Source organism: Mus pahari, chromosome 9 (genome assembly GCF_900095145.1).
Source record: "Mus pahari chromosome 9, PAHARI_EIJ_v1.1, whole genome shotgun sequence".
In the NCBI taxonomy this organism is placed as follows: domain Eukaryota; kingdom Metazoa; phylum Chordata; class Mammalia; order Rodentia; family Muridae; genus Mus; species Mus pahari.
The window spans coordinates 8,718,953-8,790,792 of record NC_034598.1 but is presented as its reverse complement, the minus strand read 5'-3'; the positions used below and the strand labels follow the sequence as shown (position 1 = coordinate 8,790,792).

The 71,840-nt window shown below is 45.1% G+C and overlaps 2 protein-coding genes across 2 annotated transcripts in view; one reads left to right on the top strand and one right to left on the bottom strand.

Annotated features, from left to right (window-relative positions):
* Nr2e1 (nuclear receptor subfamily 2 group E member 1) overlaps window positions 1-8,797 on the top strand; it is a 20,338-nt gene extending 11,541 nt beyond the window's left edge. The window contains exons 5-9 of the mRNA XM_021204906.2: window positions 50-196; window positions 3,046-3,142; window positions 3,530-3,679; window positions 3,916-4,021; window positions 8,043-8,797. Of these exons, the coding sequence (XP_021060565.1) occupies window positions 50-196; window positions 3,046-3,142; window positions 3,530-3,679; window positions 3,916-4,021; window positions 8,043-8,205 (663 nt within the window). The 3' untranslated portion in view covers window positions 8,206-8,797. The remainder of the gene's footprint in view (window positions 1-49; window positions 197-3,045; window positions 3,143-3,529; window positions 3,680-3,915; window positions 4,022-8,042) is intronic.
* Window positions 8,798-33,745: 24,948 nt separating this feature from the next.
* Window positions 33,746-68,729, bottom strand: Snx3 (sorting nexin 3). Its single transcript, XM_021204957.1, has 4 exons — window positions 68,252-68,729; window positions 43,725-43,820; window positions 35,791-35,915; window positions 33,746-34,458 (listed from the first exon to the last, which is right to left on the bottom strand). The coding sequence occupies exons 1-4, from the start codon at window positions 68,411-68,413 to the stop codon at window positions 34,353-34,355; spliced, it is 489 nt and encodes a 162-aa protein (XP_021060616.1). The 5' UTR covers window positions 68,414-68,729; the 3' UTR covers window positions 33,746-34,352.
* Between the last annotated feature and the right edge of the window lie 3,111 nt (window positions 68,730-71,840).

Genomic DNA, 71,840 nt, shown 5'->3' with positions numbered 1-71,840 from the left:
AAGCTGGGGTTCCCTCACTTGCAGTATTTGTCTTTCTTCCTCTTCTCAGTATCCCCATGAAGTGAATGGGACCCCAATGTATCTCTACGAAGTGGCCACGGAGTCCGTGTGCGAATCAGCTGCCAGGCTTCTCTTTATGAGCATCAAGTGGGCAAAGAGTGTGCCAGCCTTTTCCACTTTGTCTTTGCAAGATCAGGTACGACCAACAGGGTACTAAGGGATTCGAAAGGAAGCAATGGTGCTCAACCTTGTGAGCTGGGCAGTCACCTGAATGTACAAGCAAGGCAAGCATGCTTTCAGAACCAAAAGGAAGCCATTTATCTTTAACAGTATAAGTCTAGAGTTCCAAAATATCTATGGAATAATTAGTTAGAAATGTAACTATGCCCAGACAGTGGTGGCAGACACCTTCAACCCCAGCACTTGGGAAGCAGAGGCAGGTGGATCTCTGAGTTCAAGGCCAGCCTGGTCTACAGAGCAAGTTCCAGGACAGCCAGAGTTACACAGAGAAACTCTTGTCTTGAAAAAAGAAAGAAAATGTAACTATATTATTTCAGGGTAGCCAGATGTGCTCTAGGTAAAACACATACAGAAGTACATTATATCTTTTCACAGTTTGTTTGAGCCAGGCTCAGGAAGCACAAATGTAATCCCCACTCAGCCTCAATCAGGAGGCTGAGGCAAGAGAACCTTGAATTTGCAGCCAGCTTGAGCTACAAGGAAAACCATTGATACAATGACATTTTCTTACAAACTCTGGAGCTGAGAGGAGTAGAAGGTGGCAAGAGTATCTCCTCCCTGTGAGAGTTTGTATCTTTAACTGTGTATTCTTCACTGTGATATGCACAGCTTTGGCTGTGGATTTATCAAGGTGTAGAACCAGGAAGTGCTGTGCACATGCCTTGTTGACTAGTTTCTTGTTTGCTTTGTTCCTATTGGTCTGTTTGAAGGCCTTGCTGGAGATCAAATCCAGGGCCTCTTGCGTGCGTGAGAGAAACATGATGTAGCTGGATGACACTCCTGCTTTCTTTCTTGACTCTTTCACTCCTTTTAGAGCTTTCAGAAACAAAACAAAACAAAACAAAAAAAAGAAATTTTACGTAATTCTTTAGTTATAAACAATGTTCAAAAGTAAGAAAATTATATACAGGAAAACCTTGCATTTTAGCAAATCCCATACATTTTGTTATTGGGAATATAAAAAATATTACAAATGTCATTATGATATAGTTACATTTCTTTTTTCTTTTGTTGTTGTTGTCGTTGTCGTTGTTGTTGTTGTTGAGATAAGCTTTCTCTGTGTAACTCTGGCTGCTCTTGAACTCAAAGAGATTCACCTGCTTCTGCCTTCCAAGGGCTGGATTAAAGGTGTTTGCCACCACCAGCTGGCCATAATTATTTCTAACTAATGACTCCATAGGTAGAAACGTCTTTGTCATTGTGTTTTTTTAATCTTAAGAGAAAGAAAGAGGGGCTGGAGAGATGGTCTAGTGGTTAGGAGCACTGGATGTTCTCCCAGAGGGGAGATCTGGGGTCAATTCTCAGCACCTACACAGCAGCTCACAGTTATCTGTCCATAACTCCAGTCCCAGGGGATCTGATGCCCTCACACAGATGTGCATGTAGACAAAACACCAGTGCACATAAAATAGAAATAAATTATTTTTTTTTTAAAAAAGAGGAAGAAAGAATCAGGGCAACCACAACTGCAGGCTCTCGAGAGTGCTTACAGAAATTTACTGACAGTCCTTTCCCCAAAGGCTAATACGTTTTTTTTTTCTTTTTCTTTTTCTCCTTCTTTTCTTCTGGTCAAGCCTGGACTTTGCACATGCTCAGTGGGTGCTCAGCGAATGCTCTGCCGCTGTTACACATGGATCCCTAATACAGAGTTCTTAAAGCAGAGGGTTTAGCTCTTTTCATAGCTAGTTAATCCTAAGCGCATCCTTCCAGATGCTTCTTTGAGGAGGGCAGAGGATGTACCAAACACGTGTGCTCTCCTAGTGTGGGATATGACCACAATTACTGTTTACCTCTAATTTAAAAATATTTCCTGTATTTGATGCAGTAAAAAACTTAAAAAGCATTTGAAATTAAGCATTTTGGTCTAATTGTGAATTTAGTTACAAACTTCATGAGTCTTGGCTTTCAGAAGTAAATACATTATTTTATATACGTCATCCAGCGTTGGCTAGGGTTTTTGACAGATTTCAAAACGTGGAGAGTTGTTTTCAAGGCTGTAAGTTCTATCTTTGACCAGATTTACTGGTTACATTTATTCTTTTGCTTCCCTCAGAGTGTGTGTGTGCGCGCGCGCACACATGTATGCATAAATTGGCTACTTTTTCTGAAAACAAGAATTTGTAGACTCTAGTTCTAATAAAATTCACTTTTTGTCTGCCACTTAGCCTTTGGCTAGAAACCCTTCAATGATAAGCAAACTACAGTGAAGTGGAATTCAGTATATTAATTTGGAAAAGGAGCCAGATTTTCATTTTAAATATTCAGCAGCACATTTTATTAGAATGAAGATGGCGGGCACCTTGATGCTGTCCACTTACGAGTCTCAGAAAAATCAGGCAGGGAGAGGAGGTAAACTCAGCAAAACCTGATTAACATAATTACACCCTGATTTTCCCTTGCCTCCTGGGAATTAGTGAATTCTCCCTCTAGGCTCCCAGCCCCCTCACCTCTCCAGGAGGATGGGACCGATGACCTACGACCTCATTCAGACTTCAGTGTTTCACGCCAGAGCAGTCTACCTGCTCAGCTGTTGCTAGTTTCTAGGTGGCCAGCAGGTTGAAGTAAGGACATGAGGGGAATGAACTTGGATGAGCTGGAGAGGCCAACTCTGAAATGCCTGTGTGTGTCTATAAGCACCGCTTCAAAAAGCAAAATGTGGGAGATAAGGGGGAAGTAGATTATTTGGGGGAAAAAAATGTACCAAGACAGGCATTTAAAACACTTTAACGGAAATTTACATATGGAAATTGTTTATAAATTTATAAATTACACACTATATTATATTATACATCTATTGTATGACAGCTGATGCTTTTGGAAGACGCGTGGAGAGAGCTGTTTGTTCTAGGAATAGCACAATGGGCCATTCCGGTTGATGCTAACACTCTACTGGCTGTATCTGGTAAGAATTGCACAATTTAATGACTTTGTTGTAGAAATTACCATAAAAATACATTACTGAAAAAAGAACAACATGTAAAGAATAACAAATTCCCGCAGAACAATAGAGTCTACCTGTCATTTATAAATCTATATTTAAATGCAAATAATGTTGTTTCGTTGTATTCATGACTGCTTGCATTGTTATTTAAATGCAAATTACTGTGTTTGTTATCATCCAAGAGAAGATTTTATATTAACTTTCATACAATATAGCCAGTTTACATGGAACCAGATATCTCGGAGTGACAATTGGATAGATATTGATATGCAGGATTTTGTCAAAAATCAATATTAAAACATGAAAATGCCTTCATAGTAGAGGATTTATCCCAGATTTCAATTCTAGGCATGAATACTGACAACACAGACTCCCAGAAGCTGAACAAGATCATATCTGAAATACAGGCTTTGCAGGAGGTGGTGGCTCGGTTCAGACAGCTCCGATTGGACGCCACTGAATTCGCCTGTCTGAAATGTATTGTCACTTTCAAAGCTGGTAAGCAGGCACACACCCCTATCTCTTGCCACCCTATTAATGCAGCTACTTCAAAGCCTAGCCTAGACTGACCTATAGGGGGGAAAAAAAAAGAAGGAAAAACAAACATGGACGGAGGTGAGGTGGTGTTTTCACGGAAGTGACATCCTGAGGTTGTCGACTTGCTTGCTCGTTCATCAGTGTGCCCAAGGCACTCCCTGTGCAGTCTCTCACAGTTTCCTGGTCTCCATTTCTAGTTCCTACACACAGTGGTTCTGAACTGAGAAGTTTCCGGAATGCTGCCGCCATTGCAGCTCTCCAAGATGAGGCTCAGCTAACTCTCAACAGCTACATTCATACCAGGTGACCGCTATTTGCTGGGAACATGTACTTAAGAAAATTGCCTCCATTGTGAGTGCTCCAGCAGGCAGTAAGAAGCCAGTTCAAACGTCCTGGCTAATTATCCTGTTGCCAGCCAGTTAATTGAGTTAGAATCCATGTCCTCACCTGTCTCTAGAGGGGAGGGTGAGAAGGGCAAATTGAATTAGGTGATGTGTGTGTGTGTGTGTGTGTGTGTGTGTGTGTGTGTGTGTGTGCGCGCGCGCGCTGAACAAGCTGACCAACCAAGAAACCAAGAGGATGCGTGCATTCATGAGTCTGGGCATGGAGAAAGTCAAAAAACACTGCAGTCAGAAACACTGAGTTAGAAAAGGCTCCCTTAGACAGGAGCGCTCCTTCATAGGCCAACCCCAAGTTCAAGGAGCACAGAGCTTTTGGCCATCTTTGCTCAGGTAATGACTGTTGCTTCCTCTTAGTGGTTGGTATCTGCTGAGTGATCTAGGGGCCCAGCACCCACAACTTTACCTCCGTTTAAGCAGGGCCCTCTAACTGATGTAGGATATTGGTAGAAACTCTCCAACTCTGAAAATCAATAAAGTTCCCCCGGCCCACCACCAGTGTGGTCTTTATGAATCTATTTCGAGGCGCAAAAAGGCAGGCTTTAAAAAGAGTAGTGACACCTGTTTAGCTTCCCAAGTTGGGAGTGTGGTGGATCTGAGGATGGAGTAGAACCAAGACTAAGAGATAATGTTGATCATCTCAACAGTAGCTGCAGATACCGCGGCAGAGGTAAGCATATAGGCAAAGGCCATTAACGCCTCTCTCACGAAGGGGTGGGAGAAGTCCCAAGTCAGCAGTATCCATTTAGATGCTAGAATATCCCTATTCATGTCATATATCACCCCTTCAATGTTGAGGGAATAAAATTGACCTGCATTTTTTTTAAACAAACAAAAACCATTGAAATGACCTGGCTTGGTAGCTTATGTATGTACGCTTTTCCATGGTGCCACGGCTGGAGATATAAAATCCACTTTGAACTATAGAATATAAATCGGAAGCACTTAATTTTGTAATTCAGAATTACAAAATGGAACGGCACCCAATCTGAGCATGTTTCTCCCATTAAGCTCTGACTTGTATATCACAGCTAACCTCTGACTCTGTGAGCAGCTGGGAGTATATTCAGAACACTGAGCAGAGAAGGTGGAATTCAGTTACTGTTTCAGACTGGTCTTTGCTAGATAGTCACTGCACAAGTGGGGTGATGTCAGAAACACCACCTTCAGTTCATACAGGAGAGGGAAGAGAGGGAAGAATGGGAGAGAGAAATTCTAGTTGAGAGAGAATAAAACACCCCCCCCAAAGGTTGGCTAATGAAGAGGACACGTGAGAGGGTCTTCTCATGGTGGTGGGATTTCAGTAAGGGAGTGTGGGTGCAGCCCCGGGGGCGGGGTGCCACCAGAGGTGGTGTGTGAGGTGCTGAGGACCTCGAAGACAGCTCAGTATTCCAGGAGCTGCCCGTAGGGTGGCCTGGAGATTCCCACCCCAGCTTATCACTGTCTAACCCTAGAACTGGAGTTATAGATAGGTGTGAGCTGCCATGTGGGTGGTGGGGATTGAACCTGAGTCCTCTGGAAGAGCAGCCAGTGCTCTTAACCACTGAGCCATCATCTCTCCAGCCTCCCCCCACAGTCTCTTATTCTCTACAGTTTGACCAGTTGTGTGGGTCTCTGTGGTAAGTATCATCTACTGATCTACTGGAAAAGCAGCCCCCTGGTGACAGCTGGGAGCTACACTGACTATGGGTAAATGGATAAAAATTAGGAGAGCAGTTTGATAGTGTTCATTTATCAGCATAATACTAGGAGGCTCTTCTCTAAGGTGTAGGACCACCTCAGTCACAGGTTTTTAACCCAGTTAACACAGTACCAGGCATGAGTTCATCTTGGAGCGGCCCTTAAATCCTCTACAAAATAATCTTGAGCAAGCAGACAATGGGCACACACATTGTTTTGTTTCTAAGTACTCCACTGCATGTGTAATAAACTGTTCTTACTGACTGAATGGCCATCTCTTTCCTAGCTGGAGAGTAAGAGGAGTGGAAGGAATGAGCAGCTGATTCACTTGCCAGACAGGCAGGAGCTGACACTTGGCTTGGGTGTGGCTCTGTGACTGAGTACTTGATTGCTCTGCACACACAAGGCTCTGGGTTCATTCCAGCGCAAGCACATGGCAGTTGCTGTCTGTGGTTTCTGGATTCTCCCAGGTCCATCCTTTCCAGAACATGTTTTCTGCAGTAGCTTCTCACAGTAGGGAAGGTTTGGTGTATTTGGCAGATGCCACAGACATAGTAGACACTCTAGGCATCCCTGCTACCTCACCTGAGCCCAGTCCTGGAGAGAGAAACAGAACCTCAGAAGAGAGAGATGACCAAAACTAAAGGAAAGCCTAGCAGATTGTTCTGCCAACAGAGCAAATGGCGAAACTTAGCTGTTTTGCTTTTCCGTTTGTTAATGAGGTTGTTTGGCATTTTTGTTTAGTTGAGCATTTGGTTTGGTTTTTGTTGCTTTTTGGTTATTGCTGTCTGATTGAGGGTCTCATTCTATAAGCCAGACCTACCTTGATTCACTATCCCTGTATATAGTCCAGGCTAGTTTTAAACTCATGGCAACCGTTCTGTCTCAGCTTCCCAGGTCCTGGGGTAATAGGGATGAGCCACCATATCTAACTTTTTTTTTTTAACCCTAGATATGTGTTGTCATTTCTGTATCACCTTAGTGAGTATGCTCTGGTGCCTTGTCTGTGAGTTCCTATAAAACTTGATACAATGAGATCCAAACAGTCAGAGTGATTTATACACTTTGTGTCTGGCTGGACAGAGTCCTTCTTTGTCCAGAGCAATGAGGTGAGCATGGAAGTTGTTCTCCTAGACTCTCTGTAGAATGGGGCTATTGGGCAGTTAAGCACGGTTAGCAAGGGCCTGTGAAGGGATTTTAGTGACGGATCTCTCAGTCTCTGGCGCCTGTGGCAGAGGTGGAACACGGCTCAGTCACGCAAGTGTCCCGGAGCTCAGTTTTAAGTAGCTTTTTCTTAGTGAAGGGATGATTTTCTGCAGAGGGTGTTGATGCCCAACTCCAAACCATTGGCTGGAGTGGGATCAGGGTTTGAGAGGTGGGACACAGCATCTAAAGACAGTGGGGAAGTGAACGTGCACATCTGAGTGCAAATGTATGTTGAACATCAAGTAAGGACATTGTTAAGCAATTTTTCCCATCTTTAATTATATGCCAATTTCATTGACATGAAAGTTGGGTGGCACTGCCACCCAACAGAACTTAGTCTTTAATTTGCAGTGTAATAAGGGTGGAATTATTCCTGAGAGTGACAAAGTATAATGCCTGAATGATAATTTAGAGAATTGCTTAGAAAAAGAAGCCATTTTATTTGAGAGAAATCGTCTGCTCAAGAGTGTTGCGAATTTAAAAATATGAATTCCACTGCCAACTTCATAATCAACCCTATGGTCATTCCCTACGGTGATAGCATTGTGTTTATTATGTGGCTAAAATTAGCATCAGGTGTCTTAAGGCTGATTTTTCTAGAAATAAAAATGTACTCCCTTTGCTAACATTGAGATAGTTAGATAGATAGGTATTGATAGATAATGGATGGATGGATGATGGGTGGGTAGATGGATAGATGGGTAGATGGTGGGTGGATGGATGGATGATGGGTGGGTGGATGGATGGATGGATAGATGGGTGGGTGAGTGGGTAGATGGATGGATGGATGGATAGATGGAGTGAATGAGTGAGTGAGCGAGTGAGCGAGCATGTGATTTGGGCAGTGTTATTACTGTTTTTGGAGGATTCAGTGAAACAGGGACAGAGGAACCTGTCCTGAGGTCTGCTGTGGGGACAATATGTTTCTGAAGAGGCCCTGGTCAGGCAGTTCCCGGGAGATTATGTGTGTTCAAGTATAAGCTGTGAGTGGCTGCTTGTGTGGGGCTCTGACATCACTTTCCTGCGTTCTCCTATTGCAGATACCCCACCCAACCCTGCCGATTCGGGAAACTCCTGTTGCTTTTACCAGCTTTACGGTCAATTAGCCCATCCACCATAGAGGAAGTGTTTTTCAAAAAAACCATCGGCAATGTGCCGATTACGAGACTACTTTCAGATATGTACAAATCCAGTGACATCTAAGGGCTCCAGTACCCACTTTTCCAAGATGGGGCAGTATCAGATGGGCATCTACCATGAGGTCAAGCCTCAAATAACAAGGCTTTCTGGAAGGAAAAACTTGGGAGGGAGTGGCCTTCAGGAAAATAATGCCAAGGGACTCAGAACAACAGCTATGACCTGCTGTCCCCCTGAAACAGGACAGCTGGAAAGGCCAGGTGGTTACAACAGTTACTGTCACCATGCCCTGGGATGGGGTGAACTGGGCTCACCAGCACAGGCTAAGCCAGGCGTTCTGCCTCTGACCTGGAAGATCCCGCTGAATCATTCAAAGCTGAAAGACAAGCCATGCTTTCTTCTCCTTCATAGCACATAAAGTCGGTTGATCAACAGTAGCTTTTTGTGTGACACCATCATATACTGCAGCCTTCAGGACTCGGTTGAGTTGGAACATTTACTTAAAAAATAATGCTTAGGTTTTAAATCAAAAGTATTATCAAATGTTTTCCTTCTATCATAATACTTCATTAAGTGGCCTTCAGAACCAAGCGAGTAAGCAAAATGTAGCTTGTGCTGTGTGATTTCCTTTCCCTCTTCCTTCCCTTTCTGTTTTTTCCCTTTCTTTTTTCTTTTTACTCTTTTCTCTCTTCTCTTCTCTTCTCTTCTCTTCTCTTCTCTTCTCTTCTCTTCTCTTCTCTTCTCTTCTCTTCTCTTCTCTTCTCTTCTCTTCTCTTCTCTTNTCTCTTCTCTTCTCTTCTCTTCTCTTCTCTTCTCTTCTCTTCTCTTCTCTTCTCTTCTCTTCTCTTCTCTTCTCTTCTCTTCTCTTCTCCTCATACCGTAGGCCAGGCAACCTCCTTAAAGGAACTGATGACAATGGCACTTCTCAGCAAGACTTCAGGATGAGCAGCATGGAGAGACACAACAGCTCTACAGAAAGCACCTCCATTCCCCGGAGGAGGAGTCCAGACAGCAAAACCAAATGACGTGGAGCCAGGTGATTGGGTGAGATGGTCGCTGTCCCATCATCAAAGTGCTGAAGCCAAAGGCCATAGGGTCAGCGAGTCACACCAGATAGTGAACAGGGACACAAGCCAGAAAGAACTTCAAGGAGATGCGTGCTAAACAGATTCCTGAACATTCCATTGCTAACAGCCTGAGACTCTTGGATGCCTTCCAGAAAACTCTGGTTTCTAATAAAGCCTCAAATGCATACATACCCCCCCACACACACACACAACACCATCCTATACTCATAAGCTGCTCCTTGGGTATGAATCTATACTTATGGAAATATAGAAACAAACAGTTTTAAATAGCTGCTGTACTTTTCACGTTTTGATTTATTAGGTACTAGCCCGAGGGGGGAAATTCAGCACTGGCCTAGCATAGGATGAGTCAAACTTCTCTTGTACAAAGTGAATTAACTGATTTGTGAAGTTAAAAGGTTGTACTCATTGTATTTACAAAGAATAAAAATATATTGAATTTAAGTAAACGCTGCCTGATTCTTTCCCACCTCTCTGGCTTGTTAGTCCCCATCAGTTACAAGGCAGTAGCATCTCCAGCTGGTGTAAAATAAACAAAGCTCAGAGCCCTCCAGCACAGAGCAGAAAGAAACTGGGCAACAGAGGAAATGCCCTTTCTACAGTGAATCCCATTTGTAAAATGGCGAATAAAGAAATAAAATAGAAGATCCCATTCTCTATGGCTCTCAGATGTAATTGCATCTGTTAGGAAAATTGCTACGTGAGGAAGACCAAGGCTGGCAAACAGCTTGTCTTTCACTGGATTTCCAGACGCCAGTCCTGACCAGGAGTTTGCAATCACTGTACTGGTGAGTGGTGTGGGGAGGGGATCACAAGAGGCCATGCAGCCGTCCCCGTCCCCAGGTTCCCAGGAGCACTGAGGGAAGTCCTCCCTGCAGCACAGGGACTTGGAGCGTGGACTTGGAGGTGGCAGACCAAGCAAGAGCCAGTTTGCCTCTGTTCTAGTCTGAAATGGCCTTGCAGATAGGATACACAGAAGTTCAACCATCCACACTGCGTCGCTGACTCCAGAGAATGGGGAGTCCACCTTGCTCCGGTAGCACAGTGCTAGAAGAGTCATCTGTTGTGCACATGGCTCTGGGTTCTACACTCAGGACCATACATGGGAGAAAGGTACTCAGCTAAGTATGCAAGAACATCCCTTCAGCTCTGTGTTTCACAACTTAAATGCCTATCAACAGAGAATGGACATACTGTGGCAAATAGAGAGTGACTAGGTCCTTATGTTTCAGTGAGGGTAAATCAGACTTATAGAGGAGGGAAAATGAATTGCCTGGGATATATGTGACCTGGTGCCATTTCTATAGTTTTGCATCCTACAGACCAGATACTCTTTGCAAGCGTTTAAATGTTCCAGTGAACATTTAATGCAATCTTGAGTGATGTAAATGCTTATCCCCATTGTAGGCAGAGGTCAGATCTGGGAAACAGTAAGATTGGTAAGGGGTAACAAGACCTTGTGTGATGGTTTAGTTATTAATAAACAAAGATGAAAAGTACCCGCGAGATCAAAGGCTAGAACTGAGAATACTGGCTGGAGAGTCCAGGGCTGCTTATCCACATTTAGTCCAGTTTTGCTTCATTGCTGCAGGGTAGCAATTCCCAAAGCACAAATATCAAAGGCTCTATCTCTGTCGTTGGGTGTAAGTAATATATCTGGGGGAAAAAATGACTCCCCAAATTGAGAAAGCCCATCTGTCAAACGAGAGTGCTGCATTGATTTGATTGGGGTTGCTGTTCTTCTTATTGTTTGTTTATTTGTTTGTTTGTTCCAGACAAGGCCTTGCTGTGTAGCCCTGGCTAACCTCGAATGCCCAATCCTCCTGTTGCAGCATCCCCAGTACTGTGTTTGCAGGCATGTGCTACCATGCACCCAAAGCATGGAGAGGGTAGAGTCTGGGGCTGCGTTCATAGAGTGCCACCGTGTGTGTGAAGCCCTGGGTGTGGCCCCCAGCATTGCATAAGCCAGAAGCGGTACAGCGCATGGGTGACCCTGGCACTGGGGCGGTCATTCTTGACTCATAGCAGACTAGAGGCTTGCCTGGACTGTGTGAGAAAACTGTGTCAGAGGGGAAACAAGTATGTGTCTTAGTTAGGGTTTTATTGCTGTGTAGAGACACCATGACCAAGTCAACTCTTATACGTGACAACATTTAATTGGTCCTGGCTTGCAGTTTCAGAGGTTCAGTTCATTATCATCATGGCAGGAAGCATGGCAGCGTCCAGGCAGACATGGTGCTGGAGAAGGAGCTGAGAGTTCTGCATCTTAATCCCAAGGCAGCCAGGAAGAGACTGTCTCTTCCTGGGCTCTGGACGGAACATGAGCAGAGGACCTCAAAGCCCACCCCCACAACTCCTCCCACAAGGCCACACCTCCCAATAGTGTCACTCCCAGTGGGCCAAGCATTCCAACATATGAGTGGGTGGGAGCCAAACCTATTTAAACCACCACAGTATATAACGAAGCTCACTTTCCCATCTTGAGGCCGGGTCCTGCAGATACTCTTCTCAGCTAACTGATGTTTTGGTTTGTTTGCAAAAGTTTCGAGCCTGGTTTGGTCCTCGTTTTTAAGAGCAGAGATGACCAAGCAAAGACAATCAATCCAACGAGGGCCTGTGTTCTGTGGCTGGTCACACCAATGTCACTCCCCTTTAATGTTACTGAGGATACTTGGGCAGATTCCGAGAGATTACAGTCGTACTTGGTATTATGGTTAGTTAGTTACCCATCACCCCACCTGGAAGGGAACTCCTCCCCTGGGGTTAGAGTTGACCATGGGCCTAGCTCTGGCCAGTGGAAAGTAACCTGGATCAAGATTCTCAAATTATTTCATTGATAGCTCAAGGTTTTTAATCTAATTTAGGATTCCATGAATTGAACCCATTAGCCAGAGACATCCTCCGTGGTTGCCTTCCTGGATCTCCTTTTCTTTGTTTTCAAGAGGGGCTTCCTACGTAGCCTAGGCTAGCCCTAACTTCTAATCCTTTTTCACCTTCTTGAATGCTGGTATTCCAGGCTTGTCCTGCCATGCCTGATTCTTAATTACTTTTGTTCAAATGGAAACTCTTTACTTTCTCCATGTGCCTGGCTGTTCCCTGGCTGTTGGGGGATCAAACCCAGGGCTTTGCACACACTAGGCAATACCAGGTTGGATCTCATCCAGTGTAGCTACTTTGGTGCTGTCATAAAACACCATCACCAAAAGCAACGTGGGGGAAACAGGGCTTATTTCATCTTAGAGCTCTCAGGTTACAGTCCATCACCAAAGGAAGTCAGAGCAGGAACTCAAGGCAGGAGCTGAAGCAGAGGCCATGGAAGAACTATGCTTACTGGCAGCCATAATTACCTGCCCAGGGGAGGCACCACCCACAGTGAGCCGGGCCCTCCCACATCAATCACCAATCAAAAAAATGCCCCCCGTGCCATCTGGCAGGGGCATTTTCTCAACTGAGTTTCCCTCTTCCCACATGACGGCAGATGTGTCTAGTTGACATGAAGCAGCAAGCATACCAGGCATCTCACAGTAGGGATGGTCCTCTGACTACCTCTTGGTTGATTGACAGCTTCTCACAACAACAAACTCAACTGCAAAGAAACAAACTTCTAGGTATACTTTTTGTGGCCTTGTGGGGGTATTTCTGTAGGATAGTCTTCCAGTGGTGTTTCTGGGTCAAAGATTATATGCATTTTTAATTTTGATGGGTACAGCCAAACGGCTCTCCAAAAGGGTTGTATCAATTTGCACTCCTGCCAAGAGGGTCTGAGAGGGCCCATTTCACCGCTCAGAATTTAAAAGTGCTTAATCAGACAAAGGCTTGATGAACACTTCAGAGGCTGTTAGAAAAATACAGAGAATGCATATGTTCCCATCATTAATATGCCTCCCATATGATGCTCTGCCTCTGAGTGAGTAGGTCTTGCCCGGCCCCCATGGTCAGAGCTGCACTGCTAGGCCACTTCTGCGAACCTGACAGCTTTCCATGTCACAAGGAAGGTCAGGAGAAAGTGGGTGCGTGCAGATGAAGGAGCACTGTGGCTGATCTTCTCCACTGAGAAAGATCTTGCAACCTAAGCTGGAGTGTCACCTGGAGGTAAAATAAGTGCTTGCTGTGTGCAAGGCCCTGAGCTCAGGCCCCCAGCATTGCAGCAGAAACAACCAGCCCCCAAACATCAGAGAACAGACTCTCCTTTGAAAAGAACATTAACAAAAATAATCACTTCGGAAGTAACAATCTCCCTCTCCCTCCCCCCCCCTCTCCACCCAGGGCTGGGGAGGGAGAGGGAGAGAGAACAGAATTACTGAGTAGACTGCAGGACAGCAGGCTGGGCAGTAACTCTCCTTAAACTGAGTTAACTCCAGTACCCTTACCACAAATGACAAATGGCTTCTTTCCCATGTGGTTTGCATTTTGAGTAGTGCTTGAAGGGATTTGGAACGTGTGCTAGCTCTTTTTCTCCAATTGCTGCTAACCTCCATAGGCGAGCGTGGAGAAGGCCACTAGCTCAGCTGCACACAGCCAGCTGGCCCATCAGCAGCCGGGCACCAGACAGACTCAGAGAAGGAACCAGAGTGCCGCCACGTGTCCTGGCATCTTTGTGTCTCGGACGAAGTGATACAATGTTCTAATTGGAAACGGCCTGCGGAGTCAGTGTCATGAGGACACCAAGCTTTGCTCTTTAGACCAGCAGGGTGGCCTTCTTCTGTCCATGGTACCAGGGCCACAAACAGCATCTGGTTTCTGTGTCCCAGGAGAGAGCCAGATTCCTTCTTCATGGAGGCTGGAAGACAGACACAATTGCTGTCCATCCTGGCCAGCCTGGATGTTTCTTCAGCCATGATCCGGAGGGAAGGAGCACAGACCAAGGTCAAGCAAGCTCTGAGCTTGGAGTTCTGGCCATGAGACCCTCGAGCATCAGCTTCCCTCTCTGCTCTTCTGGATTTCATCTGTGAAACGGAGTATTCAGCTCAGCAAGGCCTAACTGCCCTCCTTCCAGTGTAATATCCCATCATCATTATCTTCAAGTGGGCCCCGGAGGCCACCGGAGAAGTTCTCCACGGTGGGAAGACTAATCAGACTAAGTCCATTTCCAAATGTGCTCCACCTTGGCTACTTAGCCCCCCAAATCCTTCCACTTAGACAAGTCCAGCACCATCTTAGCTGCTCATAAAACCACCTGGGGTTGTGTGTGGGTGGGCTGGAGAGATGGCTCAGCGGTTAAGAGCACTGACTAATCTTCCAAAGGTCCTGAGGTCAATTTGCAGCAACCACATGGAGGCTCACAACCATCTGTAATGGGATCAATGCCCTCTTCTGGTGTGTCTGAATACAACTACAGTGTACTTAGATATTATCATCATCATCATCATCGTCATCACCTGGGGAGCTTTGAAAAGCTTAATACCCAGGCTGTAGTTCAGGCCAATTATATTCAGCCCCTCTGAAGGTAGGGTCCAGGAATCAGATATGTGTGTGTGTGGTGGGGGTTGTGTGTATATATGTTGTGTGTATTGTATATTATTATGTGTGTTGTATGTATGCTATGTGTATGTATTTTTTGTTTGTATGTGTGTGGTGTGTGTGTGTTGCTGTGTATGTTATTTGTGATGTGTGTATGGTGTGTGTATATTTCATGTATATTTGTGTGGGGTGTGTGTATGTATGTGTTGTGAGTGTTATATGTGTTGTGTATGTATTATGCATGTTGTGTGTGTGGTGTATATATGTATGTTTTGCTTGTATGTGTGGTATGTGTGTATTGTGTGGTATGTGTGTGTGTGTTGTATGTGTGTGGTGTGTGTATGGGCTATGTATGTTATGTGTTATGTGTGGTGTGTGTTTATGTGCTATGTGTGTTATGTGTTATATGTGATGTGTGTGTGTGTGGTGTGCATGAGTGTTTTGTTTGTATGTGTGTATGTGTGACGTGGGTGGGACCCAGGGCTTTGTGTCAGGTGCCCAATCATTGAGCAAGACGCCAGTCTGGTACAACTGTCAGACTATCAAGTGACTCCTGCTGTAGCTAAGGCTGGATGCCCCAGCTCAGGAGGTGCATCTTCAGGCTCCAGAACTGTTGGTGAGCCTTGCCCCTTGTGTCTGGTCGCTCTCCCTCTGCTCCCTGGTGACCTTTTAAGAAGTTAATTCTTCCCCCTCTTCTCCTGCTCTGGCCTGTCATTGAGCTCGCCCAGCTGATTGCAGAGCCTGTGATTGAGGGCCTCTTCTGACCGATTCCCTTTCCCCCAAAATTAACGTGATCATTAAGGCTTATAATTTCACTCACCAGTGCTATCAATCAAGGGTCTGTGAAAACGGAGTTAAGAGTCCTTTTGTAATTGGCAGCAGCCTGGGATACTGAGCAGAGCATTCATGGTCCGTAGGGAGGCTGGAGGGAAGTGGGGGCTGGTATGCAGAATAGAGCTGCACCCCTGAACTGACTCCCAAAGCTTGCCTCCCCCCCGGAGCTAGGAAGCTTCAGTTTCTGTCTTCTGTGGATGTCAAAAGGAGGGAAGCAGGCCTTCCCACCCCCAGTGACCCTCCGTAGCATAGCAGTCTCCCCGAAACCCCTGGAAGAAGAGAAATGAGTGGACTCTTTATACAAAATGGAGAGCTCAAGTCTGGCTGGGGAGGACCAGTTAGTCTGGGTTATCCACAGTTCAAAGTGGAGCCGAGGCTGTCAAGTCGAAAAGGCTTTTGCACATTCTTGCCTGCTTTTGTCGGGTGGGGATACCTCAGGACCACGTGCTACAGCTGAGCCCAAAGCAATGCACACTGCGGCACCTCCCACCTCCCCACGACCCAGGCCACTCTGTGATGCTTCTGAGCATAGGGAACAGTGGGTCAGACCAGCCGTGGGAGAAGAGCTTAGCTCTTCGTGGGAGGGCTTGGGTGCCTGATTCCAAGTCTAGCCTACGCAGGGCCTCATGGAACACTTGACACATACATGGTAGGTGGCACATGGGCCAGAGGTGAGGGCATAGCTCTTTCAAATACGGCATTGTGCTGTAACAAGGAAAGAGAGAACAAGAAGATCAGGAGTTCAAGACCATCCTCAGCCACACAGCAACATCCAGGTCAGTCCGGGCTACAGAGGACCTTGTCTCCTGAAAGCAAACCAAGAATAACAGCAGTAAGAAATTAAATACAGTGTTAGAACAGCATGCAGTATCTTTTTTCTTCTTTCTCCTTTAAAGACAACAGCAGGAGAATCTGAAGGCAGAGAAGGCTGCTTCTAATTGCAGCTCCTCAAGATAGACATTTCAGCTTTTATTTTTTTCTAGTTACTGCACACACACCTATGTATTTACCATAGCTGTAATCAGTGAACACACTTTGCATGCTGGTGCCGGGACTGTCCGAGAACTAACCTTTCCATTTGTAGCTATGGATTTACAGAAGTCCTTCCACTGTTTGCATGATAATTCTGCTACTCGGCTTGTGCGAGGATGTACTTGCCATTCATTGTTTGGATAATTAGGCTTAATGAAAATGCTTAATAAAATAAATGCAGAACATGGGAAGTACCATGAACGAATCCTAGCCTGAACCGGGTTTAAACTGTGGACTTGGGATAGAGAGATAGCTCAGAAGCAAAGAACACTGGCTGCTCCTCCCAAGGACTTGGGTCAGGTTTCCAGTACCTCATCAATCAATCAATCAAGTTCACAATCAATTGCAGCTCCAGTTCCAAGGGGAGGTAACTTTCTTCTGTCCTCCATGGGCACTAGGTATGTGTGTGTACATAGACACACATCTAGCCTGTGAAGAGCTTTTGGGACTGCCTCTAGAAACTTGGCAAGCATTTGACATTGGGCCATGACACTGAAGTAAGCTCAGGCTCAGGCAGGAATTTGACTTTGGACTAGGACAAGAATGTAGGCTCAGATGAGAATATTTACGTTAGGGCTAATTCAAAACTCAAGGTAAACTCAGGCTGTGTGACATTCCTTTTATCTTGGCCATCCTAGTAAGCCCCTAGAAACAGTGATCACAGGACTTGTTTACTGCCTTGTCTGTTCCTTCACCGAGAACTTAAACCTCGTATTTAAAATGGTACAAAAGCAGACTGGAAAAATTAAACCCGCTCCAACCTTGAAACAGGCTGGGGTCATGCTACAGTGTTGTCTAATTGTCTTTTTCTTTGTTCTTTCTTTCTTTCTTTTTAAAGATTTATTTATTTATTTATTTATTTATTTAATATGAGTACACTGTAGCTGTACAGATGGTTGTGANCCTTCATGTGGTTGTTGGGAATTGAATTTTAGCACCTCTGCTCTTTTAGTCAACCCCACTTGCTCAGTCTCTGCTTGCACTGGCTCAAAGATTTATTTATTATTATACATAAGTACACTGTAGCTGTCTTCAGACACACCAGAAAAGGGCATCAGATCCCATCACAGATGGTTGTGAGCCACCATGTGGTTTCTGGGATTTGAACTCAGGACCTTCAGAAGAGCTGTCAGTGCTCCTACCCACTGAGCCATCTCGCCAGCCCTTCTTTTTCATTTTAATCCTTGATCCCTCCCCTGCATAACCTGTTGACTGATTGAGCTGGCTTGGTCACCAGGCAAAATACCCATACTCATAAAATAAAAATTAAAAAAACAATCTTTAAAACAAAACCTGTGAACTCCTGGTTCCCGGTCCCTACTTCCTGAGACAAGGACTTGAGCAGAAGGTGGGCTGGGGATCTGCATTTAGCAACCCTCCAACATCTGGCTCCAGTTCCATGCTCACCTAAAACACTGCTTGACACTTGGGGTGACTTTCTCCTGGGGCCATAAGTGATATCAAAGTTAGCTTTTTCATTTAGAGCTCTTCCAATCAGTACTAAGACTGGGCACAAGAGTATTCTCTTCAAAAAAGCTGTCAAGACCACACCCCACGGCTGGGAATAGCTCGGAGGGTAAAGGTGTTTGCCGTGAAGCCTGGCCACCAGGGTGTGAGTCTCAGGATCCACATGGTAGATGGTAAGAACCAACTCTCAAAGTTGTCTGCACACCCACACACACCCACACATCCATACCTCCATGAAGACAGTATGGCTGTGTAAACCTGTAACCCCACCACTTGTGGAAGTGAGACGATCAGGTGTTCAAGGCCAACCTTGCTTATATATCTGGGTGGAGGCTAGGCAGGGCTACAGGAGACTCTGCCTCAAAAGAACAAGAACGAAAACAACCAGGCAGTGCGGGCCATGTTGGAACCTCTTCACCACACCCGGCTGTTTGTAGGGATCTGCTGTCCGTTCGTTGTCCTGGAAGGTAGTGTCATCTGAGATCGTGCCGCCATTGTGAAAGTCCTGTCCTACTCCTCGGGAACCAAGAACATTGCTCCTGTCTCCTGGATGCAGGAACTCAACACTCCTGTGACAGGCTAGAGGGTGAGGTGAGTTTCCTTCCATCTGCCTGGGGAAAGGGGTCTGAACAGGCAGTCTGGGGAGGGTGTCCATGCAGCACAGTTTGGCTCAATGTGGGGTTCATGCACGATGAGAATGTACTCCCCCTCAAGCTCATATGTTTGAATATTTGTTCCTCAGTTGGTGGAATGGTGTGGGAAGAAACAGGAAGGGCATTTTTGTGAGACGTGTGTTATTGGGGATGGGCTTTGGAGTTTCAAAAGACTGCTACATTCCCTATGCTGTTTCCTGCTTGCTTGAGATGTGAGCCCTCAGCTGCTGTTAGAACAGCCTGCCACCTCCATTCCACCATTGTGGACTCTAAACCCCTGAAACCACAAGCCCCTTCAAAACTAATCTTCTTCCTCCCTGCTTGTGGACGTTGTACATCGTGGTGCGGAGCCTAGTGCGCACCACGATGTACAACGTCCACAAGCAGTTAACTCCTCCTCTTCCTCCCCCTCCTCCCCCTCCTCCTCCTCCTCCCCCTCCTCCTCCCCCTCCTCCCTCTCCTCCCCCCCCCCCCCCCCCCCCCCCCCCCCCCCCCCCCCCCCCCCCCCCCCCCCCCCCCCCCCCCCCCCCCCCCCCCCCCCCTCTTCCTCCCTCTCCTCCTCTTCCTCCCTCTCCTCCCCCTCCTCCTCCTCCTCCCCTCCTCCTCCTCTACCTCTTCTTCCTCCTCCTCCTTGTTTGCCTGCATGTATATGTCTGTGTGAGGGTATTGGATCCCTTAGAACTGGAGTGACAGATAGTTGTACACTGCTATGCAGGGGCTGGGAATTAAACCTGGGTCCTCTGGGAGAACAGCCAGTGCTCTTAACCTCTGAACCCAGTGCCCAGCCCCCAGATGCTTTCTTCTACAAGTTGCCTTGATCATGATGTCTTGCCACAGCAGTAGAGAAGTACCTTAAGACACTGGCTCCTGGGAGCGTATTCTCTTCCCCGTGTCCATCAAGTCCTTTATCCCAGCCTCCTTTCTCTCTCAGGTCTCGCTGTGATGGCCTCCTATGCTGGCTAGTTTTAGGTCAACTAGATACGGGCTAGAGTTATCTGAGAGAAAGGAGCCCCAGTTGAGAAAATGCCTCCATAAGGTCAGGCTATAGAGAAGCCTACAGAGCATTTTCCTAACTAGTGATGGATGAGAAAGGGTCCAGCCCACTGTGGGTGATGCTGTCCCTGGGCAGGTGGTCTTGGGTGCTATAAGAAAGCAGGCTGAGCCAGCCATGAGGAGCAAGCCAGAAGGCAGTGTGCCTTCACAGCCTCTGCATCAGCTCCTGCCTCCAGGTTCCTGCCCTGCTTGAGTTTCTGCCTTGGCTTCCCTTACTAGACCGTGATTTAGGATATGTAAGTCAAATAAACCCTTTCCTCCCCAAGTTGCTTTAGTCATGATGTTTTCTCACAGCAGTAGAAACCATAACTAAGGCATCTCCTCACAGAGAGCGACTTTGCTTAGTTAGTAATGGGGCTTAAGGGTCTAGAAGCAATGTTTGCCTCCTTTCCCATTGTTTGCGTGAAACCCTGCGTGAAAGCTTTTCGCTGCTGTTTCAGAATGCTGGAAATAAATAACTCGAGAGAGAAAGGGTTTATTTGGGGCTCATCACTCATAGTCCTTGGTCAGTGGGGTCGTGGTGAGGCAGAACAACATGGTAATGAGAGTGTATGACAAACAGGAAGTAAAGACAGGGGGCAGGACTAGGGATCTGATATAATTGTCAAGAAGATGCTCCCCCGAATGGATTGTCACCACCTCTCAAACTAGTGCCATGATCTGGAGGGCCAAGCTTGCACTCCACAAGGCTGTGGGGACACATCAAAGTCACTCCTTGACACCCCCAAGCATCTGTAAATCAAAAACAAACAAACAAACAAACAAAAAACAACAAAAACCAGTAATGAGTCTGGGTTCCAGAGCTTTGGTAAATGCAGACACAGAGTAATCAGATAATGTGGCACACGGAGGATTGCTCTATTCCTGCCCTGCCTGGCCAGCAGCTTTCAGAAGAGGGGAGGGAGTCTCCACCTCACACAGATCCTCTGAACAAGTAAGGCAGTAACCAGGCCAGCTATCCAAACCGTCTGTAGTGGTCTGAGTATGCTCTGCCCCGGGAGTGGCACTACTAGGAGGTGTGGCCTTCTTGGAGTGTGTGTCACTGTGGGAGTGGGCTTTGAGGTTCTATCCTTAAGCTCTGCCCAGGGTGGAAGAGACACTCTTCCTGGCTGTCCTCGGATCAAGATGTAGAACTCTCAGCTCCTTCTCCAGTGTCATGCCTGCCTGGATGCTTCCCGCCATGAGGATAATGGACTGAACCTCTGAACCTGTAAGCCAGTCCCAACTGAGTGTTGTTCCTTATAGGAGTTGCCTTGGTCATGGTGTCTCTTCACCAATAGAACCCTAACTAAGACAATGGCCTGCCCAAATTTCCTTGGTCTTTCAAGCCATAGGAAAATTTATAGATGGCAAATGAACACTATCTCCAGGCTTTACACATGTACGTCAGTCGGTTTCCAAAGACAGGAAAGGAACCACTTCCCAACCAGCGCCTCGTCCCTCATATTCTTTCACCTCCCTTCAGTCCTCACTCTCTCCTAACTGCTCATTACTGCAACTTGAAGGCGCAGGAGAGTTCAATGACAAACTGTCACCTCTGAAAGCCTGCAACTAAACACACCTGATAAATAATTCCTCCGCAAGGGAAATGACCCATTCGAGCCAAATTAAATTATATTAAAAGCAGGTTTATTAGGAAGCTGCACTCAGATGAGTTCACTGGCCCCAAGAGCAGAAACCAGGGGAGTCATCATGGGGAGAGGGGAGGGGAAGGGGAAGAGAAAGAGAGAGAGAGTGCACATGTGCATGTGGGGAGAGAGAGAGAGAGAGAGAGAGAGAGAGAGAGAGAGAGAGAGAGAAGAGAGAGAGAGATTCTTGGTTTATGTAGGGCAGAGCTTCTGTGGGAAGGGCAGCCCAGCCCCTGGCTTGAAAGTTCAGGGCTGGGGGCAGGGTACGCCAGGTAGGGACTGAGGGATGCTGGGAGATCCTGGAGGCCAGGTCTGCTTTAGTATGTAAGATATGCATCTCAATTCTCTGTCCCAAGGTCTGAAACCAAACACCGCCTTCTCTGAGAAGTCACAAAATTTCTCTCTAGGACGTTGGGTCTTTATCTTGGGTAGGGTTTTCAAATGCATATTTTAACAGAAACATTAACTTGCCTAAAACCTACACTCGCTTTGAATAAAGTACAACACCATGGGCCAGGAAGATACCCAGTGGGAAAGGCACCCGCTGCCAGAACGTTCCATTCCTGGGACTCACACGGTAGAAGGAGGGAGCCCTTCTCTGACCCCTGCAAGCGCATCATGGCATGTGCACCCCTGCCAATAAATCAGAATAATAGATGTAATAATGATGTATAATAAAAATACCATTATCACATCCATGCTCACCTTTCTGAGATGTTTTGCTAGTCTCTGAGTACTGGGCGTGTCTATGAGAACACAGGGATTCATTATGAGAGAGTCAGAGGTTCTGAGGAAACAGAGCTGGCCTTTTCTTAGTACTTCTTCCTCAGAAGAAGGCAAGGTCAACGAGGCCTACAGACAAGGTTTAGCCAGTCTGAAGTTTGAGGAAAATCACCCTAACTACTTCCCTTATGAACTACGTAGGAGGAAATCTACATAGCTGCTCTGCCAGCATGGTGTCACCGAGCCCTTCCATGGTGTCGCCGAGACCTTCCATGGTATCACCGAGACCTTCATATTCCGGTGCTGGGCAAGTCAGCCGAGTCCCCCAAACCCTTGCCAGCCCATACTGTCTCCAAACTCCTGTCACACCCAGCTCTGACTCAGTCTCAGAAGGGTAGCTCTCATGCTCATCAGTGATGCTTCTGGCAGAAGATGGAGACCATGACAGAAGTCCACAGTGGACTGTGGAGTGTCCAGCCCCAGCGGATCCATCCACAATACAATCTACACCTTAGGCCCAGGGAACATCCTGGAAGAGGAGGCTGTGGGCATGACTGTGAGAGCCGCAGGACCAGGAGGCCTGCTGTGACATAACATCTTCTCTGATAGGGAAGCTACTCCTAGGACACCTGCCACCTAGACGTGACCTGTACATGGCACGCCCAGCTGGTGTGCTAGTGTCGATGGTGCATGTGCATGTATGTGTGTATGCATGCACGTGCATGTGTGTGCGTGTGTCTGTGTGTGAATACCAGTAACAATTAAAAGAGAGATCATGCATTTGGGAGGGAGGAGGATGGACAAGGGAGAAGTTAGAAATGATATAAGTAGAGTACTCATGTATAAATTTATTTTTAAAGATTTATTTATTATTATAGCTAAGTACACTGTAGCTGTCTTCAGACACTCCAGAAGAGGGTGTCAGATCCCATTACAGATGGTTGTGAGCCAACATGTGGTTGCTGGGAATTGAACTCAGGACCTCTGGAAGAACAGTCAGTGCTCTTAACCGCTGAGCCATCTCGCCAGCCCATAAAATTGTTTTTAAGTAGTGAATATTTCTACTGGTTGGATTAGACCACTTAGCTTTTGTCATGTGGAAGCCATTCTTAGTCATGCTCTGTCTACTAGACACCGGCCTTCTTGGCTTCAAAGGTATGTCTATTTGGGTTGCATTCCTGTGGAAACCAAGAAGGGCCAGTCCACAGGAGAATACAGGGTTGGCTCTCCTATGAGTCATTTCTTTCTCTCTCTCTCTCTCTCTCTCTCTCTCTCTCTCTCTCTCTCTCTCTCTTTCTTTTTCTTTTTCTTTCTTTTTTCTTTTTCGTGGCAGGGTTTCTCTGTGTAGCCCTGTCTATCTTTGAGCTCACTCTGTAGGCCAGGCTGGCCTCAAACTCAGAAATTTGCCTGCCTCTGCCTCCCAAGTGCTGGGATTAAAGCCATGAACTACCACTGCCCAACTAGGTCATTTCTTTCTTTTTAAAATCATTTTATTTTTTGTGTATGAAAGTTTTGCCTGCGTATATGTCAGATACTTGCATGCTTGGTACCTATGAAGGCCAGAAGAGGGTGATGGAAATTGAACCCTGGTCCTCTGGCAGAGCAGCCAGTGCTCTTAACCTCTGAGCCATCTCTCCAGCCCCAACCTATGGGTTATTTCTTGACGGCAGGCCACAGCTCTCATTCAGAATCCCCTTGTCCCTCCTTGGTGGCAATTGTCCCCACAGGTCCAGCTTCAGCATCCTATGCCTTCATCTTTTTTACATCTTGCCTTTGTTTTGGTAGTTGGTCCTTTTCCTAAAACTCTCCTGAGATTCTACAGTTTGATTCTGAGTGGCCAGCTGTTTGCTGTTTTGAAAAAGATTCAGCATACTTTAGTGTTTCCGTGCCTTTCTGCACATTGTATTGCTGTCATTGTCTGGCCTGTGCATCTATCTACCCCCACATAAAATAGGGTTTATTACAAAGGAAGGAAGGGGGAGGGGCTGGAGAGATGGCTCAGTGGTTAAGAGCACTGACTGCTCTTCCAAAGGTCCTGAGTTCAAATCCTAGCAACCACATGGTGGCTCACAACCATCCTAAATGAGATCTGACACTCTCTTCTGGTGTGCCTGAAGACAGCTATAATATATTTAGATATAATAATAAATAAATCTGACATTGAAAATTGGTTAGGGATGAGGAGACCAACTCAGTGGCCCAGGGAGTGCTTAGCATGCACTCCTGGGTTGGATCCTGGATCCTGTCTTAGTTACTTTTCTATTGTTGTGACAAGCCACCATGGCCAAGGCAGCTTATAAGAGAACGACTTTCCTTGGGCTGTGGTTTCAGAGGGTCAGAGTCCTTGATGGTATCGGGAATAGCTAAGACCTCACATCTTGATCTGAACGTAGGACACAGAGCACTGAGAATTGCCAGCGCCTCTTAAAACCTCAAAGTCCACATCAAGTGACACACCTTCAACAAGTCTCCGCCTTCTAATCCTTCCCAAGCAGCTCCCCTAGCTGGAGACTCTCTTAGTTAGGGCTACTGTTCTTGTGATGAGACACCACGACCAAGTTAACTTGGAGTTTAATTGGCTTTCCCGTTAGGGAACTCTGATGTTATAGTCACAATCCACCGTGTCTGGATAGCTCTCCAAGCTTGGTGCAGACGGAGGACTCTGTTTCTCAGCGGGGCTCCCTCTTCTCACCTGACCTTGTGCAGAGCTCTCTGAAAATGACACAATGCATGACTCAGCACACAAGGCCCGCTCTAGCTCCACCCCCCCCCCAATGTGATAATCAGGTGCTGTGTTAGGACCAATCTGCTCTCTCCACCATACCCCTAAGAGCCCTTACATACCCTATCCCTGGAACAACAGAGTAGCGCTGTCCCACTGCAGCTGACTTGGGAAGTTCTTACATCATATGGCCTTCCGAACCCTGCTTGCCGCTTCTGCTTTCTCCATCCTCAAGGGCCAGTGGCCATGACCCCCTGACCCCTGAGAAGGGAGACCCACAATACCCTTAATCATAGTTCATTGAGAGAAGCCAAGGCAAGAACTCAAACTGGAGGATTGCTGCTTAGTGGCTTACTCCCTATCTCTTGCTTAGCCTGAACCACTAACCAAGGGCTGGCCCCACCCACAGTGGGCTGTGCCCTCCCCATCAATCACTAATTTAAAAAATGTCCCACGGGCTTTTCTACAGCCCAATCTTACAGATGCATTTGTTTTTTAAATGGAGATTCCCTCCTCTCAATGACGCTAGCCTGTGCCAAGTTGATATTATATGAGCCAGCAGAGCAACCAAGTGTTATAGGAGCCAATGGGAGTGTCCCCAGCATCCCCACATACAGAGAGGGAGGGAGAGAGAGAGACTTGAGAATCGTGACAGCACATACCTGGAATTCCAGCACTCAACTGCAGCAGGAAGATAACAAGTTCAAAGCTAGCCTGGGCTACTTAATGAGAGGCCTCGTCACAGACGCACAAAGGTTTAAACCACCTGTGGTGGTTTGAATAGGGATGGCCCCCATAGATTCATGTGTTTGAATGATTGGCCATAGGGACTGGCACTATTAGAGGCTGTGACCTTATTTGAGAAGGTGTGGCTTTATTAGAGGAAGTGTGTCACTGTGGAGGTGGGCCTTTGGGGTCTTAAAGGCCCAAGCTGCACACAGTGTGAAACACATCCAGTTTCCTCCTAGCTGCCTGCCCATCAAGCCTACAGAACTCTCAGCTCCTCCTCCTGCACCATGTCTGCCTGCACGCTGCCATGCTTCCCTCCGTGATGATAATGGACTGAACCTCTGAAACTACAAGCCAGCCCCAATTAAATGTTTTTTTTTTTTTTAAGAGTTGCCTTGGTCACGGCGTCTCTTTACAGCAATGGGAAACCCTAACTAAGACAAAGTCTTCAAAGCCTCAGACCCACACGACATTTGCCAAGCTGCTACCCATGCAGGCTGGAATAGCAGAGCTTGTTCGTGAGTCTGAGTGTTTGTGGATGATTGATGCATGTGTGCAAAGACTATCAAATGGCTTCTTACTCTCTTACCGTAGAGGCTTTTTAAAAATTTTTACTTGTTTTTGAATAGTTAATATTCACAGTACGAAGCTTCCTGTCACCGATTACAGGAGGCTAGAGAGACACCATACTAACATAATGCGGGACCTGCAATGGAATCTGGAACAAGGAAAGAGCGTCAGAAAAACTAGTGAGGCTTGGAAACGATACCAGTACCAGTGCCCTACTTCTAACAACTGTGCTACACTCACACTGTGGCACGATGGGAAATTTGGTGAGGAGGCCTTTGGGAATTCTCTGTTGCAGCATCTTTATAATGTTTCTGTAAGTCAAAAATCATCCAGTGTAAAAAGTGTCCTGCAGCTTTCTTTTCTTTTCTTTTCTTTTCTTTTCTTTTCTTTTCTTTTCTTTTCTTTTCTTTTCTTTTCTCTTCTCTTCTCTTCTCTTCTCTTCTCTTTTCCTCTCTTCTCTTCTCTTCTTTTCTTTTTCCTTTCCTTTCCTTTTCTGTCCTTCTCTTCTCTTTTCTTTTCTTCCCCCCTCTCCTCCTCCTCTTCCTTGTCTTACTAGCCCTCCTCCTCCTCCTCCTCTTCCCCTTCCTTCTTTTTCAAGATAGGTTTCTTTGTGTAACCGTGGCTGTCCTAGAACCAGTTCTGTAGACCAGTAGCCTCAAACTCACAAACACAGAGGTCCTAGTGCCTCTTTCTCCTAAACTGGGATCAAAGACATGTGCCGCCACCCGCTGCTTTCTTAAAGGTGAACTTTGATGGGGGCACACACATCTTTAGTCTCAGCACTCGGGAGGTAGAGCCAATCGGGCCACTGTGAGTTTGAGGCCAGCCTGGTCAACAGAGCTAGTTCTAGGACAGCCAGAGCTACAGTGAGACCCTATCGACAAAATTTTAAAAAAAGGTGAACTAGTCTCCCCTCACTTCAGTTTCGGGGCAACCAGAAGCCAGCGTGCCAGTTTCTGACTTAGCACAGGGATATTCAGTTAACACTCAAGAAACTATGTGTACCCTATAAATGTCACTTTCAGAAAGCAGAGGCTGGCTTCAGTGGCAAAGAGCAACGAGATCCTGAAGAAGCGGCAGCTACACGATTAACATTCCTAACATCAATGACCACTGTCCCTCAGAGAGGCAGAAGGCTATTGTCTAGGATCCACAGCACACAAAGGGTCAAAGCCTCCCAGATCTATGCCTGCTGGGGGGGTGGGGTGGGGAGACACTCCACAGGTCAAAGTGTTCAGATTACGCCCAAGAAAATCCCTTTGCAGAGAGCCAACAAATCCCCAGCCCAGTTGAAAGGACAAAACTTTCTTCACCTTAGAGACACTGCAATGAATAAACCGGTTAAACATGGTTTGGATTTACTGAACACGAAAACAACTGGATTAAAGTATATAATCTGGCTCGAAAGGAAAGGAAATGTACCAAGCCAGCTGAGTAACGGGGAGGCCAGAGCTTCCCTCCGCCAAGCGGGAATGGCCATTCCAGCTTTAACAACTCGGATCAATCTGGAGAGCACTTCCCTCGTTTCAGACTGTTGTGCACAACGCTCTCTAGAAAACTGTCACCAAATGGCTGGTCTGTCCTCGAGGCGCACTTACAGAGGAGAGCAGCGTGGATATGCACCTGGGCGAACTGCGCACTGCGCCTGCGCAGGGGCAGGCTTGCAGGCCACAGAGACCGGGGTTTCAGTTTTTACTGGCCATGTGACCTTGGGCAAAGTAAAGCCTGTCCCAGCTCTTTTCTTGATTAGATGACGATTCTAAGCTTTGTTCTCTGCGGTACCCACACGCCTGTGTGTTGTCAACCTTTTCCGTGAGATCATTTAACTGACCAATTACTCTAACTTGTACTTCTACAACCTGCGACGTGCCTCTCTGGCTTTGCTTTCTCTCTTCAGACTTTTTCTTCTGCTCGGCCATGACTTGTTAGACACGCTGCACTGGGTAATACTTAAAACTTAGAACAGGCCTTCAGACGGGCAATGCTTGGCAGATCTGGCGGGGGTTGGACTGTTTATGGTTTCTGGTAGTTTTCGTTTTGTTTGTTTGTGTTTGTTTGTTTTTTAACCTGCTGGAGGCTTCGCCTTCCTCTGGTGTCTTTGTTTCTACCCCTCTGTTTTGGGTTTCCCTAATCACTCCTCAGAGAAGGGCTGGCTGTCAGCGATAGCCACTGTGATGTCCATGCACCACTGGTGTAGTAGAAGGTGCAGAAGGAGACACAATGTCCAGGTCAAATCTCAATACTCCCTGGGCTTCTGGCATCACAAATGTACCCAGGTTGTGTTTGTTTAGCTTTGTGTCCTTGCTCCCTCTGGGCAGTGGCGTTTCCTATTTAATTTGAACTCCCTGTAGACAGGAATGAGGCTGATGCAGGGGCGAGATGAGAGAGAACGTGAGTTTTGGCTTGGTATAAGGCTCTGGAAGTTTCACTCTGAGGATCAGGGCAGGACAGGGGGTTCTGGCTGTTACTGAATGATGAGTATTCACTGTTTATTCTGTCGCGCATCTTCACTGTTATCTGCTGGGTGCCTGTGTTTCTGTAGAAGAGACTTCCAGGGATTTCTTAGTCTCATGGCAACCGTGTGCAGCCTCCAGCAAGCCATGCACACACACACGCACATGCACTCACATGCACACAGGCACGCACACGTATGCATGCACACACATGCACACATGCTGTGGCACCTATGAGTGGGGATCTGAAAACAACTTTGGGGAAGTCAGTTCTCCCCTACACCATGTGAGTCTTAGGGATTGAACTCCTGTATCCAGGCTTGTCAGCAAGCTCCTCTATCATGTGGGGCCATCTTGCCAGCCCCAAGTCACCTGCATTCTGTTCTTAACTAGGTTATAGCTCTAGTGACTTTTCCCAGAAATCTGACAGTAGTTGATTCTCTTAGATGAACTACCCTGTGAGGTCTTGGGGAGATAGTCTGCTCTGTAACCAGAATTCTGAGGGGTCTAAGAAAGGACTCATTTGGGTTTTGTTTGTTTTTTGGTCCCCCCCCCCCGTCTCTCTCTCTCTCTCTGTGTGAAACCCAGGGTCTTATACCTTAGGTAAGTGTCCTATCACAGGACTACCACCTCTTCCCACCCGACCTCCAGGTTTCTGTTTGGAAGAATGTGGACTCCAAGTTCCTTACAAGCTTGATTCTACTGCTGCCCTGTCCCTCCACCTGAACCCCATGTCCCTTTGTCCTCACATTCACTGTGTTTACTCTCTGGCCATGGTGAGTTTTGACCCAAGACTGGTCTTGGGGAAAGGGCTGGCGTTTGACCTCTCCTGCCCACACATCTGCAGCACCCAGTATCACTGGCTGAGTTTCCATCACAGCTCAGTCTCTGATGGTGACAGGCAGCTCTAAGTGCCCTTTGGGGCTGTAGAATGGCTTCCTAGCTTACAGTTCAAAGGGCATAATTTCTCTGAGTTCAGAATAGGTAAAGCCTCGCTCACTATACATGGAGATTAATAAAAATAACTTTTTTCAAGATCTGATAAGTACCCTTTTCTTAATTTCCTGTTTTCAAAGATGAAGATGAGCCAGGCAGGATAGTGTACAGCTTTGGTCCCAGTGCTCAGGAGGCAGAGGGCGGTGGGTCTTTGCGTGGTGGATGTTAGCATGGTCTACAAAGTTGAGTTCCAGGACAGTGAAGACTGCTACACAGAGAAACTCTCTCAAAAGACCAAAAGCTGATGTTGGTCTGTGAGGTTCAAATGTGACCAAATTCATCACAGGGTCTCCCCTTGGTGTGCATCCATGTCAGGACTTCCTGGGAAGTTAAAAAGGACCCGGACTCAGTCTTAGTGAGCAGCTGTGGCGTTTACTTACTTGAAGCCAAACTTAAATGCACTGTCCTCATGTCTGGCTACCCAACCTCAGCAGACTGAGGGCCAGGAGTCATAACAGGAGACCATCCTGGAAACACAGCCTTTCAGTCTACTGAGAGCTGCAAGGAGAGCCACTGTCTCTCCCTGTCTGCAGGACAGGTTGTGTGTATGTATGTTGGGGGGACTTCTGATCCAGCCATCTTCAGTCATCCATCCTGAGTAACCCCAAGCCCAGCTTATGAAATTTGGGAGCCTGTTTCTTCATCTGTCAAGGGGATTGCTACCTGCATAAGGGTCAGCACACTCAGAACACTCAAAACCCTGGAGGCTGACACTACTCTACAATAGTTTCAAACTCAGCTCCCATTCTGAACCGGTATTGTAGTCAACATTAGCAAGCTCTGGCTATGTAATCTTCAGGCCACAGCACGCCCAACTATCTCTCCTTCCAAAACACCAATGTATGTTATCTGTCCTAGCTCAGGGGCCTTGGGCCTCCTCACAGGCTTAGCTTCTGCTCCTGCAGAGGGAGGAGATTCCTTCAGTGACCCACAAAACAGAAAAAACCCATGAAGGTGGCAAAACACCCAAGCAAGAAAGCAAATGGCAACTACCCACAGCAAATGGCTGAGGCCAGTTACTAGCAGGACCCAGGGCTTCCCAATGCTAGGACAGCACTCTTGCCAACTGAGCAGCATCTCCAAGGCTAGAATTAGGAGACTGCATGGAAGCTTCTCCACAGCCGCAAGCTTCGGCTCCAGACTTTCACAGTTAATCCTGCTATTAACTTTTGTGTCTCCAGGACCAAAGTACTTCAGAAGGATCATTAGTAGCTAGAAGGGTTAGTTTCAACTTGTGATTTAAAGGGCTGTCGGTCCAAAGTCTTGAGGAGGGCACAGTGGTGTTAAGGGTCGCAGAGATGGCACAGTGCCAGTGACCACTCACATGGCAGTATCCTAGGAAGCAGAGGCCCCCTGACATTAGGGGCTGGCCCGATAACCTTCAAGAGCAAGCCTCTACTGACTTTCTTTCACCAGCTGGGGATCCACTTCTCCATGTCTCCACTGGACCAAAACGAACCAACCCCCAACTGAGGAACAAGTACTCAAAACATAAGCCTGTCAAGGACATTTGAAACAACAGTCCCCAGAAGGCCTGGGTTATTAATGGCCCTGCTGATACTGACCGAAGCAAGCAGAAGTGGACACAGGATAGGCAAGGCCTGAAACTCCCTCACCCAGCCAAGGCTTTGAAACCCAAATACAGAGTAAGTTCGGTTAGGGAGTCTTGGGCCTGGAAGAGACAAGTCAGCACCCAATTTAAAACCTCTAATTTGAGCAGGGTGATGTTGTACGCTTTTAATCCCAGAACTTGGGAGGCAGAGGCAGGCAGATTTCTGAGTTTGAGGTCAGCCTGGTCTACAAAGTGTGTATATCCCAGGACAGCCAGGGCTATACAGAGAAACCCTGTCTTGAAACAAACAAACAAAAACCTCTAATTTTTCTGGGAGCTGGAGAGATGGCTTAGCAGTTAAGAGCATGCACTATTCTCCTAAAGGGACAGAGCTTGGTCATTCCAGGAACACGCCTACCGTGAGGAAATCCGGAGACTCACCCTAAAACTCAAGACCACAACCAACAGAATCCCACCGAGTGGGAACATCCTGCTTTCTTCCTGTGGGGAAGGCTGTCCCATGCACTGCGTGTTTTGCGGAGTCTGATGACCTGGCAAGACCCCACTTCTCAGCTGTGACAACCAAAAACTCCATCCAGACAGCACCCAATGTCTCCATTGAGGGAGAAGAGGTTTAAAAAGTCATCTGTACTGCTTTGCAAGAACTCCTTAGCCATCACCACTGTTTCCTCTAGACAGGGTCCTGCTATGCTGTCCTGGCTGGGCTAGCAACTGCTATGTAGCCCAGGCTAGCCTCTGCCTGTATTAAACCTGTATGCTACTATGCCCAGCACCATTTTCATTTTTGAACACCTACTTTGGTCTGTGTGTTTAGGTCTGAACATGCTACTGTGAACACGTGGTCAGAGGACAACAGGAGGTCACAGGCTCTCTCCTACCATGCAGGTCTCAAGGATCACACTTAGAATCTCAGGCCTGGCAGTGAGCATCTTTCCACGATGAACCATTATGTCGGCTCCATCGATTTTGAGTATCAGAACCGGGCAGCCTTGATGTTCTCTCTGTGGCTCACTGTAGTCAAATCTGTGTTATCATTTTTGGTTTGAGTATATGTGTGTGGGTGCATTGAGCATGTGTCTATAAATGTGGAGTGGAGACCTGAAGTCATAGGTGGGTGTCTCCTTTGATGACTCTACAACATGCACACCCTCAGAGGATTTCAGTGAAACCCTAACCTTACTTCCTATCTGCTGGGATTATAGGGCTTTACACGGGTTCTTGGGATTTGAACTGTGTTTCTTAAGCTTAGGTAACAAGCCACTTTCCCCACTGAGCCATTGCCTCAGTCTCCCTGTTTATATCTTTGTATCTTTATAAAAGATACTTTTTTTTTTTAAATTTTTTTAAATTTTAAATCAAGTGTCTATGAGTGCAGCTGTCCTTGGAGGCCAGCAGAGGATGTTGGACAGCCTGGAACTGGAGTTACAGGCAGTTGTGAACTGCCAGATTACGTGCGTGCAAATGTGGAGATCCAAAGTCAAAGCCAGGCGTCTCTGATTTTCACTTTCTAACACACACAAATGCACTGGGAGGATTTCACCCGGAACCCGAAGCTTCCAATGTGCTGAGATTATAGGGAGTGACGTACCTGTCTGGGCTTCACACGGGTTCTCAGGATCTCAACTCTGCTTTTCGTCAGCTGAGCCCTATCTTCAGCCTTGTTTATATACACCTCCCTTTCTTTCCATTTTTCAAACAGTTGTGCTATGCATCCCAGATTACCTCTGGAACTCACTATAACCCTCTCACCTTTGCTTCCTGAAGGCAGGGATTACAGGTGTTCACCACGTCTGACTGCTTTATAACATCTTGTAGTGGTTCAAGTAACTAGTTTCACAGAATTCTGAACTACGGAGCAACAAGAGGTCCTTTTCTGCAGCTGTGACCTCACTGCTTGTGGCTCTCCCAAGCTTGTGGCTTGTTTCCTCTCAAGCTTGTGTGGTGGCCCACGCCTGGGATTCAGCATTTGGGGGGCTGAGGCAGTAGGAGCCTGACTTTGAGGTCAGCCTGTGTTACTCCCATGTTTCCAGAGAAGATGCTCTGGGGTTGCTCTTTCTGGAATCTAATACCCAATCACAGCAGAATCCCAAACCGTTTCAAACTACGAACCTCATTCCAGTTGCGTTAAGTCTGGTCCAAACACATCATGAAGCAAGAAGTTGTGTATTTTCTGGTCTTGTGATTTATGTACATCAGGCTGTAAGGCTGCGCTATTCTCTCCTCAAAGGACAGAGCATACCAACAGTACAAGCCAAATGACAGAGCTGGCACCTGCCACTCACTACACCATCGCTAAGTTCCAGCAAGTCACTCCTCTGCCTGGGGAAGAGCTGCTAACAGGACATGTGCTACTGGCTAACTAAAGGCCTTTGACAGTGACTTGAGACTACACAGCATTTGTCAGCACGCAGTCCTCCCCAACAAGGCAGGATGCCAAGGAAGCCCTTCCAGTGTTTAAGGCCCCATTCAAAGGGTGGCGGTGTATTTGATCCCACTGCCTTTAAAGAGGATGGTGTTCTGGGAACGAAGTGCTGCGTGAGTACACAACCCTCTTGGGAAGGGAGGTTTTCAGGACAGAGCACGGGCGCCAGGCTCTGGAGGCCGTGCAACCAGAGCACACAGGAATGCATTTCAACTTTTATTTGAAAACAACTTAAATTTTAGACAAATGATTTTAGTATATAAATTTGATTTTGTTTTTATACAGAATATAAAGATTTCCCTCATTAATCTTTCACGTGAAGGGGATTACAGGCCAGAAGGAAGACACATTCTGCACACAAAGTACACCTCGTATGTGTGGCACTGGAGACAAATGGTGCCATGTTCCTGCACATAAATTAGGACCAGGTGGTGACATCACACATCAAGGGGCAGGGGGAAGAAATATTCTAGTCAATCAGATTTAAGAAGCAAACATGACACAGAAACTGCAAATGAGAGCAAGTCGGCAGCTTTAGTCAGGACACTGCAGGTTCTATGGGGCTGTGGGGCTACAGTGTGCACAAGGACACAGCGGGAAGAGCTACTTAGGCTGGAGCGAGGGAGTTTCACTAAAGCAAATGAATGTCTTGTCAACTGCCAAGACAAACAAACGAAAGGGAGCAGGTGAGTGTTAGTATACCCAGTGCATGCTATGCCAGTGTCTGTGCAGCATGCTAGTTAGTTACAACTTCTTCATTGGTGCGGATGAATCAGTAATGGTCTTGGGTTTTGCTTCTTCTTGCCAAACTCAGGCATGTCTTATTTTAGATGGGGTATAACTTTTATCTATAATTTCATCCTGTAAAAACATGTGAAGACAACGTTCATTCTGAGCCAGAGGATGACCAGCGACCCTGGAAATAAAAAAACCACAAAATTTTAGTCCATTGTTTATTAAAGATGGTGGTGGGAGGGGTGAAAACAAACACACTTTGAGGCCATGAAATGTGCACTATTTATTAAATGCAAGCATTACTCTGGACAACCCATAAGCTATGCTATTAAATAATGGTCTTTCCCTCTGGTTCATGATGGCTCAGCAGGTAAGGGCGCTTTCGGCCAAGTCTGGTGACCTGAGAGTATGGTCCTTAGGACCTCACAAGATAGAAGGAATGAAAGGACTCTGAATTATCTCCTATCCTTCACGTAAGCACCGAGGTGGGCGCATGCACACGCACACACAGAGGCTGTGTGCTGAGTAGATAACAAAATTACAGGCTTTTGTTCACCTCTCACAGAAACCAAATTATAGATAGATAGATAAAAAATGTCTAGCTCACACAGCCGTCCCCTCTAAGACCTGGCTGACCGGGTGGACTTCAAGGCTGGCACATAATTACACTGGGTCCTGTGTCAGGCTGCGGTCTCAGAGGACTGCTACAGCCCAGCTCAGGGACAACAGTCTGTCTGTCTGTTTCTCTCTCTCCCCACCCCCCAGCCCCTTCCTCCTCCCTGCACCCCCAGCTAGGTGTGACCTTGTAACACTTCTGCTTAGTTTCCTCAATGCTGGGCTACATCTCTTATAGGAGGAAAGAGAGAAAGAGAGAGAAGGGAGGTGGGAATAATACTGGTTTGAGTTTATCAATCAACAGCTACTAAATGACAATCATACATAAACTTTCTTATGTTTTTTCAAAAAACATTTTGCCATGAAAAAAATTTTAACCTACTTTTACATAAAACACGTTGATAATACTGCTACCTGCAATCAAACAAAATGATTGCAAATATAATGTACATTTTATTACTCACATGAGAATATACATTAAATCTGAATCACAAGTAAAACTACTTTCTGAATGATGCAATTTTAAATGTAATTTGCATAAATTATCCAAGAACAACAAAGATAAAACTTAAGTCAACACACAATCCTCACTTCAACCACTCACATGGCATTCAATATGGGATACTTTCAGTTCATTTAAACAGTACAGAAAGTCTGGAAATGGCTAAAAGGAAGGACGGCATGGATTTAGTTCAACTTTAAATTAGGTAGTTAGGGCTGAAGATGGTACAGCAGTTAAGAGCACTGGCTGCTTTTGTAGAGGACCTGGGTTTGATTCCCAGCATGCACGGGACACATACAGGCAAAACATCCAAACACACAAAATAAAATACTGAATAAATAAAAGCTGACCAGCAGGGCTTCATGGCATTGCCCCAACAGGGGCGGAGGTACTTACTTGTTTATGAACTGTTCCAGCCCTTGCTTCCTTTCCTCAATGAAATTGTCATCAAATATTCCATCGTCTCCTCTAAAAGGAAGCTGCCGCAAAAATGCTTTCCCAGGGAGTGGGGGAACTACAACCTAAAACAACAGGAACAAAGTGAGTCCTGGTGATGCCAGTCCAGGAGCCACGCCCATGCACCGGAGCACAGCTGACCACATGGTGGGACAAGAGACCAAGTCTCACAAGCTGCCTTTGACCTCCAAATATACGGTGTGCCACTCATGTGGCCACACACATGTGCGTGCACGCACACGCATGTGCGCGCGCACACACACTCTAAAATGTAGTAAGAACATGTATATGTCAAGCGTCAAGTGTGGTATATGCTTTTAATCCCAGCACTTAGAAGCAAAGGCAGGCAGATCTCAGTGAGTTCTGGGCCAGCCAGGACTACATAATGAGATCTTTGCTCAGAAAAAAAAAAAAAAAATGTATAAGGCATAACACAAGGACTGCCATCTTACCAGCAAACTTGTTTAAAGACACAATTGAAAAGAAAAACAGAAGGCAGAGAGTGTAGTTCAGTGTTAGAGTTCTTGCCTAGCAAGAATGAGTGAGGCCCAGGTTCAATTCTCAGCACTGTAAAAACCAAATCAAAGGAACAAACAAAAAAAGGCATGGCTCTGGAGCCAGATGGCTGGCCAGCTGTGGATGTGGAGAAGTCCACAGTCCACAGGTTTCTTCTCGAACTTATCAAAGAACTATACAAAGACAACAACATCCTGTCATTTGGGACCAAGACAAAGGTTCCTGAGCCTCTCACTACATCTAATACTACGTGGGCAAGACGATGCTTGAGCGCTGACCAAACTCAAGCCCCAGTAAAGACTACAATGTTCTTTCTGCAGTGTAGCTGGTGTCAAGAATCCCTTCACCCAGGGAGTGCTGCCCGTTCTGACTTGTGTGTGCAGGATCCCATCCTAGGCACTGTGGCCATCTTCTCACAAGCCATCAACTTTTCCCCAAACTTCCTTTTCTACTCTTTCTCCAAAAACTATCATTTCTTCTTTCCCACTCTCAGAATACCCCAGTCCTTCCCACTCAATGTAATATCTGGGCTCAGCTTCCCCCTCTGGGAACTTTCTAAAGCATCTGGTCCCTTTAGCCAGCACCTACCTAGACAATTCAGTTCCTTCGTCCATCCTGGGGCCTCACACCCCAGCTGTGCTCCCTCCTTCACCCAGGGCCTTGCCTGTGTCAGGCAGCAAGGAAACTAATGTAGAAGAACTCACGGCCAGCTCAGCGACCACAGGGAGATTGGGGTAAGCATGGGACTACCGAAATACTCCTGTTGCCATGGTGCTAGGGGCGGTAACCCTAAGCAGCACCCCACCTAAGGAGCTGCAGCCCCAGACCAGGAGCTCAGCTCTATGACCCTGGTCCTTTTAGTCGAGTCCTTCCTGTGCAGCCCTGGAACTTATGCTCCCTGCCCCTGGCTCTGGAGTGACAGCATTGTAGACATGTGCTCTGCTGGTTTTGTTTTTTACAAATTTATACTAAACTAGTAAGTCAATGAAGTTAAAAATGAAAGGACCAGCTGGGTGGTGGTGGCACACGCCTTTAATCCCAGCACTCGGGAGGCAGAGGCAGGTGGATTTCTGAGTTCAAGGCCAGCCTGGTCTACAGAGTGAGTTCTAGGACAGCCAGGGCTACACAGAGAAACCCTGTCTGGAGGAGAAAAAAGGACCAGTTCAACTGCACACAGAAAGTGGGGGAGCAACAGAAAACAGCAGCAAGGAAATGAACAGGAAACCAAGTAGATGCTCAAGATAAACTGCGCAATCCCTTCCTTTCGAGATCTGCTTTTTGATGATTTAAAGGACTTACTTCCAGAAGTCTGTTAGAGCCAACACACCCCTTTCCCACATGGCCAATTTGTCAAATTAAGTGTTAAAACCTGCAGACTTTACAGCAGAGAAAGGACCCTGTCCCACAGTTCTAACAGTGCCTGCAGGGAGGGAAGATACACTACAAAATGGTCTATTAAGGGAAAAAAAAAGGCTGGGAGGTGGGGGTGACACACACCTTTAATCCCAGCACTCAGGAGACAGAGTCAGTCCGGGTCTCTGTAGTTCGAGGCCAGCCTGGTCTACAGAGTGAGTTCCAGGACAGCCAGGGCTACACAGAGAAACCCTGTCTCAGAAAATCAAAAAAGGTGGAGATATGCTCAGTAGGTAAAAGCACGGAGCACTGGCTACTCCTACAGAGGACCCAGGTTTAACTCCCAGAAGGCATATGGCAGCTCACAACTCTGCAGCTCTACTTCTAAGAGATTTGGGCCTTCTCTGGCATACCAATAAAATTTAAAATCAAAACAAAATAACCCACCCCAACCAAAAACAATAGAACCAGCATACTAAATAATCATCTTTAATTCAAGATTAAAAAGATGTGTAAGATTGCTTTGCTGTTTTTTTTCGATAAGGTTTCATGTAGCCCAGGCTACCCTTGAGTTTATATGACCATCCCCCCACCCCCACTTCCACCTGGGATTATAAGCTTTGGTCACCATGTAGACATTTTTGTTTTCTGTAGATATATATTCTTCCTAACAATGTTCAAAACAGTCAGCAGAATGGACCTTATAGGTAGCAGGCTTGATACCTACAGAAGTCATGAACGGCTTATCTAGCAAAGATCCTCTCAAGCATCAAATAAACTAAGAAAACGTTGCTGCATTTGCTGACTTATTTGTGCATGTGTGTGCTTAAGTGTGTAGCACATGTATATGCACACTCCTAATGGTGCACATGTGGACGACTGGCAGGAGTCAGATCTTTGCTTCCCTTGTGTGAGCTCAGGTCATCAGGCAAATGCCTTTATCTGCTGAGCATCTCAGCAGCGTCATAGCCAACAATCTTTAAGTAGAATGAAAAGATTTAATTAGAATTCCTTTACTTCTTTTTGAGACAAGGTCTTGTAGCCAGTCCAGATGGCCTCAATCATTATGTAGCTAAGGATGACCTTATGCTTCTGGCCCTCCTACTGGGACTACCTGCAGGTGCCATCACGCTGGGTTTGTGTAGTGCCAGGATCTGAACTCAGGGCTCTGTGTATCAGAGGCAAGCACTCTACTGACTGCTGCGTATATTAAAGTTAGAATTCTTTTTATCAATCTGCAGCCAGGAGTAGTAGGGCACACTCGTTAATTTCAACATGTAGAAGCAGGAGGAAAGACCTCAAGGTTATCTTTGGTTACACAGTTTGAGGGCAGTCTAGACTGTGTGAGACCCTGTCTAGAACAAACAAACATGTCTTGTATTTGTTTCTGTATGTGGGTTAAAAGGAGGATGTCTGCTGAGTATACTGTTGAAAGCTAAAGAATCAAACCATGATGACAGACACTGAACGTCAGTTTCTAGCATAGGCCTTCACGAGAAAAACATTAACAGAATGACCCACGTATGTTGCTTTTGCAATGATGTTAAGATTTCCAAACAGACTGGACTCCCAAGATGCTTGCATGGTCCATAAGTACAAAGTAGAATGGCCCACAAAGACTGCAGAGCAGATAGATGGTGAGGAACCTTGAGTTACTGTTTTACACTTTAGGCAGTACAACGTAATAAAAAGGCAACCCAACTTAACAGGCAAAATATCTCAGTCACCTTTTGTCCAAAGAGCATACAGACTCAAGGAGTAAGTGAAAAGGTCAGCAGCAACACTGGCCACTGACTGAACATCAAAAGCACAGTGAGCCACGCCACCAACACGGGTAAGCATGATAAACAGAGCACAGGAGAGCCGTGGATTGCTCACGCTGCAGGCAGGAATGGGAAATGGTGCGCATACGGTACAATGGCACCTGAGCAGAAAAACAAACCAGGGCTACAAGGTCAGTTGGACCTTGGGCAACACAGACTTTACTTTCAAAGAGAGCAGGGGGTAGTTATTATGGGCTGGCAAGATGGATTGGGGTGGGGGTGGGGGGTGGTAAAGGCATGTCTGCCAAGCCTCATTTGATTTCCTCCAGTGTAAAAAGAGAACTCACTCTTGAGAGCTGTCCTGTCTGTGACACTCATGACTGCAGGCACACCATGAGCAGGCACACATACACATACCCAATGTAATAACAAAATCTTAAGTTATGTAATTCAGCAACATAATCCTAGGTGGTTACTCAAGAACAGTACAACCTAAGCACCTATCAAATGATGAATTGCTAGAGGTCAGTACCTATCTTTGTGGATGGGCATTCTTCTAACGTGTGAGTCCCTGAGTTTCACTCCTAAGATGGCAAATGAAGAAAAACAGTAAGAGCTGGAAAGATAGCTTGCTGGCTAAGAGCACTGACTGCCCTTCAAGAGAACCTGGGTTTCATTTCCAGAACATACATGGCAGCTCACACTGTCTGTAATTCCAGTTTCAGGACAGCTGACATCTTCTGGTCTCTCTGCACATACAGAGCACAGACAGACAGACATACAGGCAAATGCCCACACACAAAAAATGATAAATAAATCTTTTAAAAAAGTAATACTATTAGAAAATAAAAAAGTCTTTCTATACAACAGGCTATTATTTTGCAATAAAAATCAATAATGGGCCAGAGAGATGGCTCAACAGTTAAAAGTCCTTGCAGCTTTTACAGAGAACCCAGGTTCTGTTCCCACCACATACACAGCAGCTCACAACCATCTGTAACTTCAGTCCAGAGGATCTGATGCCCTACTCCGTCCTCCACAAGTACCTGATAAGCCTATATATGAGGCAAAATAATTAGCACACAAAATAAAATCTTTTAACAAGTGTGATATGTACTACAATAGGATAAAAACCTCGAGAACATGCAAATGGAGAGAATCAACATACAACACTAGGTATTCTGTGCTGCCATAAGGCCATAAAGTGCATACACGGTTGACAAGGATGGGGAGGAGGAGCTGAGAAGAAAGTGGCCATTACTCCCTAGAGACAGACACAGGAGTCCTTTTTACTCTTTCTCTCCCTTCCCCTTTCTCCCTTCTTTTCTCTAGAGATGGTCTTGTTGTGGTGCTCTAGCCGGCCTGGGACTGTAAACCTATCGGTCATGAACTTTCAGCATCCCTGCCTCTGTTGCCCGGGTGCTGGGATTACTCACAGGTAGGTTCCAGCGAGCCAAGCAAGTTCTTTTAAAAGGATAATTGATGCTAATGAGTTCCTACACTACGGTTATGGGCTGTGTAATTCTGAACATCTTAGGTGAATTATATCACTAACTGTACAGCACACAAATTATCTCTTAATAAAGCAGTTGCTGGGGAAAAAAGTATATAGTCAGCAACATTTATTAAACATTTCAGGAGCTGGAGAGATGACTCGGTGGTCAGGAACACTGGATGTTCTTTCAGGACCCCGGTTTAACTCCTAGCACATACATGGCAGCTCACAACTGTGTGTAATTCCAGTTCTAAGAGGATCCAATACCCTCATGCATACATACTTGCAGGCAAAATACCAATGCACTTAAAATAAAAATAAACAATTTTAAACATCCCAGTGTAGCATATAAGCTATGTTTGGGGGGAAAAAAAATACAGCCTACCAAAATACTTCTTCGTGGTCATTAAAATTTTATTTTCCTAAATTGTTCAATTTGCTTCATTTTTATCATATACATACATATGTACGTACATACATTTGATTTTTGAGACAGGGTTTCTCTTTGTAGCCCTAGCTGTCCTGGAACTTACTAGCCTGAACTCAGCGATCCTCCTGTCTCTGTCTCCTGGGATTGAAGGCGTGTGCCACCATGCCTGGCTTTATGTTTTTTATTTCCTACTTGTTTTAGACAGATCTTCTATCTACAATTACCAGCAGCCATATATTGTATTCCTTAATACTCTCCAGATTTTCCAAAGTCTTTAACTTAATTCACCTATCCATTGGTGGGTATTACTATGTGGTTTTGGTAGACGGATGTGGTTTGGTACATGTTAAACATGTACTCTGAGACTGAGATGCACCCCTGGTCTCCATTCATGATACCTGTGTTACAAACTAAGCTCTTATAAAAACCTGGGTTAGCTTTAAACTCCTCACACTCTGCCCCAAAGCAATATCATATATACGACTTCTCAGGTGTGCTATACCCCAGCCCCCCAAGTTTTAATTGCTACATCCTAAAAGTATGTTCCTGGTATCCAGGAGAACAAATAATACATGCTCAATATACTGTCAACCACGTTCTGACTCTAAAGCTTGAATCTGCTAAGTGTATATAGACCTCCTGTCACAACTTTTTTTTTAATGTCTTTTTTTTTCCCCTAAGATTTATTTATTTGTTTTGTTTATGAGTACACTGCCACTCAGATGCACCAGAAGAGGGTATCATTGGATCCCATTACAGATGAGCCACCATTGGTTGCTGGGAACTGAACTCAGGACCTCCACAGAGCAGTCAGTGCTCTTGACTACTTGAGCTATCTCTGCCACAACTTTATGGCTTTACAGTTACCACAGGAGATGGGCTCCTTATGAAGGCAAGATCTTTCCCCTCTCTCTACCACCGCAACTTCGCTAACAAAATGAGAGCCTTAAAGGGATCCTCGTGTATTCAGAGCTCTGCCTGCGACTCCTAGACTAAGAGGGCGAGTCTCAGTGCACAGACCAAATGGACAGTCAGATGTGTAGACTGCAGCCAGACACACCCACCTGCCTGCGTCCCTGCTTCCTCTCCCACTTTTAGGGCTTTCTTCCACGTGGCTTTAGGAAGTTCAGCTTTATTTGAAAAACAGTTTTGAGGGATGTTATGTCTTATGTATGATGCTTGTCTCCCACCTGGCTAAAGTTATTTTCCTTCCATTTCTATTTTACTGAGCTTTAACACAATCTTTCATCTACTTCAGTCAACTTCTTTCTACCACATTCTAGTTACAAAATAAGTGAAGACCATTCTTAGCAAGGTATACAATAGTGTCTTTCAAAGTACAGGCAGCATTGCATTAGGGGTCATTGTCACCTTTAAACCTAGGCTGGCAATGTGGCTCCATTTGTGGAGTGTTCCCTTCATATACGCAATGCCCTGGGCTGCTTGATCCCCAACATCACACGGAACTTGGTGTGATGACAAGTGGCTGTACTGCAACATTCAGAAGGTTAGAGAGACCAAGGCCAGTGTCCTCCTCAGCCACAAAGAGGCCATTCGGGGTTACATGAGACTGTCTCAAAACACACACACACACTCACACTCACACACACACACGCACACGCGCGCACACACACGCACACGTGATCTAAGGGCTAGAACGTGTAGCATGAGAACCTAAGTTCAGATTCCAAGCACCCATATTAAACCAGGAAGTGGCAATGCCTACAACTCCAAAACCTGGGGTGGATGAAGTGGACCTAAGGCTTGCTGGTCAGCTAGCCTAGCTGAGCTGTCAAACTTCAGGTTCAGTGAGAGACCTTGTCTCAAAAATAAAGTGGGAAGTGATAATGGAAGGCATTCAAAGGCGACTCCTGGTCTTCATAGGAGCCACGCAGGTACATCAGCCTCCTATGCCCACACAAGCTCATCTCAAGAATATCCATGTATCAGACAATAAGATCATCATTTTATGAAACTTCTACATGCATGTGAGATAATAAATGCAGACTATGAGTTAAACTAAACTGGAAAAATACACTGCCCTTGAGATGAGGGAGGAACAGCAGGAAGGACTAAGAAGGGCTATTACAACGGCAAGCTGCAAAGTATCAGTTGCACTACTGTGCAGAAAAACAGAGCTCTGAACAGTGAAGATGACTGTCCTCTACTCGGGGTACAGCCTGAGAATGACCCTTCACGTAAGTCCTACACTGGCTTTCACCCACATTCTGGAGATCTCAAGTTAGAACTGGCATGTTTTGCTTTAAAGTTACACGGTAAGTCAGAAAAGCATAGCTTCACTGTAAATAAGTCTTACCTTGCTCTCTCTTTCCAGTTCGCTTCGAAGCCACTCAAAGTCACTGTATCTTCTCCTAACAGTAGATTCCTTCAGCTTGAAGATAGGAAGATTTGTCTGAAACCAAAACAGTCAGTCCTAAGTTGAAGAACATTAAGACATTCAGAAAGGGAGGGAAATGTCTGTCACACTGATAAGGTGACAAACATGGTTACCATACAAACACTGTAACATTATTAAGCACAACACCCAGGCTAAGCCTTATTGACTACCCCTCACTATGTAGTCCAGGCAGGTCTTGAACTTGCTATCGTCCTGCCCTGGCCAGTTAACTCTTCTTTTGGCAATGTTGGGGCCAGAGCAGGGACCCCTCATACCAACCTGAGACTCATCTCCAATCCAAAAATGTAACTCTGGTTTTTTTTCTCCTTTGAAATTCACTTCTCTTGCATGTGGTGAGAGGGTGTGTGGGTGTGCACGTGGAGGTGTGAGCACAACATTTTCGATTAGTTCTTTCTTCTTTCCTTCTACTGTGTTTTGAAGTAGGGTGTCCTGTTTTAGCTGCTAATCTGTGTGTTGTCGTGTATCTGGCCTGCCAGCTGAGCGAGTCATCCTGCTGTAGGAAAGCTAGGATTACAGAAGCCGGCCAAAATGTCATCCAACTTTCCAGCAGGGGTTCTAAGAGTCTGAACATGCCTGGCAAGCACTGTCACTTACTGAGCATCTCCCTAAACCCTAAATGGTACCCTTAATTGGCAACCTTAGGGTACCCAAAAGGTCAGGGAGTGTTAGAATTTATTTATCGCTAGGAGAAAATTAGGAGTCATATTAAACAAAAACCACCCCTAACATAAGGGGCTAGAGAGATGGCTCAGCAGCTAAGATCAAGAGTCCTTTTGCAGGACTCAAGTGCAGTCCCCCACACCCATGCTGGATGGCTCACAACCACTTGTAACCGGTTCCAAGAGATCCAGTACTTTCTTCTGGTCTCCGGCCACTGTATTTGTGGGCACATGCCCATATTCACACACATCTTTAAAGGATGCACCTCTTTACAGAGAGAGGGCATGTTTAAGAACCGAGACCATGATGCTGAGTATTCGGAGGTTAGTCATAATGCAGCACAAGTTTTGGACTAAAGGCTACTTGTTGCTGTTTCTGCCAACTTTGGGGGAGTGGGTGGGCGTGGAGGGAGGCTGAGACAAGGACTCTCTATATAGCCCTGGCTATCCTGGAACTCACTATGCAGACCAGGTTGACCCTGAACTCACAGATATCTTCCATCTCTGCCTTCTAAGAGCACTGAGATTAAAGATGTGCACCGCCCAGCATTCCTGATCCAGTAACAAAAGGGTCACAATGGCCAGGGCAGGTAAAGGTGCACTTTTTTGTTTGTTTGTTTTCGTTTTTGTTTTTTTTCCGAGACAGGGTTTCTCTGTCATAGCCCTGGCTGTCCTGGAATTCACTCTGTAGACCAGGCTGGCCTCGAACTCAGAAATCCGCCTGCCTCTGCCTCCCGAGCGCTGGGATTAAAGGTGTGTGCCACCACGCCCGGCTAAGGGTGCACTTTCTATCAAGCAAAAATTCAATGGCAGAAACTCACGCGATACAAGGTGAGAACTAACTACTGCAAGCTGTCCTTCCACATGGGTACTGTGGCATGTGCATGTGTTCACACACAAATAAATAAATGCTAAGAAACATTCAAGCAAGAATTGGCTGGGGGGGGGGGGCGTACAGCTTAGTAGTAAAGTGCTTAAATGGAAAGCCAAGGCCCTAGCAGAGAAAAACCACAAGTCCATCTTTAACATTAGCCGAAAAAAAAATTTTAATATGCATGTAAGAATTATAATCCTTGTACTCTGGAGGCAAAGTGGAATATCAAGTGCAAAGCCCCTGTCACAAAGTTTACCATAGAGCTCAGAAATTACTTCATGCAGCAAATGCCAAGCTTTATTAAAATTCCACTTAATACTAAGACTCTCTTCGGTCAATTTTATTCTTAACTCAGTATTGCACTTGGGAACTGAAAACTGTTTTATAGCTGAGAATCAAAAAACCTCTGAGGCACCTGGAGGTGAGCACTTCCTGCTGTGTAGACCAAGGCACCGAAGGACCATGCTGCAGCGTCCACTGCTGTGAGCACTCTACTCGCCAGCTAACCTTAATGCTGCCAATAAACAGAAGAATGCCTTCTACTCAGGACCTTGAGTTCAGTTTGCAGTGGTGTCAATTTTTCCAAGTGTATTACCTTCTATGTTGTACAGCTTAAAGCTTGGAGCCTTCTGCAGATGCTACTAGGCATAACAGTGTATAGGTTTCAAGCATGAAACCAGATCTCACAGGAGGTTTAAAAGCACTTGAGTTTTCTTTCCCAGGTAACCACAACATTTGTTCATTGTATTAATGACTAGGAGCAAAATTGCACCTAACAAGACTCTTATTATACTAAAAGTCAAACTTGCCTTTAAGAGACGCTGTCTTGCTATACAGAGGAGCATTCTCACTCCTCAGAAGGGAAAAAGAATCAGGTCCCCTGGAGAGCGGGATGATAGTTCCCAGAAAGAAAGCACTGGATTATTTCTCTCTAATTTCACCCATTGGCTTTTTAACCAGGCTCACCCTTCCGCATTAAATATTAAGTCTTTGTAAGTGTCTAAAGATAGAAAGGTCTTTACAGAGCTGAGTATTTTCTGCAGGTGAGATTTTACATTCTGAATTCCCTCCTCTCAAATTACTTTACAAAAGGGATTAACTGCTCTCTTTATTCAGTATGTTAAGATCAAGCCTGTGAAAAGAGGTCCCCAAGAATTTTCATACTTCTGGGTACGGAAGTCTGTAAAGTTAATCTCTCAAACAACATATCAAGCTTACAGGTACAATGTTGAGGGCAGAGAGCCAGCTCGGCTCATTTTACCTCCTATTTTCCCTTTTGAACTTTTGACACAATCATGATTATATCTGATTCTCTCTAATTGAGTGAGGAATGAGGGAAAGGTCTCTTCCCTGCTATATTAGCTTGTAGTTTTTCTGTTTGAAAAGGGATCTTTAAAGTTTACTCAGCTGGGTATAATTTCTCTTCTTATACAAGTGCTACACTGGGGTTCTGACAAGGACTAGCAGGAAACTCTGGGCTTAGGGTGTGACTGACTAATGACCTCAGAGCCCTTGCCCAGTATAGAGACTCTCTAGCACTGTAAGAACAAACAATCAGATTATTATTTTCCCATTACATTTAGAATACTGAGCTTGACTGCAGGTGTCTGTCAATGTTTTTCCTAATTTCAGGAGCAGCTAGCAAGACCAGCATTAGGTATGAGGATCAGAATGTCACCCTCAGCTACAGAAGTTTGAGGCCAGCCTGTGCTGTATATCTCAAGAATCAAGTTTTCCTGAGGCTCAGCATTTAGAAGTCCTACTCTTCCAGAGGACCCAGGTTTGATTCCCAGCACCCACGTGGTAGCTCACAGCTTTCTGTAGATCCAGCTCCAGAGGACCCAAAGTTCTCTTCTGACCCCTGTGGGCAATAACCCACACATGGTGTACACACACACACACACACACACACACACACACACACACACACCACTCATACACATAAGTCTAAAAAAGAAGTTACGTTGATCATTAAAGATCACTTCAACTTACCTGATCAAAAGAAAAAAAACAAAAACAAAAACAAAACTGCCATGCTTTTGTTTGAACTACTGAGCTCCTACTATTTGATTACAAACTCTTGTTTGGCCACTTCCAATTTCTTTTCTTGTCTTTCTTTTTTTTTTTTTTTTTTAAATTTTTTTTTTAAACGGATCTTTTTTTTTAGATTTATTTATTTTTATTATATGTAAGTACACTGTAGCTGTCTTCAGACACTCCAGAAGAGGGTGAGCCACCATGTGGTTGCTGGGATTTGAACTCTGCACCTTTGGAAGAGCAGTCGGTGCTCTTAACCGCTGAGCCATCTCACCAGCCCTCTTTCTTTTTTTTAAAGATTTATTTACTTATTATATGTAAGTACACTGTAGCTGTCTTCAGACACTCCAGAAGAGGAGACATCAGATTTCATTATAGATGGTTGTAAGCCACTATGTGGTTTCTAGGATTTGAACTCAGGACCTTCGGAAGAGCAATTGGCACTCTTTAACTGCTGAGCCATCTTGCTAGCCCTCCAATTTCTTTAATGCTTATAAAAAGAGCCTGTGGCTGGATATTACCCTACCTCTTAATGTTGGCAGACCATTATTTACCAAGCATCTATAAGACAACAGTACTAAATATGGAATCATTGTTTAGAATGATAAAATGCAGAACAATCTCTCTTGAAGCTCATGAAACACCAAGGAAAATAGAAATGATATAGAAATCTGAATTGGTGTGGTTAAAACACCAGAAATAGGACTTGGGGTAGTTTGGTTCATCAATGGAGCCTTGCCTAATATATGAAAAGCCCTGGGACTGATCTCATAATTCTCCTCCCCCACACCCCACAATGCCTTTACCATCCTTCCCCACTACATTAAACTAACCATATACCCAAAAAAGGGAAACAAAAGCAGGAAACTGAGCTATCTGACCAGGACAATGACACTGTGGCAGGGACTCACTCTATCTGGAGCCTAGAGCCCAGGCCATGTGATCTCCCCTCAGAGCTCTCAATGAGGTGGGGGTTTTTGTTTTTGTTAAAGATTTTTCTCTTTGATTATAAGTGTGTGTGTGTGTGTGTGTGTGTGTGTGTGTGTGTGTGTGAGAGAGAGAGAGAGAGAGAGAGAGAGAGAGAGAGAGAGAGAGAGAGAGAAGAGAGCGCGCACAAGTGCATGTGCCCACAGGTCAGGGGCACTGTATCCCTGCTGTTGTAATCACCTGCAAGCGGCAGTCTTCGCAGTCCTCTGAGAGAGCACGTGTGCTCCAGATTACAGGGTGACTCGTGACTCTCTCCGGATGATAAAGTGTCTCTAAAGGAAAGCTGAAAGGCCTGGGGTGGCCGTGAACTAGAACAACTCTGTTGTACAAAGTGAGATGAAGACACCTCAGCAGGAACAGGCAGGAGAGCCACTCAGTGAACACTGCGAGGCACAGGGAACTAAGTTCTAACACTTCAAAGAGCTATGCAAAATTATTTTGAATGTTTTTATCAGAAAAAAGTGTATGTCTCAGATCTACTTAGACTTCATGCTAACGTATAACCAAACATCATATTTAGCTGATGATATATCATTATGTAAACATTTTTGTTGTTCTGAGACACATGACCCCTGCATAGTCTGGGCTAGCCTCAAACCACTCTGTAGTCCTGGGATGGCCCTGAACTCTGATATTCCTGCAGCAGGCTCCTAGAGAACTAAGCTTACAGGAACACACATTTCATCTTATCATGTGCAATTTTTAAGTGCCAGGTAAAACAAACAAACAAGCAAAAAAGCCAACAAAAAGATGGTCTGACAAGATGGCTCATCAGGTGGGGGCAACTGCTGCCAGCAAGCCTGATGACCCGAGGATGAATCCTAGGGCCCACATGATGGATGGAGGACAGAACTGATTCCCACAGGCTGTACTCTCATCTCCACATCTGTACCCTGTCACATGTGAGCACACAAGGGCATACGCACTGCATGTGCACACACCGAGTAAATAAAAATGTAACTTACTGAAACAAGTTCTTTCACTGAGGCCTGGGGATTTTGACTGGCTAGACTGGGGCCAGAAAACCTCCAGGATCTGCCTGTTTCTATCCAGCCTGGCTGGGGTTACAGACTGTGCCACCATGGCCAGCTCTTACATAGGCGCTGGGATCTGAGCTCAGGTTCTCACACTCTACAGCAAGCATTTTATCCACAGAGCCATCTCCTCAGTCCCAATGTGTCTTTGAATAGAATATTTGTAGGAAGAGATGATGTAGCTCAGGGGTTGGGAGGAGGGTCTGGAGGGACAAGAGGAAGGTTTCCTGCGAATCTTTGTTTTATTTGCTTACTTGTACATTTTAAAAGACTGTAATGGGAACAGACAACAAACCAGAGCTACAGGATAATTCAATGCCTGAATGCTGTCTCCCTCTATTTTCTCTAAGTTACCAACGTATTTTATAGCTCTTCTGTGATAACCTAAGAGACAGTGACTCCCATGTTGTAAGAGTTGGCCTTTGAGTCTGTGTAAGGATAAGAGGGAAGAGTCCACTGGAGTTCATGTGCTCAGAGTGCCTTACTAAAGTAGCAAAGCTGGCAACTTGTAGCTGTGCCTTCATTCTTCCTTTACGCTGCCCGAGGTTCAGTATATCACAGCAGGATATTGAGTTATGATAAACATGAAAAAACGTGTTTGCCACTGCTGAAGTCAATTCCAAGCAGCCCCATAACCCCACATCTGTGATTAACACAAAACCACATTCTTATAATATTTCTGTGTTTTTTTCAAGAAACCAAAAGTCCAGAATTGTCACTACGTATATGTATTAAAATACTTAAGAATTTGGGTCCAGAGCAATGGCTTTGTGGTTAAAAGCCCAGCACCAACACAGCAAACCACAACTGTCTGTAACTCATTCCAAGGGATCTGTTATGTTCTGGCCTCCACAGGCACTACATGAAGTCATACAATTGGCTTAACACTCATAATCATAAAAGTCATAAAAGTCAAAATAATGGTTTGAAAAATTAAGTATAGGGGTATGGGTTTGGTGACTTATGCCTGTAACCCCAGCACTCAGAGGTTGGAATAATGGGTTATAGGTAAACCTGGGCTACAAAATGAGTTTGAACTATACCCTCAGACCTCTATACTAGTTTATAAGATTAAAAAACTTATTTTGGATGGGCAGTGAGGTCATAGGCCTTTAATCTCAGCAGAGGCAGATAGATCTCTGAGTTCAAGGCCAGCCTGGTGTGCAGAGTGAGTTCCAGGACAGCCAGGACTACACAGAGAAACCCCATCTTGAAAAACAAAACAAAACAAAACACCAAAAAAAACCTTTTAACTTAATGCACATACTTATATGTCTAAGTCCATGTCTGTGCACAAGTGTGCAGGAGCCTGCAGAGGTCAGAAGCTGATGGAACCCTTGCATCTGAATCAGAGTCATTTCTCTAAGCTGCTGCCCTGAGTGCTGGGATCCAAATGCAGAGGCCTCTGCAAGGACAGTGTGTGCTCTACCTGCTGGGCTTTCACGCCATCCTCCTCACTACTAAAACCAAACAGTTCAGGGAGCTGTTATCTACAGTTGGCTTGCTCCATCATGACTAGTTCCATGTCACGTGTTTTGGCAGAACATTTTGGCACCAATGACTTCTGAGGACCCCACTTGATGTGCTCAGAAGGATGCTTGGTTCACACTGTTACGGGACAGCGTCTGCCTTGGCAGATTTCTCCAATGTAGTTAACTTCCAGTCTCCTTCCCTTCCATCTAACCCCCAACCTCTTTTTTTCCTCCCAGAGCTGGGGCTCAAGTCCAGGCTGTATATATATCTAGGTGAGCACTAGGTCACCAGTCTGGGCACCCAGTCTTTTCTTTCCCTCTTTCAAGCATCTTTCCCCCTTTCAAGCATCTTTCCCCCTTCCTCTAACACCTGTCCTTTATATAGTTCAAGAGTTATGAAACTGTTAAGAGACAAAACGAATTCTGCTTCTTGGTAATTCATGTATTGGGGTGAATTTGCCTAAAATGTATTTTATCAGTACTTAGGAGTGAACACAGGCCCTGAATGCTAAGCATGGGTTTCACTAACTAGTTACACCACCAAATCCATGTGCCTGATTTTACCACTAAGACAGAGACTAGGTTTTTACTGCAGAAAGGGGCCATTCCCTGCCAACTACTGTGTGAATAAACAGATTGTGTTTTATGGTCACAATCTGTTGATTTAGCATACACAACATGAAGAGATCTTATAGTTGAGTTGGCAGAAAGAAGGAAAATATAACTGCCTCTGTCCAAAAGAAATCCAGGGTGGTGGGGACAATTCTAATGTATCATTCTTGCCTCATCATTTGCAATTAATAACTGGATTCTTCTAAGCTCATGAGAAAGACTATATTACAAAATCATAGAACAAAGAAAACCAGAAAAAAAAAAAAAAAAGAAAAAGAAAAAAGGTAGGTCTCATAGTGCATTCCTACAGCCCCAGAGCATGGGAAGGAGGCAGGGGGATAAAGAGTTCAGGGTGATCCTCAGATGCACAGCAAGTATGGAGATCAGCATGGGCTACCTATGACCCGTCTCAAAAACCAAAAGTGTGGCACCACCTTACTGCTGTTAATGTACTTTAAACACCAGAAGCAAAACAGCAATGTTAGGAAAGATCTCTGTAGCCTGTAATCTTTACTACTTATAAAAAAAATTAAAATCAGCCTTTTTTCCCCTCCCAAAACTGTACAATTAATCACATGGGTAAGACCATCAGGACTTCAAATGGACAGCGAGAGGACAAATTTCTGAAGCCATGGTACAGAGCTCTAAAACAAACACTCCATTCAAGTCTAGGCACAGTTAGCTGCTCCATCATTAGCCTTAGACACTTACACAGGCTGACCTATGAAAGTCACAGCTCATATACACCCTGTATGTAACCCGATTATCACTGATACCAGGCAGAAAACCAAGCTTTAAAATGCAATCGACTGAATATAGCTTAACAATAGATAGGAGGAAAATGTTTACCGGGTGTTTCTAGTATTTCTTCAGATAGTGTCACGTGTGCACTTGAGAAAGACTGGCAACAACATCAAAAGTACACCCAACAGACCACACTCTATTCAGCCGGCCTCGGGGTGTAAGCGGATGCCCACTCCAGGCGCTCGCTCAGCACCTGAGTTTCTTCAAATATCTGCATCTAGAGATAAAGGATAAGCTGCAGTGCTGAGCTATTACCTCTCCCTCCAGTACTTCTGATGCTTATTTCACCCAATCCAGAACAGCATGAATAAGCAGAGATTCGGTTTATAGCCTAGATGAACTCCTAAATATGGCTGGAGAGAAGTCACTTGAATGAAGAATAAGCTTTTAGTCTGAAAAACCTTTGAAATGGAGATTGTGCTAGGCCAAGGTATTTCGTTTCGTCCTTTTTAAAAACTAAGGACAGGGCTGGTGAGATGGCTCAGTGAGTAAGAGCACCCGACTGCTCTTCCGAAGGTCCGGAGTTCAAATCCCAGCAACCACATGGTGGCTCATAACCATCTGTAACAAGATCTGACGCCCTCTTCTGGAGTGTCTGAAGACAGCTATAGTGTACTTACATATAATAAATAAATAAATAAATAAAAATTAAAAAAAAAAAACCCAAAAAACTAAGGACATGGCTCTCCAATGATACACTTCTTCATTATTATAAGGAAGTATGCTTTATGGTATAATTTCCAAAAAGGACACCAAAGAGTTATTTAAACTAGTTTAATGTATAAACCAACTAACTCCGTATATTATTCCCACTTTGTTCACAGCCTTCATTTATGAATCACCAAGAACATGAAAGGTTTTCAATAAACAACTTTTAACAGAAATGTATAATAATTCCACTATAAAGAAAAATCATGTACAGGTTTACAATCACATAATTCTACATACTTATGGTAGGAAAAAATAGGCCTATAAATGAATATATGTTACTAATCTAGCATTTTTTGTACATTTCATATATACAAAAGTTTAAAGTTTGTATTTAATATGTATCTTCCCAACTTGCCTAACCCTAAGAATCATACCTAGAAATGACTACCACCTCGAATGGGATCCAAATGGACGAGGGTAGTGTAGTAGTAGCTTTTCTGTTGCTGTGATAAACATGATGACTAAAAGCAATGTACGGAATAAAGAGTTAGGCTTAAGAGGGTAAGACATGTCATGGCAGGAAGGCATCAATACCAGGAATGACGACGGAAACAGGAAATCTGGTGTTCACATCTTTTTGGTTCCTTTTTCTGTTTTTGAGACAGGGTCTCTCTGTATAGACCAGCTCAGAGATCTGCCTCTGGCTCTTTGAGTATTGGAATTAAAGTGTGTGCACAGGGAATGCTCACATCTTGAACCACAAGCACAAAACAGAACAAACTGGAAGGGGCCTGAAGCTTTAATCTCAACGCTTATTCCAAGCGACATGCTTCTTCCATCGAGTCTGCACCACCCAGAGCCCCCCCCTGAAATTCCAAGCCCTCCAGGCAGAACCCAGCCCTCAGCATTTGAAAGAGACCCTAGGGCGGAGCCAGAGTTGAGAACTATAGCCAAGACTCACTACCATGAATTAAGGCAAAAACTCATGAATCTCAACATAAACTGATTTTGATATAGCTAAGATAAATATGAACAACATGTTGCCTTGGATAAAGATCCAGAATACAATGAGAAAACTGGGAATGGTATGCAAAAACCACTGGGAGTTGAGTTAGGATGTAAAAATGGGGAAAGACTATTATTAGTTAAGTGGCTCTACTCAGCAATCTTAAAATTCTTAGGGAACCAATAAAGACTTTGAACAGCTAATACAATTTTGAAAAAGGAAACAGTTAAAAGCATTACATTTTTTGAATTAAAAGTAATGAAACTGTATGGGCTGACCAGGTGGCTCAGTGAGTAGAGGCACTTGCTGCTAAAACGGACCACGGGAGTTTTATCCTCAGAAGCCACATGGTGGGAGAGAACCGATTCAGTAAGATGTCCTCTGACCTCCACACCTGTGTCCCAGCTCAGGTGCATACACACACACATGAATAAATACATAAATACATATTTTTTTAAAAAATGAAAAAAGAAAACAGGGGAAAGTCCAGTAAATAGACACGGAAATAATATGGTCAGGTAATTTTGACAAAAAAAACCAAAAGATATGAAAGGAAAGTCTCTAATAAACTGAGCCAGAGAAATTGGATTTGTTCATATAAAAGAATAAAACATGCCTGGCAAGACGACTCAGTGGGTGACAGCACTTGCTACTCAAGTCTGAGGAGCCGAGTTCAATTCCTGGAACTCTGATGTAAAAGTTGTAGAATTCTTCACCTCAGCCTGTGAACCAGGGCATGTGCATAGCCTACATACATAGTAGACAGTCTTCTGCTCCCACTCACATGCTCAGACACACCTTTTTTTTTAATATATATATTTTTAAAGATTTATGTATATGAATGAGTACACTGTAGCTGTCTTCAGACACACCAGAAAAGAGCACCAGTTCTCATTACAGCAGATGGTTGTGAGCCACCATGTGGTTGCTGGGAATTGAACTCAGGACCTTTGGAAGAGCAGTCAGTGTTCTTAACCGCTGAGCCATCTCTCCAGCCTGGACACACACATCTTAATAGAAGTGCACACACACCACACCACTCTCCCACTCAACTTCAAACTTGCCGGGCAGTGTTGCGGCACACGCCTTTAATCCCAGCATTTGGGGGGCAGAGGCAGGTGAATTTCTGAGTTCAAGGCCAGCCTGGTCTACAAAGTGAGCTCCAGGACAGCTAGGCTACACAGAAAAACCCTGTCTCGAAAAACTAAAAATTTCAAACTTTAGAGCATAAAAGAAATGTATAAAATCAAAGTGGAGTACTTGGAGGCCTTGGGGTGGATCTTTAGTACCACCAAAGCAGGCAAGGGTGCAAGTTCCACACAGCTGGATGAAGTGAGCTCAATAAAGCCTCTTCCACAAGGTTAACAAGAAAGTAGACAAGTGAGTTGAAAGACAACTACCTCTGGCCTTTGTAGATTGGGCAATGGCACAAACAAGCTGAAAACCCTTACTAATAAAACCTAGGGCTGGATGAAGGAGAACCTAACACCCTGCTCTTAGGAGGCGGAGGGAGGAGGAGGACTTTGAATCCAAGCAACAACGTGCTACTGAACTACAGGTAAGAATAGTAGAAGTATGGTATTTTGGACCAAACCGTAACTATCATACCAGCTCCCACTTGAATCCAGCAATGATAGAGAAAATAATAAAGTTAAATTTGCAGGTATACTGCTAAAAAGAAAAAAAAAAAAAGTGTTCTTGAGAATTGAAAATTGGGAAGGACGAATACCACAGGAAACCAAGATTGCAATTCTAAGGTAAGCAACAAACCAAGAGACCTGATGAACAGAGGGGGAAGAGCCATGACGAGCCTTGGTAAGTTTCTGTCTTCTCTTGGGTGGCTTGAAAGGCTGAGTGTGCATCCATAAAACTACAAGCATGAGAAGTTAGGAACCCTGGTTATCGACAGAGCTACAGCTAAATGTGACGCCTTCCACAGATACAGGACAGAAACAAACACGAGAATCTTGCTATGTAAAAGCTAGGATAAGCTCATAATTTGAACACATTGAATACATTCCCCAACCTACACACCGATCTCTTCCAAAGGCCGAAGTTTTCTAGCTTTTTATGTATTTATGTACAACCTTTGACCAGTGGCTAATCACTAGTGTACAGTGGTCCAGGGGTGACCCCCCAGGAGGCCAGGCTTAAAACCTCCTGAAGAAAAAACAAAAACTCTGCTCAGAGAAACCGGTTCACATTACAGACTTAGAAACAAATCCCTAAAATAAACAGCAAATAGAAACAATGGACATGATGTGTCTCTGTCAAACTGTCTTAAAATTTTATGTTTCCTTGTATTTTTTGCCCATAGATTGACAGTGTCCTTAACTTTAATCAGAGGTTGTTTTTGCAGTGGGCCAAATATATTGCAGATTCATAACTGGCCAAAGTATTAAGGATAAGTGACTTGTGGTGGGTGCTGCATGCCTTTAATCCCAGCACTTGGGAGGCAGAGACAAGTGGATCTCTGCGTTTGATGCCAGACTGTTCTACAGAATGAGTTTCAGGACAGCCTGGTAGGGCTACACAGAGAAACCCTGCCACAAAACAAGGGTATCAAGAGAATGGGATGTGAAGTCAATCCACACCTGGAGTTTGGCACAGAAGTATCAGTGACCAGACAGAGTGACAAGTAATTAAAACAGATCAGAGGTCAGCGAAAGTCAGGGAGCCACATTCTAGTACACCCTGGTTCCTTCATTAAGAGGCCACCATCAGTTATGATCAAATAAGCACAAACTGAACAAGCCAAAATCAATTTCTGAGAGACTAGGCAAATGGATATCTGGTAGAAGGAATCTAACATCCCAACTTAAATGATTGCTAGGGGCTGGAGAGATAGCTCAGAGGCTAAGCACTTCTGCTCTTCTAGAGGAGCTGGGCTCAATTCGTAGCATCCACATAGCAGCTCACAACCATCCATAACTCTAGTCCCAGTGGATTCGGTCGGCTCCCTCTTCTGGCCTCTGCAGGCATTGTATCCACACAGTGCACAGACATAAATTAGGGCAAACGCTCATATACATGAAATTAAAACTAATACCCTCTGGCAAATTTAAATGACTGCTGGGTACTGTATTAGGAAAATTCTAGAGCAGAGAAGACCAAAGAACACACTCCTCAGTAACTCACCAAAGAACTAAGTGTTTCATAATTGATGGCCTAAACACCTGAAGCTTTCCTTTTTTCCTCTTAGCCACAGTCTCTCTACATAGGCTGGTACTCGTTATGTAGAGCAGGATGTTTACCAAAAAACAGACATCAACTACTGAATCTCCTGTCTCTACCAAGTGAGGGGATCGCAAGTGTATACCACTGACATAGTATGGACATCAAATTAAGCTTGGCATGGTGGTAACCACCTTTAATCTCAGCACTTGGGAAGCAGGGATAGGCAGTCTGAGTTTGAGGTCAGCCTGGTCTAAAATAGCCAAGCCTACATTTAAAAAAAAAAAATCCTATCTTGAAAACAAAAACAAAAAACCACTTTGTGGGCTGGTGAGATGGCTCAGCAGGTAAGAGCACAGACTGCTCATCCAAAGGTCCTGAGTTCAAATCCCAGCAACTACGTGGTGGCTCACAACCATCTGTAATGAGATCTGATGTGTCTAAAAACAGCTATAGTGTACTTACATAATAATAAGTAAGTCTTTTTAAAAACAACAAACCTCTTTGTATGTGTGTATGGTGCATGCATGTGTACTCAAAAAAGTTTAGGGGATTTTGGTTCTCTTTTCAGCTGTAACTTTCAGACTGAACTTGGAGTGCCAATACTTGCAGGGGGCAAGTACCTTTTATACACTCAGCCTTCACATGGTTTCATAAAAAAATCATTTTTTTTTAAAGATTTATTTATTATTATTCATAAGTACTCTGTTGCTGTCTTCAGACACACCAGAAGAGGGCGTCAGATCTCATTACAGGTGGTTATAATCCACCATGTGGTTGCTGGGATTTGAACCCAGGACCTTAGGAAGAGCAGTCAGTGCTCTTACCCGCTGAGCCATTTCACCAGCCCCAACATTGTTCTTGTTTATCCTACAGTCTACCTAAAGTTCAGGAAAATTGTGCAGTGACATATTAGTATGTTTTGTACTTTGATACTTAGGAGCCACAAGATGCAAAAGGACTTTTCTCCTAATGCATGCAAAAAATGTGACACTTCTGATTCTAGAACCTTGCTTAGAATTCTGGTGGGTCAAAAACCTGACAATAAAGTCTGGGGAGATGGAAGGTTCGGAGCGCCAGGAGTCTGCCACATAAACTCAAACTCAAGAGTTTGGACACCCAGAAAAGGGTAGTGTGGTATGTGCCTATAGTCCCAGCACCCAAAGGCTGAGACAGGAGGATCTCAGGCACTTGCTGACTAGCCGTCTAACCAAGTTATGAGCTTCGAGGACCCTGTCCCAAAAAATAGGGGCAAAGCCTATCATTACTTGATGCTGCCTCATGGGGCTAACGGGCCACACAGGGGCACATGTGTTTGGGTACATACACATGCATACAATCCCAACCCCAGTAAATAAATGCTATAGCATTATAATCCTCTCATTTTTCTTTTCTTTCCTATTTGTTGAGATGGGGATGTTCATCTGACCAGGAAACCCAGGGCAGCAGCCTGCAGAACCATCAGGGTTACAAGCATGTGCTGCTATGCCTAGCTCACTGAGCCTACTTCTCTTTATACCCATCTGCTTACTATCAAGAAGAACATTCAGCTTTTCTTTCTGATATGTGTGCTCTCCAAGTGTATACACATGTACAAGTTGTGCTTGCTGTGTGGCCAAGCCTGAAAGCCAGGGATTGACATTAGGATGTGTTCCTCAATCACTTAAATTTAAAAAATTATTATGTGTATGAGTGTTTTATATAGACCAGAAGAGAGCATCAGATCCCCTGGAACTGGAATTATAGATAGCTGTGAGCCAGCACATGGGTGCTGAGACTCAAACCCAGTCCCATGGAAGAGCAACCAGTGTTCTTAATCACCAAGCCATGTCTCAGCCGTCTTAGTCAGTTTTCTATCTTCTTATTTAAAACAGGGTTTTCTCACTGAATCTAGAGCTTAGCATTTTAGTCAATACCCATAGAGTATTGCCAGTCTTTGCCTCTTGGTTTTGGGGTTAAAGACACTGGCCACCACACCCAGATTTTTGGTAGGTGGTGGAGATAAGAACTTAGGTCCTTATGTCTGTGTAGCAAGTGACAGTATCAAATACCAAACATATCAGTCATTTGGCTAACAGTCATGTAAGTGACAGAGGTACCACAAAAGTAATATTGCTATTATAAACCAGTAAAACCAGTAGTTTGAGGGTGGTTTGCCGAACAGTGCTAAAAAGCATTTAGAAAGAATAGAAGCGTTCAACATCCTTGGCCATCAGGATGATACTGATCTTTTCTCTTGAGGGTCAGGCAGATAGATGGCTTAGCTGGTAAAAGCACTTGTCGCCACATTTGACAACCTCACTGCAACCCCCAGGACCCAAACGCTGAAGAGAACAGACTCCTGTAAGTTATCTTCCAAAGGGCTGGAGAGATAGCTCAGTGGTTAAGAGCACTGACTGTTCTTCTAGATGTCCTGAGTTAATTCCCAGCAACAAAATGGTGGCTCACAACCATCTGTAATGGGATCTGATGTTCTCTTTTTGTGTGTCTGAAGACATCAACAAGTGAACCCACATACATGAAATAAATCTTAAAAAAAAAAGAAAAAGAAAAAGAAAAAAGTTATCTTCTGAAACCTACAGGTAAACCATGGATGCGTACACCAATACCCTCAGAAACCAAAAACAAAACTTTCTCACCCCAGTCAGAATGGCTATCATTTTTCTTAAAAAGGGTAAATTGGGAGAGTTGTGTGTTAGTTAGAACATAGACAGCCAGTAGTATGAAGTTCATTGATAATATGACCCAGCTATAATTATATCACCACTCTTTTAGGTCTAAGGATTCTGTGTCAGCAAACCGGGGGCAGCTGTACATCCTTGTTCACTGCTGTGCTATACACAGCTACCAGTGTGCAGAACCAGCCTTGGTGTCCATTAATAGATGAATGGATAAAGAAAATGTGGTACTTACATGAAATGGAATTGTATTCAGCTGTAAAAAATGAAACTGTGACATTTCAGGAAAATAGATGGAAATGGAATTATGTGAAGCTGGGTTCAGAAAGACAAATACTACATTCTCTATGTATAGTTGAAAATTTATTCATGTATGTGGGGAGACATGAAAGTAGAAAAGGGTCTATGGAGCCGAAAGAGGGCAGAGAAATGTTTCAGCAAGACGGTAACAAGGAGTCCTGGGGAATCAAGTAGCTGGAATCCAGTATCAGTACTCTATGACCCAGGCAGGTCTATAAAACCATGACACTGGCAGGCAAGTACAGAAAACATAGGTGCTCCCTCTACTGGCCCATCTTCTGTACCCATATTCCTGGCCAGACTTGGGTTCTTACCACACATCCTGCACATTTTCATTATGTGTGCACCAAGCTGGAATTGAACTTACCTCTTTCCCTCTCCCCATCTTCAATCTACCCCCCCCCACACACACACACAGAGACACAGAGTTTGTGCATGCAAGTGCACGTGGAGGCCAGACGTCAATCTTGCATACTTTTCCTCAGGATCTACCCATGTTGGGGACAGGACCTAGGCCTCTGAGATTAGGCTGGGCTGGCTGGCTACAAGCTCTAGGCTTCTTCCATCTCCCCCTCCCCTTGCCATCATAACTAGCTTCTTCCATGGCTGCCGGACGGCTATCTCAGGTCACTATGCTGGAATAAAAGTGTGTGCCAATACGCCCAGCTTTCAGGGCTCATCTTTTAGTCAAGCACCTAACCAATACAGAATTTGTCACACAATAGAGTTTATAATGTTCACTTATTGGCTGATTGTGAAAAACTTTTATTTTTGCCTGAAGTTCACTGTATATCCCAAACTGGCCTCAAACTCCTACCAATCCTCCCTCCAGCCTCCCAGGTGCTAGGACTGCAGGTCTGAGCTACCATGGTTTATTAAACTCAGGGTTTTGAGCAGTTAGTAAGGAACTAGCCCTCAGAAACTACTCAAATCTAAGATTTTTTTCCTTAAACATGTATTCGTCTTTTCTTGATTTCTGGCTTCAAAATAGATATGCTTAGAGGTAAACCCACTGGGCATAGGTGTGTACAGTCTAGGTCTCCTTTTCAAATACCAAGCCATAGAAGCTGACAGTTTTTAGCCTATTAAACTGCCTCTCCTTCAAAACACAATTTTTGTTTGTTTTTCGAGACAGGGTTTGTGTAGCCCTGGCCGTCCTGGAATTCACTCTGTAGACCAGGCTGGTCTCAAACTCAGAAATCCACCTGTCTCTGCCTTCCAAGTGCTAGGAGTAAAGGTGTGCATCACCACTACCCAGTCAAAACACATTTTCTATCTTTGAAAATTATCCATAGTTGTTTTCACAGGATCTGATATATCTATATTTATTATAACTATTTTAGAACCCTTCCTATCCCAGCAAGGCTACTAACAAGTGTAGCTGTGTATTTCTGTCTTCCCTACTGCCTGAATTCCCCAGGGAGACAACATAGTACACACTAAGAAAATTCCTAATTAGGTGTCAAAAGTGCCTTGCTGGGATCCTTGTTAAAGTACCAATGCCCAAACCTTATCTATCTAGTTAAGAGTGTCCCTAATGGGACCCAAAAGCTCCCCACATGACGTGGATGTGTAAGGTTGGTAGAACAGGTATACACTCTATCAGATTTAAATCCCAGCTTCACCACTAAGAGTTAGGACCTTCAGCAAGCTAATGTCCTGAACAGGTATGAATCTAGGTGTCCACTTTGTGTTGAGCAGTGTATGGTGTGGGACAAGGGTGGGTATGACAGTCTTTATCTTTTAGAAACTTCTAGTGTGAGATCCAGGAATCACAGACAGCCACCAACATGAAATAGGGCAACTAGGGCACACAGGAAGTAAAGCTAGTCTAGTGAGGCAGGGTCAGCAAAATCTCTACAAAGGGGACATTTAACCCAAGTGCTATGGAATAAGTCATGAGAGGGGAGAGGAAGTACAGCCCAGTCCAGAGTGAAGTGCACTTTCATCTGTAAGTGGAGCTCTGCTGTGGCCCCACAGAACTGCTGCCAAGGGAGAAATTCCTCCCCTCATAGTGTTAGACCAATGCTCTCCTGGTCACCTCTTCACAACAGACTCTGGCCATCTTCTCAGCTAGTTTTCAGGCACATCTTACCTGCTGACGTCAACGTCCATCTACATCTCTAGCATGCCAACACCGGAATGTTCTTCCAAGGGTTAAAACATCTGAATACACCAAAATTAGGGTGCAGATATAACAAGTTTAATCTATTTTTTAAATAAAAAAAACAATTGTTTTTTGCCCGTACCCAAGACTTAGTTTACAATCACAGTAGCTCTTGTGCATTAAGCAGACTACGTCCTTTGGGGAGGAAGAAGCTTTGTGCCTTTGTTTCCAATTCTTTTAAGTTGAATATAGATCTGAGTTTCCAATCATCCAATAGAAAACAGCAGGACTCTTTTTCAATTGCCACTGCCTTTATGATATTCTCTCTCTTTTTTAAAAAGATTTATTTAATGTGTATGAGTACACTGTAGCTGTCTTTTGACACACCAGAAGAGAGCATCAGATCACATTGTAGATGGTTGTGAGCCACCATGTAGTTGCTGGGAATTGAACTCAGGACCCCTTTGGAAGAGCAGTTGGTGCTCCTAACTACTGAGCCATCTCTTCCGCCCCTATGAGATTCTCTTAAGGCTGGTGTTAAGTTAGAACACAATCTTCTGCCATCAACGAGTGACTCCACTTGGTGGAGACTCAGAAAAACCAATCACAGGACTAGAGAGAGAGTTCAGTTGGTAAGAGTACTTGTTCTAGGAGATTCATTGCTCTCTTCTGGCTTCTGTGGCACCACAGGCTTGCAAGGTACACACATACACAAACAGGCAGAATATTCACACACATAAAAAAATAATTCAAAAAAAAAAAACCTTCAAAAGTCGATTACAACCAATCTCAAATGTGTAATTAGAACATATATCAGCTGTGCATGGTAGTGCACCCCTTTATTCTGAGCACTCAGGAGACAGAGGCAGGAGGATCTGAGTTCAAGGCCAGATAAGACTACATAGAAAGACTCTGTCTCGGCCAGGCGTGGTGGTGCATGCCTTTAATCCCAGCACTCGGGAGGCTGAGGCAGGTGGATTTCTGAGTTCGAGGCCAGCCTGGTCTACAGAGTGAGTTCCAGGACAGCCAGGACTATACAGAGAAACCCTGTCTCATAAAACAAACAAACAAAAAAAGACCCTGTCTCAAAAAAGAAAGCAAAACAGACCACCACAAATCCGTGGCTAACTGACTAACTGAAAGAACTATGAAGTTTGGACAACTGCCCTCTGGCATCAAGATGACCTGATTTGGGCTCAGGAGTTTAGAGCAACTGCTGCTTTGGCAGAGAACCTGGGTTCAATTCCCAGCACCCTTACAATGCTTTACAAACATCTTAACTCCAGCTCTAGGAGATCTAACATCTTCTGACCCATGAAGGCACCCAGCATGAATGTGAAGCACAGACAAGCATACAGATAGAATAAATGTGTTTTTAAAGGATCTGGTTTTCAGTTGGGCACAGTGACACATGCCTTCAATCCCAGTTCCTTGTAGAGAGAGGCAAGTGAGTCTCTGTGAGCTCAAGGCCAGTCAAAACTAAATGGCATACATACATACATACATACAATTCTGACCCTTTAATAAAATACTTCAAAATTTAGTATCAGAAGACTGAGCCCAAAGAAAAACCTAGACAGCTTTAGAATGGTCAATGCTATCAAGCTGCTACTTGAGACAAGGTCTCCCTATGTAGTCCTGGTTGGCCTGAAACTCCCTATGTAGACCAGGCTAGCCTCTGCCTCCTAAGTGCTAGGGAAAGGCATGTTGGATACCCAGCCATTTTGTTACTTCTATCAAGCACTTCCCTTGTTAAAATGATCAATGTTGGTATTAAGCTTTAAACTTTAATGTAAATTTCAAATAGCTATTTGGTTAGGTACAAAACAAGATGGCTTCTTTTTATATCAGACTTGCCTCAAAGAAGTTCATGCCAAGTAGTGTTTCTGATAATAAGGCAATCCACTTTATTAAGTCAACTGCAAGTTAAAACTCAAAACTGTAGTTGCCTACAGACCTTTCATTTAGAAGGTATTTATATTTAGAAGGGGCTAGACTTTGTGTGAGTATAGGGTGTCAGTCACTATATTACCCAGTCCTGGGAGGTAGGTGTGCCTACCAAGGACTTCCTCCATGGAAAGGGAAGTAGAACTTTGTTTGGTGCCTCATCCAGCTAGGAAATGCTATTTATTTTTGAACCCAAGGCTAGCTCAAACCTCAAGAAAGAATCTCAATTTTCTCCAGGTACAATAGTAGAGTCTAAATAATTGAAAAATTCCCAAACTATTAACAAATTTCATTCAAGCAGTGGCTGAGTTTCCTTTCTAGCCTTCTCTTTAATATGTCAAATAGTCTGGACCCTAAGCTTCCCCAGACCTTTAATCATTTACAGTGCTAGCTGCTGTACCTACCCATTATGACAATTTAAAACAACACTAACACTGTGCCAATTATTTTCAGAAGCCCAGAGATACTAATCAAGTGATCTTAAACACTGTTCTCAAAGAGAAAAGATAAATGGAAATTGGGAAACTTGTATTCTAAAGTGCCATCATCTAGATGAAATTACCCTGCGAATTGGAGCAATTTCAATCAGTCCCTATAAAACTGAACATTTTTCTCAAGGCTAGAATTAGAGTCTAACTGTAAGACAGTTTAAAGGCCCAAACTTTGAAAAATAAAATGGCTTCCTCCATGATAAATACAATGGCAAGAGGCAAGCAGTGGAAAGGAGGGAGAATATCAACAGTTTAGAAGAGCAGTAAATAAAATACCTTCTACCTTCCCTCCTATCCTGGAACCACACAGACCAGCCTGGCATCACACTTGGGAGATCTGCCTGCCTCTGCCACTCAAGTACACCTCGTTCTACCTTAATACAAGACCATAATTACTCACAAAAATCCTATGTTGCTTAAGTAAAGCCTAACGTCTTACTACATGGTGTCCTGAGTTTTCAGTCAATACATTATATACTAAGAATAACTCCAACATTTTCTAAGCATGAAAACCTCAATTATGTTTTATTGTTGGAGGCTGGAGAGATGGCTCAGCCTTTAAAGTCTAGGCTTACAACCAAAAGTATTAAAGTTGGCTCTTCCCAGCACCCATGGCTGTCTCTCCAGCCACAAAAAAAGAAAGAGAAAGAAAGAAAGAAAGAAAGAAAGAAAGAAAGAAAGAAAGGAAAAGAAAAGAAAAGAAAAGAAAAGAAAAGAAAAGAAAAGAAAAGAAAAGAAAAGAAAAGAGAAAAAAACAATGTTTTATTTTCGGGTACCATACTTCTAATGAACATACAACCAACTGCCTCATAATAAAAAGTAAAGCAGGGTAAGTTACAGTTTATTTAATTATCTAACTCACTAATCACTCTTAAAAAGGACTGATTTCTATGTCCATAGCCATTGGTTAACAGTGATACCCCAATGTCACATTCACTCATGGTAATAAAGGCTCGTGTATTTTAGGAAAGTCATCTACTAGGATCCCTTAACAACACACTCAGCAAGATAAGCACTGAGTCAAGTGGAGGAAGTGAGGGTGGATCCAACTCAGCTGGCACAGGAAGCACTAGCTATGGAAGTTCAGAAACAGGAATACCAAGTTTCATGCCAACACAGGGAAAAACATGCTGGTGAATAAAGGCAAAAGAGGAAGCTCTTTTTTGTGACAGGCCATACATTAAAGACAAAAATCATCCCCAAAGCTAAAAAGAAAATAACATCACCTTTTAAAAATTTTTTATTAGTTTTTTTTTTTCTTTTTAAAGTATGTATGGCTGTGTGCCATGTGTCTGAAGGTGCTCAAAGGGACCAGAAGAGGGCATTGGAGCCCCTGTACCTGCAGTGAGAGTTGTGTGAGCCACCTGATGTGGGCACTGGGAACTGAACTCGAGTCCTCTGTCAAGCAGTTACGTGTTCTTGAGCACTGAGCCATCTCCCTAGCACCTAAAATTATCCCCCTTTGAAACAGGCTTGGATAAGAATGTATTTCCCAGCCGGGCAATGGTGGCACACGCCTTTGATCCCAGCACTTGGGAGGCAGAGGCAGGCGGATTTTTCTGAGTTCGAGGCCAGCCTGGTCTACAAAGTGAGTTCCAGGACAGCCAGGGTTATACAGAGAAACCTGTCTCAAAAAACAAAAACAAAAAAAGAATGTATTTCCCTAGGTGCACTGGAGCCTGGATTTTGCAGTCTTCAGAGAACAAGATACTAATTTGGCTACGGTTCAACAAGTAGCCTGAAAACCCAGGCTATTAAGCTTAATATCTCAAAAGTTTGATGATCCAACAGACAGGGAGACACACGACTTTTAATTCCAGCAGTTGGGGCCAGCCTGGTCTACATAGTAAGTTCAAGGCCAGTCAGGGGCCTACATCTGAGATTCTATCTCATAGGGGGAAAAAAAAGTTTTTTTTCCAGATCACTAATTACTTAAGAACCATTCTTTAAAAGTGTGTAAGTTTCACAAGCTAAATATATACAGCACTGGTGAGCCATACAACTAAAAATGACTAGGATGGCAAATTCTGTTTACCACACAGAAAGTGCTTACTTTAATAAGAAATTCCTTCACATAAAAGCTCATGAGCCGGGCGTGGTGGCGCATGCCTTTAATCCCAGCACTTGGGAGGCAGAGGCAGGTGTTCAAGACCAGCCTGGTCTACAAAGTGAGTTCCAGGACAACCAGGGCTATACAGAGAAACCCTGTCTCGGAAAAACAAAAAAACAAAAAAAAAAAANAAAAAAACAAAAAAAAAAACCAGTGATCATGAGTCCTCTAAGGCCAAAATTCTCTTTTTTCCCCCCCTTTGGTTTTTTGAGACAGGGTTTTTCTGTGTAGCCCTGGCTGCCCCGAAACTCACTCTGTAGACCAGGCTGGCCTCCAACTCAGAAATCCGCCTGCCTCTGCCTCCCAAGTGCTGGGATCAAAGGCGTGCGCCACCATGCCCGGCAAGGCCAAAATTCTCATGGTTACTATTTAGCATTTTAATTTTTAGCAATGAATTAATTTAATAAGATTTTTTTTCAAATGTGGAAAAACTCTTTCACCCTGCTCTACAGAGTAAAACAAAGCAGTACGTTCATTTAGCATTCCTCAAATCATCTCAATTACTTACTGCCCAAACCCCATTAGTTATGGAATTCTAAGTGTACGTTTCTTTTTTCTTTTTTGGTTTTTCGAGACAGGGTTTCTCTGTGTAGTCCTGGCAATCCTGGAACTCACTCTGTAGACCAGGCTGGCCTTGAACTCAGAAATCCGCCTGCCTCTGCCTCCCAAGTGCTGGGATTAAAGGCCTGCGCCACCACGCCCAGCTTGAGTGTACGTTTCTACTTCACCCTATTCCTTTATACAGTTGAAGTGAAAAAACTAAAGCTAAAGAGAGCCAGACATTCAGATGAGTAGGGTCCCCATTCCCAGGCAGCTGCTTTTTTGGACACTGGGGTAGATGACATTCCACACACCTAGGCCTGCAGCAGGACAGCCAAGCATGCTAAGGTCAACCATTTCTCATCACTGCTAACCGCTTGGTTGAGCCCTACCCCAAACATCTGACGCGCTCCCGTGAACTCGCCATCAAGTTCTGCTCACAGACGTGTACGGCCCAGGATACTCTTACTGTAGCTTGAGAACGGCCTGGAAGGAGCAGCTAAGCTTGGCTTCACTACGTCTTGGGCAGCGTCCAGGAAAAAAGAGACAGGGAGGGAGAGGGGGCTTCAAGTTTGCGCACACACGCCCCCTCCCCCTTTCTTCCTCAGGCACACCTAGCTCCCTTTTCGGAGGACAGTGTTCTCGAAAGATCTACCTCTTCAACTCAAATGTCAAGCCCAGATCAGCTGCCTGAGAGGCAAGCAGGGCTCAACCCACGCCCTCGTCTTCCAGCACCTTCTACCGGAGCCAGCGAGCTGGTCCCCAGACAAACCGTCCACGGAGGGCGAGCGAGCCCCCGGCTCACGCCTCCGCCCGCAGACAAGCTGCCCTGCAGGGGCGTCTGGCCTGGGCGGCCGCTGAGACGTCAGGGCCCCGCGCCGGGCTCCGGCGGGGCACGGCGGCCCCGAAGCGAGGGATGCGGGAGAGGGGCGGACGCCTCACCTTGACCCTGATCTCGTAGGTGGTGAAGCGGCCCCGGCCGACCCCCACGGTCTGCGGGTTGCTCACGTCGATCTCGAGGAAGTTGCTGGGCGGCCCGTAGGCGTCATTCAGATTCTGCGGCTTGGTGATGAGCCGCCGGGTGTCCGCTACCGTCTCCGCCATTTCGCTGTCGCCACGGCAGCCGCGGGCTTCTCTCCTCCACCACCGCCGCCGCCGCCGCCGCCTTCCGCCAACGCCACCGCCGCCCGCCGCGGGGACTCCCGGCTCGCGCGCCGCGAACGGAGGCGAACGAGCACGTAGGACGGGTGGGCGGTCCCTCCGCGCGAAGCTCCGCCCCAGGCTGCTCGGGCTTCCGCCCTCCGCCCAAGGAGAAACAGCTGACTGGCCTGAACGCCGCGCCCGGTTCGCAGGCCCCGCGGCGGCCCTGGAGGGACACCGCGGGGTGGGGCTGAGGCGCGGCCGCGTCACGGGACTGTGGGCGCCAAGGATATGGGGAGACTACAATAACCACAATGCCTCGGGCGAGCGCGCCGCCGCCGAGTGACGCGCAGGCGTAGTAGGGAGCTCTGGGGAGGAGGTGTGGGTTTCCGGCTTTTCTGACCCAGCTTCTCTGCGGGGAGGGACTCCGGAAACGATTTTAGCTGTCCTGGCGCGTAGAAGGCTGTCGTTGGAACAGCTGGGAGGAGACAAAACTGCCTATACTGTAAGACAGCCAATCCAGTGCTTCACTGTGATCCCTGAAAATTCATTTCTAGAAACCTTTAGTAAACGTCTCAAATGAATCATTACACATCTGCAATCCTGACCTTTGGGAAATGGAGAGCGGAGAATCAGGAGCTCGAGGCCAGCCTGGGCTACATGAGACCTTATCTTAAAAAACCAAGGGAGAGCCGGAAGTGGTGGCGCATGCCTTTAATCCCAGCACTCGGGAGGCCGAGGCAGGCGGATTTCTGAGTTCGAGGCCAGCCTGGTCTACAAAGTGAGTTCCAGGACAGCCAGGGCTACACAGAGAAACCCTCTCGAAAAACAAACAAGCAAACAAACAAAAAATGATGATGTAGCTCTGTTGGTAGATTGATTGCCTAGGATTCATAAAGTTCTGGGTCCAATCCCCAGGAAGGACATTAATCCCGGCATAATATAATGCCAGCACTCAGAAGGTAGTGGAGGCTGAGATCAGAAGTTTCAAGGTCACCCTGTTCTACACTGATAGATTCGAAGCAGTAAAATAAGGGAGTGGAATTTTTAAAACCTGATAAGATGAAACTAAGGTCAAACAGTGCCTCAAGACTGGTCTGGCACCTGAAAAGAGAAAGCGGACAAGATGAAAGCCGGGAACCCTGCCTGGGTAAGCGGCCACTCTTGTTTCCCAAAAATCCTGGTAAGTGTGTTTTGTTTTTAAGTGGTAAATTTCAAATTGCACTTGGAATGCAACTTAGAGAAGCCTTTATACAAAATGGACAAAAAGGACCACGGAAAGACTCTGGAAGCAGAAGAGAGAGAGGAAGATAGGGGAGTGCCGAGGTCTAGGATACCACGAGCTAGTGCACTGGGTTGTCAGCCATGACCTGAACAAAGCCATCGCGTGTCATAGGCAGCGTCACGTGACCTCAGAGACCCTTCAGGTCGGCCTACAGAAACAGCATTGTAGCACAATCATAAAGCTAGCAAGTTCCGGAGTTAATTTCCAGAGTACAGGAGAATACAGACCTGAAAAGAGAAAAGAGTTGGAGCAATGGTTCACCGATTAACAGTGCTTGTTGTGCGAGCACTAGGACCTGAGTTTGGACCCCAGGATTCATGCAACAACAAGGCTTGCAGTACCATCAGTAACTACAACACTGTAGGGGTGGGATGGGGAGATAGGGGAGTCACTGAGGTTTTGAAGGCTTTAGCCTGGGGTGGGGTTGGTGAGGTGGGGTAGAGAACTATAAAACAATGGGCTCCAGGCTCAGGGAGACATGATACCTCAGAGAAACAACTAAGAGTAATGAAAGAGGACATGGATGCTGGCTTATGCACAGCATGCTTGAGTGGCCCCCCACACACATAGACACACACATACACACACATACACATACATATACATACACACACATACACACACATAGACACACACCCACACATACCATGCTTGCTCCACACACATAGACACACCATACTGCACATACACATGGGGGAGAGAGAATAATCTAGAATTAAAGAGAATACAGTGGCTAAGTGAAAGTAACTGTAACTTTGTTTTGTCTAGACAAATGCCTAGTTGTAATGGCAATGGAAAAATTTTTAAAGGAAGCAAACAGAGAAAACAATGAATCCAATTCATAACAATGACCAAAATAACCGAATCTCAGAACGTAGTGGGAAAGAAAGCATGTGGTCTTCAAGGACATCCTGGGGTACATACCAAATTCAGAGATTTGCATGAAAACTTTTTCTCAAAAACTGCGTTCAAGATTTAAATTAAAGAGAGGGTCTGAGATACAGTGTGGTTGGGAGAATGGCTGCCTAGCATGCAATGGGGCTGTGGGGTCAATCCCAGGACCACATTAAATGGCTGTGATCCTAGCACTCGGTGGAGGAAGAAGCAGGAGTTCAAAGCCAGCTTGGACACCCGAGACCATGTCTAGAAATAATAGATGCTGTGTTTGGAGATACGTGCCTATAAGCCTAGCACTCAGAAGACTGAGGCACAAAACTCTTCATTGGAGACCAGCTTGAGATTTCATATTGAGATCCTGTCTCAAGAGACAGAAACAGAGACAGACAGAGAGAGACAGAGAGAATTGGAAAGTTGTAGAACCAAGAGAAGAGTGTCTATCTTAAACAATGTGGGAAACAACTGTATTAGTCACTCTGATTTTTTGCTGTGACAAAATGTCCAACAGGAAACAACTTAAGGAGAAAAGGATTTATCTTGGCTTCGGGTTTAAGAGAGCACAGTGGGAAGACATGCAGAGTTTGTAGGGGTGGAGGGGCAGGCAGGCAGAGGTACACAGCTGGGAAGACCCGGAAGCAGAAAACAGTGACTGTTGGCATTTGCTTTTCAGTTTTTATTCAGCCGTGGCCCCTGATCCATGAGATGGTGCTGCTCATGTTGTGAGTGGTGCTTCCTCCTTCGGTTTAACCTCTTGGGAAACACTCTCAGACACTTGTAAAGTCTATGTCCTTAGTGATTCCAAACCCAGTCGTGGAAGTTGTTGGTTTCAGGACATTTGGTATGTGCACATTTTACATACCAAAGCAGACCTGGCCTCCAGTTCTCCCAGCATCCTTCAGTCCCTACCTAGCATGCCCTGCCCCCAGCCCTGAACTTTCCAGCTCAGGGGCTGTGCTGCCGCTCCCCCCGGAGGCTCCTCCCTATAAAATCCAAACACGTTATTCTCTTGTGCTCTTCTTTTCTTCTCTCTCTGCACGCATGCCCTTTCTTTCTCCCTTCCTGCCCTCCTCACCTTTCCACATGGCGATTTTCTGGCCTAGGTCCTTGGGGCCAGTGAACCTGACCACCGAGAGCAGCTTCCCAGGCAACGTGTCTTTAATCTAATCTAGTTTGAATTAGTTCATTTCACTGGCTCTGAAGAAATAACCT

Bases quoted from the DNA above. Each gene is read 5' to 3' on its own strand.
- Snx3 (XM_021204957.1), bottom strand. From the start codon at position 68,413: ATGGCGGAGACGGTAGCGGACACCCGGCGGCTCATCACCAAGCCGCAG. The intron at 35,916-43,724 runs GTAAGACTTATT...CTGTTGTTTTAG, and splicing joins AACTGGAAAGAGAGAGCAAG to GTTGTAGTTCCCCCACTCCC. The intron at 34,459-35,790 runs GTAAGTACCTCC...TTTTATTTCCAG, and splicing joins CTGGAACAGTTCATAAACAA to GGTCGCTGGTCATCCTCTGG.